We start from the raw sequence: 72089 nt of genomic DNA on the forward strand, positions 1-72089 counted from the left end.
GAAATGAGGCTATCAGCCAGAGCCACCTAAACTCATTAGGATCCATTCTTAACTATGATCCCTGAATTCAATTCTAAGTGATACATATGAATAATCAGCTTTGGTATGCAATGAAAGCAAGTGAAATGCAGTTCTACTTAAGTACCCTTTTCAACTGACAGAGAGAGGGGGGAGGGAGGGAGGGAGGAAGGAAGGAAGGGAGAAAGAGAGAAAGAGGGAGGGCTCTTCAAGCAATTTGAATAATGTGAGGAAGAAAAGAGATAAATGACATGTGTCACCATTCTGCTGTCTTCTGAACATGGACTATTTGCAGCCACTAAACTGCCTCACTCAAGTGGGCTTTCCATTTGGTTTATGTACTGATCTTCTAGGTCCCTAAATTGAATGTTTACAAGCACAAGGATATAGCAGGGTACTTGCTACAGACAAAGTCCAAGTCATTACAGTTTGTTGAACCAATACTGTGGCTTCTCAAATTTCATTGGTGCATAATTTGTAGAAGTCAGACTATGAATGATCATTTTACCAAATAAATATGTATTTAATACCTTTGCAATTCTCTTTTTCTTTTCAGAATAGAGGATTTGCATCCTTCTACAACATCCAATCTCAACCCAGGTCTCAAGACACTGCTGGAGTGAAACTTTTATTATTCTAAAATGTTGATTATATCAGCTGGGGCAAACTGGAATTGTAACATAGCCAGAAAGTTGACATACAAATTTAACTTGGGTCTTCCAAGCAATGCTAAGTACAGTATTTTAGCTTTTGAAAAACATAAAACTTACTTCTTCTCTTCTTGAACAGGGAACTCACTATAATTCGGTCAGTAGACTCACTACTGCTACAACTCATTATAATTCGGTCAATAATTAATAGAAAGTGATGTTGGCAAAAGCAGACACTGATCATTTGGGATGATTAGACAAAATATATGCTGTTATTGCAATCAAATTGACCTTGCATGTATATCTTGTTTTCCATCACCTAGCTGATGTTGCTAATTGGATAATTCTGGGCTTGTAGAACTCACACATTTAGTGGGCATTTCTGGATATCTGGATATCATGAGAATTCCCTGGTGGTGGTGATGAGTAGAAAGCCAAATTTAAAAAAGAAAGGCAAGAACAATTAGGGAAGGAAAAGAAGGTGAAACTTAGAATAACCCCACCTTGTTTTTTGCACTCATGTTAGAAGCACTGAGGCACTTCTGGGTTAGCTGGTGACATTGTATCCTGGAGGATGTCCAGTTGGAGACTCCTTTCATGTTCCTCAGCAGGAGCTAGATGAAGGACCAGAGTTTACCCCATCCCACGGCAGCACTCGGCTCTCAAACGTGGGCTTGCTAACCTGCAACCCTGCATCCTAACCATAAGAGCCACCATGGTCCTACTCCACATTAATACTCTTTAGTGTAAGATGGGCAGAGTAAAACTCTCCCTGCTTTCAAAATTCTGTTTTATTCTCCAACCATAATGTAAAATTCCAATCCTTGTGGTGTCTGCTTCCTATTTCAGAAGGCAAATAAGTGGGAAAAATAAGAAAGAATACCACATCTTAATTCATCTTTAAATCTTTAGTACAGTAATGGATGAGACCTTTTGAAAAATGTTATTAACAATGTAATGAGCTTGTCAAGCTTTAATTTTTTTTTGTCTGGTGTTTGTCATAATAAAGAGAATAGGAAATGTGGTGGTGAATGAAACCTTAAAGAGGTAAAATTATAGAAAAGACAGTTTAAGAGAAATCTATCAAAGTGAGTTTTGATAAGACATAATGGTGGCCATAAAGTGAATATCTAGATTAATTTCAATGTGTCAGCTTTGGAAGCCATATTAGCACCAGAAGCTTCCACGCTGCCACATTCCTGTGCCTGGGAAATTACGAGGGGGATTTTGTAGAGTGGTTGTAGTTAGCCATAATAGCATACTCCTTTGCAGTCAAGGTCATGTCATTCCTGCACCTAGGTGAGGAGTAGTTCAGGGCTGTCTCAAGTTGGTATGAATGGTGATTGGGCCATGTGATATACTGATGGGTGCAGTGGATGGGTTTATGATTTTGAATTACTGTGGGAAAGCTTGGAACTCTCAGATTCGGGTTTTCTCAGATATGCCAGTATGACTACTCTAATAAATTGGAACTTTGACAAATTGCCTGCCTCGGAGTTTTGGTGTTAGAGTTTGGTTTTTCTGGAATGTTGACATAATGCTATAATTACAAATAGTTCTAAGTCCCAATTTAATAAGAAAGTGACTTTGGGTTAGTCAATCTCTCTCATCTCAACCCATCTTACTAGGTTGCTGTTGTGGAAAAATAAGAGGAATAATGTTGTGTTGGATATGTTCACTGCCTTGAATTATTTGTAAAAATAACAAAGACAGAATACAAATAAATAACACAATACAGCACATAACCTAACATAACAATACATAAGGTTTGTTAAAAATATATCAGGAGTCATAGGCTACAAATTCCTAAGGCTTTCCTGCTGACTAAATTTTAGAAAGTTAGATTTGGCATTAGCTTAGAGGTGGATAATTTTGTTTTGCCACACATCATCATCATTGTATAGACTCCAACAGGTTTGTTTGGTGACACTATGATATCAAGAGACAGATGTGTTGAAAATGTTCAGCCTGAAACAAGTGAGCCTTTCACAAACTTAAAATATAGGGAAATAGAGATATCTAATTTTGGATAATAAGGATTTTTTAGTCATTAAGTTAATGCCTCTTTTCTGTGGTCTGTTGTAAGCCAATTTAAGTTGCTGATGTAAGCTGAAATGTAGGGTATAAATTCAACAATAAATAAAAACGAAGTTCAAGTATCTGTTTGAACCCTTGAACTATTTTCTAAAAGAAGTAATATGGAAATTTTTAAAAATAAATACATTTAAAACACCTATCAGACTTAAAAAAAATGGATTGAAAAAAAATCTTATTCACTCCAGGGATTTTCCAGAGGCTCTGGGACAGATCTGGAAGGACCCCACAAAAGTGATGAAGAACACTGTTGCCTACCTCTGGTTGGAAGAAACAGTTTTAAAGGGGAGTGTAATTGTGCTTAGATAATTCACAGCCTGTGTTCAAGAGACTGTGCTTATTGGGTTCACACATCCTTCATACATTAAAATAGGAGAGGAAATTGAAGAACAATCCATGCTAAATCTACATTTTGCCAAGCCTAGATAATTTTCTCCATCATAGCTGTATATTCAGCATACAATTAAAAATGACTTGCCTCTGTATATAGATGTATGCGTATAGAGTAGAGTAGGAGTAGAGTAGAATAGAATAGAATAGAATAGAATAGATTTATTTATTGGCCAAGTGTGATTTGTCCTCTGTGCATAAGCTCTCAGTGTACATAAAAGATATAAGTGATAAATCATGATCATAGTCATAATAAATACATTCATCAAGAATCATAAGATACAACACCTAGTGATAGTCATAGGATATAAATAAGCAATCAAAATCATATTAGGAAACTAAATAAAACAATATAAATCATAAAGATACAAGCAACAAGGTTATAGTCATAAGTAGAAAAGGATAGCTAATAGGAAGGATGAGAAGAATAATAGTAATATAGTCTTAGTAAATAGTTTGACAGTGTTGTGGGAATTAATTAATTCTTGATGGGTCTTTTGAACAATGTTAATAGGAGAGAAGATGTACTGATATGTGTTAATGCAGGATTCCCCAATCCCCAGGCTGTGGCTTAATACCAGGCTGCAACCCCTTCAAAACCAGGCCACGGAAGTGTCAGGCACACACAGCTCCACTTATGGGAGCAGCAGGGAAGTGTGTGCATGAGAACTTCTTGCTCAAATTGAGCTGCATGCATGCGCACACTTGCCTGCAGCTCAGATGAAACCATCCCCCCACCCGCTGGTTCACAAAGCCAGAAAGGTTGGGGACTGCTGAGTTAATGGGTACCAAACCACTTATTAGGGTACATAATTAATAGGTGAATTGGTATTCAGAGGAAAAAAAATCTATGCACCCTCTAAATATCTTTTGAATACGTTGGGTTATTGGACACACACTGTGTATGATTTTTGTTTGTTTGTATTGGCTTGACTAGTTTCATTGTTCATTGTTTGTGACATTTTCTATTGAATTATAGAGAAACCAGAATGAAAACAAGTTGCTAATATTAAAAATGTACTTTTTCCAAATTATTACATCTTTGCTTAATTATGGCTGATAAAATGTATTACATCTTTTTTTCTCAGTTTTGTCTCAGATTTCCTTTTTGGCACCATTATAGCCATGAACCAGTTACTGAATTATCTTAAGAATGATAAATATCTTTAGAAATAAACAATATTTTTTTAATGGTTGAGAAACATAGAATAGTTTTTCCTTCTTTCTACACCAAAAGTCCTTCCATTGTTTCTGTCCACTGTCCAATCACCAGTTTCTTGATTCCCTGGTGGAGTCCTCATGGTGCAGTGGTTAGAATGCAGTATTGCAGGCTAACTCTGTCCCACAGTCTGGAGTTCGATCCTGACCAGCTCAAGGTTGACTCAGCCTTCCATCCTTCCAGGGTCAGCAAAATGAGGATCCAAATTGTTGGGAGTAATATGCTGACATTATAAACCTACTAGAGAGTGCTGTAAAGCACTGTGGGGTGATATATAAATCTAAGTGCTATTGCTATTCCACAATCAGCCTTGTCAAGGTGAGACAGCTTTCTTGGCTAGCAGATACTTAAAACAACAACTTGATTTTGGAATGTAGCAAGAGGAGCTAGGTAATGACAACTTCTGAAGCTTCCAAAATAAGAAAAAAGCTATAATTTTTTTAAATCACCCTTTCCAAAACTGTATTTCAAGATTAAGAATATCTATAAGACTAAACTGGTCTCTTTTTTTCCCACTTGGGATTTGCTATAGTTAAATGCTATTGCTATAAGCTCTAGTTAAGTGCTATTGTGAAGGCTGGCAAATAAATGAACCATATCCTAACAAAATGGATAGGGAGGATTGCATTGGTAGGAAGGAATGATAATAAATGTTGGTAGGTTCATGAATTTGATGCACAGACTATCAAAGGACACAATCCCCATCAGACATGTTGACATGTGTAGAAATGAATTGTGACAACACGGGGATTGTGACAATACAATACATTAAAGAAGCTGATCATGTTCTGAAATAGGACAAGATAAAGAAAAGGATCTTGATGGGTCTTTTGAAAATATTATACTGAAATGAATTAGATTGGATAAAGGATAATTTTATAGTGGTTCCCCACATCCTGCTTTTCCAATTGGTTGTGTGTGTGTGTGTGCCCTCAAATCAGGGTTGACTCCCAACAACTGTCTGGAATACAGCCTGCAGTTTTCTTGGCAAAGTTTTTCATAAGTGATTTGCCCTTACCTTCTTCTTAGTGTTGAGAGTGAGTGACTAGTCCAAGGTCATCCAGGTGGCTTTGCGCTAAAACTAAAATATATGGTCTCCCAGTTTTTAGTCTGGGGCCTTAACATGAAATTAGCTATTTTTCCAGTTGTTACTTTTACCTTTATGATGGCTCAATCAGGTAAACACATAACTGATTTACAGATGGATATAGATTTACAGATGGATCAGAACTTTCATAAAATATCCCTGTATTGTAGGTCTATCCTGAATTTACTAAGGTTGTAGAAATCAGTCAATGTCTCCTTGAAATTTCAGTTCTAATTTTAAAGGCAATTTGATTTGTTTCAAAGAAAGTTGAGATTGATAAAACGTCTCAATGTGGTAGTATCAAAAGCAGATAGAGAGAATAGACAGATAGATAGATAGATAGATAGATAGATAGATAGATAGATAGATAGATAGATAGATAGATAGATAGATAATAGAGATAGATGATATAAATAGATATAAAGATAGATAGATGATAAGTAGATGCTGTAGCTAGACAAACAGAAAGATACTGAGATAAATATTGTAAATAGATGATAGACAGACATTCTATTAAAGTTTCAGACAGATATATACAAGGGTTTCACCTTTTTGAAATATACCTTTATGATCTCTTTTAAGAGAAAGACAGCACATATGATGAAAAGACAATTCAGCAGCATTGCTTGTGGTCCATCAATTAAAAAAGTATTTTACTAAATTTTGAATAGTACAATACTCTATTTTTTTCTTTTCTGGGTGGTCAGAGTTATTATGTAATGCTTATGTAACTAAAGGAAAAAAAATCTGTGAACAGTTATCAGTAGTCACTATTGTGCCTCTAATAGTCTATGTTATAAATAAATAGTCCATTGTACACAGTAGTCTAACTGCAAGCATATTATCTTGAAAGGCTGTGCAAAGCTTGAAAGGCGTATTCAGTTTGACAAAGCATCAATCAAAGCTCTCCATCGAAGCGCTTTGCCTTTCAAAGTGCTTTGCAGATTTGATGGCTTTTTTTTTTTTTTTTGCCTTTTGAGGGTGTTACAGATAGCATGCAATACTGCAGCTTCAATTCCATAGATGGAAAATGCTGAACAACAGATGGAGGCTGAGAGCTGTGATGGGCTCTTTGACACTGACATGAGTAGCCAGTCAAATAGTTTGGATGCTTCATTAAATTCTGTGCCTATCAGAGTGCTTTCAGGATGGCGAGGCTAACAGTACTTTGGGCTTCATTCATTTTCTCAGCTCTCAGCTTCCTTAATGCAGCCAAAAGCCTTAACTTTGCTTTCTCTGGTGCTAATGGAATGCTAAATTCCTGTATAAGTTCTGCAACACAACTGAGAATTCTAAGCTGTCAGCACTCTCAGCTTTCCAGCTTTCCAGAAATCTTACTGATCAATGATACCACCCACAAGTGCAAGTCAATGATTACTCTTCTTGAATCCTGCCCAGAAGACATAAGATTTGCCAATGTGTCCCACTGAGACTAACACTATAACAAAGCCAATCAGGAGGGGATTCTAATTAGAAAAATCCAAACAGGGTTCTAATTTTAAAAAAATCTAACTTAACCAGTCAGCTTTGCTAACCCTCCTGGCATCACAGAGGCAGCAAAACATCTCCTCCTCCTAAGGGGAAATCAATGGTCAAACCTCAGGAACAAACTGAGGTTTATATCCAAGAAAAGATATGAGTCTTTTTTTTAAACAAAAAAAAACAACTTTTTGAATATTTGTAACCTCTATCGGTTTAACCAATTTCTTTCAAGTTTCTTGGCAAGACTATTGGGAACTGTTATTTTTCTTTTCTTTTCTTTTCCTGATTTCTGCTATCTTTACTGTAAAAAGAAGTACAAGAAAAACAATTATGATAAATTTAGCTTAGTTTTTAGGCAGCTATGAGATTGAAGTGTGGCAAGGTTAATATCCTCTAAAGCAGCGGCTTTCAAACTTTTCAGGGTGTCAGGAGTTGCTAATTAAGAGACAAAGCTACCTTTATGCAATTAGTCATGTCCTGGTCACTTTCTGATTGGATTATTGCAACAGCCCACTACATGAGCCTGTCCTTGAAGACAAACCAGAGCCTACAGCTGGTTCAAAATGCAGTGGTGTCAGCAGTAATGGGCACTTTTTGGGTATCTCATGTCTTATCAATTCTATATGGATTGCATTGCTTGCTAGTTGTCGTGCTAAGTTCAAGAACAGCATCAAAACATTTAGCCAAAGTTCAGTTGTTTATTTGTTTATGCACAATAGACAGAATCTTGCCAGATTAAACCCTCATCCCAATGGAAAAACCCTGGGAGATTCTAGGGAGTGGGTATCCTTGCTCTCCTAGACACTCTGGGTTCTTGTCTTACCCTTCTTTCTAAAACGTGCTCATCCTTCTTGGGAAACTGCTGCTTCATTGTAATCTATTGGATGAGCTTCCCCTCCCTAGGCCCCTCATATCATTCCAATAAAGTCTGGGTGGTATAGAGCATGGATACTTGAGGGATCATTTGTCTCCTATAGTTTCTACTGAAAGTATCATGTGCTTCTTCCATATAATGTTATTGCTGTTGTCCATGTGCTCTATGCCCTATGCCAGAGCTGTCAAACTCACAGCCCATGGGCCAGATGCGCCACATGTTGACCACCCCCGCCTGTTTTAGCAAAGGAGAAAAAAGTTCCAATATATCATGTGATGCTGTCATGATGATGCAAGTTTGACACCCTTGCCCTATGCTAAATAAACAAACCTACTGAGTTTCTATTGAATTCCTCTTCAAACCTGCTTCAGTCTAATTGAAATGGTTTCGAATCTTGAATCAGGGGCTCAGATTGAATCATGCCCTCTTAAATTTCTAATTTGACTCCCTCAAGTGTACTATTTCAAACCCACTCACACAATAAAAAGGTGGCTGGCTACATGACAGATAAAGAGTAGGAATAAAACACTGGATTAAAAATATATTGGGTGGATAAAAATAAAACATTGAAGGTTTGGTCAAAGTTAAGGGATTTTTTTGGTCAAAGTTAAGAGATCTTTTAATAGACATCAAACAATAGAGAACAAAACAACAGGATAAAGTTTAATCTTACTTTCAATTTCCTTAGGCCTAGTGAGACATACATAATATCACCTTACTCTATAAAATGTTCTAATAGACAAAGTTTAGGAAGGCAATGAAACTCATTGGCTGACTATTCAAATCAAAGAACCAATCACCTTTACTGTTAACCTCAGCTTTGTTTCTCTATGAAGGTAAGCGGTAACAATGTTTGAAATTTTGGAAAAACAGAAGGTTCATTTTTCCAAAGCAGTTGAAAGATTACCTGATTTCATTAGATGCTTTGAACTGATTAGCTAACTTGATCTGTATGAGAGAGATTTAGTGAAACCTACTTCAAACGGAACCATCTTCTCAAAGTTTAGCATATTCTACATATTATTTAAATGCTTGTTGTATGATCTTTAATTGGGCCAAACAATGCATCATAAGTCAGTAATTTTTGTACCAAGGTACCTCAATGGACTAACCTACAAAATAAGTCCAAAATCTGGAACTGATGACTCTCAAAGGAATGAAATTTGAGGAAGTTGCAGCGTTTTCAGGCTCTTCTGTGATTTGGCTACTGCCATGGTCACCTGACCTTAATTTTCAATACTCCATTGCAGTTTCTAATCCAGTCTGATAATCCCTTGCTCTCCCACCCACCCAGCAGCACAGAATTGACTCATTGTGTGGCTCTTAAAGAACCAACAGCTTTGAGGTTCACTAAGAAAGGCCTGGATATTTTTATTGCTTATAATATGTGCCTCTTCTCTGGCACACAAACATTTCTGCTGATGTTGGTGTCATGGTGAAAGTCTACCCTCATTGTTGTACTTTCCTGGAGAAACCACAAATTTCTGCTGTATGAAGGGAAAGTTCACAATAGGCAATTTTACAACCTTTACCTAATAAATCCCTCATTTTTTTGTAGCAATGATGAATCTATTGTAAATGAGTTCAGGAAGAACATCAGACATTATAACTACCTCTTCCAAATTATATCCTCTGGTGCAAAGAAGCCCTTCCAAGAAATAGATCGAATACTTTTGTGATTATTCAAGGATAAATCAATCCTTTAATGCCAAATTCCAACCAGCGAGCCCACTGATTCAAATGTACTTCACAACAGTGTAGTATTGATAATGGATACATTCCACAATGATGGAATTCAACATTGAGATTGTTGAGTTATTAGAAAATTTTCTATGATGTAACCCTTACTTTATGTCTCTTCAGCTTGCAAAAGAACAACTCAAGACATGCCAGAAGCTTCCATTGATATTGATCCTGACCAGAGACTAGCATTTGAACATGACAGAAAATTTAAACGCACAATGAAGTTGCCATCATTATACCAAACAATACCGACTGACCATCATCATGGCACATTATGATGAAAGAATGAGGAGGTGGTTTGCAAACAATTTCAGAGTCCCATCACTCCTATAAAAGCTTTCAGTACATATTTTTTTCCTCTTGGATATAATGGCTGGCATCCACAGCTCCAAATTCCAAACCACAAAAAAAATACTAACGGCAATGGGTCAATATGCATGTCAAATAATAAACCATGAAGATGGGTTTAATAATCTGAGGGGGTCTATTTCAACAATGGGTGGTGGACATACCTGCTAAGATTGAAGGCAAGAGGCTGAGTTACACAATTGCAATTCACCCATGGTCAATCTGTAGTTCTGTTTAGGTAAGGAAATATCTCTGAAAGGATGACCCAGTATGGCATGGGTTGTCTAATATATAAATAAATGCTTCCCTTGCATCTGACGGACTGTCATGGAGGAAAAGCTGTCACCCAACACCCAAACAGACACTGGGTTCCATAGCAGTTTCCAAAATTGGGAAAATTAAAATGATATCATGGCTGGACCTGGTAGAAAACACAGTGATGGCAAAAGGGGAATTGGACTAAAGAGGAGTCAGTTCTAGAAATACAAAGCTTCAGTGCAAAATAAATAAAACAAAGCAGTAGAATCCAAAGAGCTGGAACAATGAAACTTCAAAATCAGAAGTGAGTTTCATCTCTCCGGACATAGATGACTATGGTAAGATTGCCTCTGGCTGGAAGCTTATGAGCTCCAGCAGAGGTCTGAGGATGTCAAACTTGTTGTTCTTTTCCCCAGCTTCTCCCCACTCTCCAACTAATATTGTCACTTGAACATATTCCAGCAATTCAAATGAGATTAATTTCTTTATATGATCCTCATTAAAGAGAAATGTGATTGTTCAGGATGAACAATATGTAAAATATTCTTGGTAGTACTCATCTCAAAATCATGTCATGGTTTCAGCATGGTCCTGCCACCTTTTCTTTTCATTTTTCCTCATAATCATGTAATTATGTAATGACACAATATATTTTAATATGCACTTTCTGGTAAATTGCTGAGCATATTGGTTCAAAGATGCACATGCTTTCTATCAATGCAAGTATGTATGTCATAATTTGGGAGTAGAAGCAGGACATCTGCCTCTATCATTGGAGATATGGGCTACCATAAAATCTAGTTAGATGGTTTTAGAAATTCAACATTTTAAAAAAGCATATATTTCACATAAAAAGCCACAATTAGTTTTAAACTCTGCATTCACTTCTAATGGAATACCACTTGCTGAACCATTCTTGAACCAACCTTATATTTGTTATTTTCTCTACTTTTAAAAACACGCCTCTCTAGATTATGTTTGAGAAGTCTGAATTATGCATTTTGTTTTCTTGTTGCTATGTAACACCACCTATGTGGATCTCATAACAATTATCATGGTTTGTGAGAAGAATGGAAAAATGCTGGCTTTTTATTTCTTTTAAAAAAGAAAAAGGCATGAGTCTGTCTAAGTAAACTCCAAAGACAGCCATTAAAAAAAACTGATTAGTATTTGAATAGAAAACATTTCATCTCCAATTGAATTGATTGCGAGAGGAATGTTTCTTTAAAACATGAGCAAAATAAAAATAGCACTCACAATGATTAGAAGATAACTTCTAATGAAAATGTATTTTAATGAAAAGTAGCCTACTATCTTAGAACAACTGCTGGGGAAAATAATATTTTCTTAAAAGGCCTCTTCATACAAATGGAAATAAGCAGCACTAAAGTAGTGTAGTCCAGAATGGAATAAAAGAAGGGTCTTCAAACTTGGCAAGTTTAAGACTTGTGGACTTCAATTCTCAGAATTAATGAGCTAACATGAATGGGGGAGGAATTCTGGGAGTTGAAGTCTACAAGTCTTAAACTTACCAAGTTTGAAGACTCATGGAATAAAATACCAGGGTTGGAAGGAACCTTGGAAGTCTTCTAGTCCAACCCCCTGCTCAGGGAGGAACTCTATACTCTTTCAGACCAATCTCTTCTTAAAAACTTCTAGTGTTGGAGCATTCGCAACTTCTGGAGTCAAGTTGATCCATTGATTAATTGTTCTAACTGTCAGGAAATTTCTTCTCAGTTCTAGGTTGCTTCTCTCCTTCATTAGTTCCCATCCAATGCTTCTTGTCCTGCCTTCAGGTGCTTTGGAGAATAGTTTGACTCACTCTTTGTAGAAACTGCTGAGATATTGCAACACTGCTATCATGTCACCTCTAGTGCTTCTTTTCATCAGCTAGACATACCCAGTTCCAGCAACCTTTTTTATATGTTTTAGCCTCCAGTTCCCAAATCATCTTGGTTGCTCTTCACTCCATTCTTTCTAGAGTCTCAACATCTTTTTTACATCATGGTGACCAAAACCGGATACAGTATTCCAACCAAGGAATGGTCTAACCATGGTCTAACCAAGGTGTTATAAAATGGTATTAACACTTCATGTGATCTTGATTCTATCTCTCTGTTAATGTAATGACTTTTTTGGCAGCTGTGTTGCCTGAGTGTTGAGCCACAATTCCCAAAACCCTCAGCCAGAATTACCAGTGTTTGGGCTGACTTCCTAATGTTGGAAATTATAAAGGCACCAAGTAAAGGTAGTTCTGAACTTACAATAGATCATTTAGTGACTGTTCAAAATTGGGACACTGAAAAAAAAGGATTTATGATGTTTTCACATTTACAGCCAGGGGTGGGCTTCAAAAATTTTAGCAAAGGGTTCTCTGCCCAGTTGCTGGGTGGCTGTAGCCATGGTGGCCGTGGCCTAGTCACTCTCCTGCACCATGGGGGGGAGGGGGGTGTTTTTGCCCTCCTTGGGCTCTGGAGGCTTTCCTCGAGCCTCCAGGAGGATGAAAATAGCCTATCCAGGCTTCAGAGACTCTCTGGAATCCAGAAATGGGCCCATTTCCTGAACTTCCAGGAGGCCCATTTTTCACCTTCCCCAAGCCTCCTCGCGCATCCTGCACTTACATGCATCCAAAACGGGCTGCGTGGGGACTCCTAGGAGGGGCAGGGGGGCAGAGCCAACCAAGAGTGGGATTTGAAGGTTCTCCGAACTGCACAGAATCTTAGCTAGGGGCTCTCCTGAACCCCTGTGAACCCGCAGCAGCCCACCCCTGTTTACAATCATTGCAGCACCTCCATGGTCTCACGATAAAAATTCAGGCATTTGGCAACTGACTCATATTTATGAGTTTCAGTGTCCCAGGGTCATGTGATCCCATTTGGAACCTTCTGACAAGGTCAATGGGGAAACCAGATTCACTTAACAATCGTGTTGCTAGCAACTGCCATGGTTGCCGTGAACAACTGTGACAATAAAGCTTATAAAATGGGGCAACTCTCACACCACAATAATCTTGCTTAGCCACAGAAATTTTGGGATCAATTGTGGCCATAATTCAAGGATTACCTGAAGTCGAAAGCTAAGCTATATGGATTTGAAAGCACAGACAAAATGCTAGAAGGGAAAGTCCACAGCCTTGAGACCCGAACAGATATATAACCATAGCTAAGCATTACACACACATGAGAGGCAAGCCCAAGTGATTTGCATTGGGACAATGGAGTGACGCTTCATAAGGAGTATTCAATCACATCCTCTTTCAATTATTTTTTGGCAAAGCCTTCTTCTCCTTAGAACAAAGAAAGACAACTTATGTGGCTGCTGATCAGTTCCTGCAAAGAAGTCCTTTTCTGGCTTTTGCAACAGAGGAGAAGAAACACAGCAAAGCAATATTCCTCTTTTAATATTCTTTAGTGGTCTCAAAAATTGGACAATCTCTTCCAGTTTTTTTTCAAATGATGTAAGAAACATCAAAGAGTTTTTGCAGGATAAATTATTCTACTCATCAAACTGTTTCTTTCATGGTAAAGAACAGAAGAATGATCACCTGTTATCCTATTTCTGTTTCCATGATGGACATAAAATGATTAAAGCTGGAATAACCAAAGGCCACTCCCTTTGGGATTGTAAATGCTAATTACAGACAAAATTGTTTATAGTATCTCTGGAAAGTTCTAAGCATTTGGATAAATTGATACCGATCTCAAAATCTAATCTAAATTCCCCCACCTCTCACCTCTTTGGTCTATTTTTTACATGTTGACAATTACTAATATTTAATAAGAAGCAAAATTGATATGAAGATCAATATCTTTATGTTCATCTTGATATCAATATAGATTAGATTTGAATTGGGGAAGCAGTATGGGGTGTTAATGGAATTGATCAGATATCTACTGGGGCAAATTGAATTGGGAATAATTTTCCAACAGTTTTGAAGCAATGCAGACTACTTATTTAAGGAAATTGTGTTGCTACTCTGCCTCATTGGAGATAATCAAGTTGCCGCCATAGCATGAAGCTTTTGTCAAGTCCAGATCACATCACAAAGACCTAGAATTGAAGCATTTGCCCTGAGCATGATGCATAGAAATCCAGTGCTTAAAATTATCGGACAGATCCATTTCACTCAAGATTGTTAAAATATATTCCCCATAATTATTTGAGTATTTGGAGCGTTTTCTGTATGTACTCACTCCAGGAAATGCATTTGTACTTTGTTACTTTCTTCATTATGCATTAGTAAACAGAAAAAAATTCAGTAAAGTTACATTTTATGTGTTTATAGAGGCATCCTTTGGTGTTAGTCATCTTTGCGTTGTAGAAGTAAGAAACATGGAGGGAGACATATTCATCTCAGACAACTTTTGTCTGAGGATTGATGAAATCTGTGGTTAATATTAACACCCTTGTCTTAAAAAAATATGGGTTGGTCTGGTGTATCTCAATAGGTTCAAAGAGGTACTCCCCAAGAAGTTGGCCTGACAAAGATTGCAACTTATAGCTCAGCACACTTCAAATCTAAGTGAAACCCACTTGTTACTAATGGAGTTGCTGGTGCATGAATCTGTATCATAATGAATTCAGTAGAATTTATTTCTCAGAAAATATGCATGGGATTAGTTGAAATGATATATTTTCTCTCTTTCTATAAATGTACTCCCATCCTTTCATGGGGCAATAAATTAAGTAATCCATTCTGAGATCTGGTATCATTTTACAATCTATTTGATCCACCACCTTCATACTTTAATACGGATAATACAGATTGTTCCTGCAATGGATATTGAAAGTTTTCCTCTCTTAGTATTGGCAGATAATTATTGGTGTAAGCTATGGGGCTGCCTATTGAATTGCATTAGCCATGATTAATGGTTTTAGATATTGTGAGTTATTAATCACGGTAAAAAGGCCCAAGAGCAAAGAATGGGCAACTCTATTGTTTCAGGAGAAAGCTATAATATAAAAATTATATATTCTCATTGGGAATAGAAAAATTTACTGCATTAAAAAAGAAACTTGAAACATAAATGATACTTCCTACTCCATGCAGGGAGATGAAGGCTGTAATATAGTATATGACTAAGCTTTTTTGACAATAACAACTGAAAAACACAGAAATTGTGATTGTTTTCAAATAAGATAAGGTTCCATTCAAGTGGCAGTTTGGGTTAACAGGTGACTAATATAGGACTAATATAAGAGCAAATATTCTTGAAGACATGCAGAACCAAATTAGAAGATGGAGGAGAGAATTCACAGACAAGGAATAATCCCAAAAGAGAACATGGCTGAGGAATCTGACCCATCCTATGTTAGAAAGTGCCTGAATGTAAGACCAATATTATCAAGTGGGGGTTGCTGGAAGATAACAACAGGCTGTGCAAATGTGGAGAGATACAGGGTCTTTCACTCATTTTTGGGGGTGTTGATCTCTTGATAACTACTAGTAGAATTTTACCAAGATTTTTTTTTTTTCTGGCCATTGATAAAGCCCCAAGATTGCCCTATTTAAGGTTTGATCTGCACATTAAATAAATAAGTAAATGTAGGGCTTGTGAATAACTCAGCATGAAGTATCATTCTTTTACTTTTGAAAAACTAGATTCTATAGGCACAGGTCAGAGGAAAGTTTTCTAACCCAAACGGAACATTTTTTGTATTTAATATACTGGTATGAACATTTTCCCTTGAAAGCGAATGCTGCATTTGGTCCTTGAGTGACAAATTCATTGACTAGACTTCCAAAAGCAGGACCAAGATAAAGAAATATATAGAACAAAAATAGTAAAAACTACATTGAATTGAATTTACATTTAAATGCAATATGTAGCATGGTCCTTGTGTCATTTTAAATCACATTTTACTTATGTTATACTGAAAAAAATTGGACAATGTTGAAATATTAAAATGTTTTGGTGATAGACACAAATGCCTTGGAGCATTAGACTGTGATGTCCTTGATTTAAGAAAAGGAGGACATTGCCAAGGCAAGAATAATGGATATAAAGGGTGAGGAGTTGAGACCTCATCATGGTGTACAATCTGTGTATGTCAGGTGAATGCAACTGGAACCACTCGTTAAAAGTCTCAAACAAAAGCTTTATTGTTAGTCACCCATGTTACAAGACTCTCACCAGACTTGGCTGCTTTCTCTTGGAAACAGTCATCTAAGGCTTCAGAGTTTCTGGAGGAAGTCAAGTTATGCTTCTTTCGGTAACTCAAGGGCTCTAAGCTTGACCACCTTTTAACATCTCCCTCCAGACTTGCTGGAGATTTCACCCCAGTATATCTTTTTTGTAGCCCTTTATCTTTCAGCAACAGTTATCAAAAATTGGAGATGTGATTTCTATCCAGTTTGTACTAGGAAACTGAATGAGATAACCAGACTGAACCCAAGGGAGGGGTCAAATCTGTCATCAGTCTCTAGTCCCTTTGCATCCACCAGAGATCTAAGTGCAACTCATCTTGAATTCCATTGACTTATCTACCACCAAATTTGCTTTGACCATTAATAGTTCAGATTCTTATACAGTTCACGTGCAATATTCATGTATTCATTTGAACCACGTTGACTCCTGATTTCCTGCATTTTACAGAAACAAAGTAACAATAGGCAATGCTCTAAAGTAGGCTTGACATCATGTAAAAATAATAACATCAACCACACAGTCTTCAAAAATTTGAGAACAAACTAGAAATAGATCCCAAATCAGACATGTATCATTTCTATTTGCCTTGTCATCTCGCCTGTAATCTCTTCCTAGCCTGGTACTCTTTTAAATGTACTGCAAGTCCCCAATTCCTTTTAAACCGAAGCACTATACAAAAGGAATAAAAACTGTACAGAGAATGTTTATGAGCCCTGCATTAAGGAAGCCAAGAAAACTTTGAACTTTTATTGGATTCCTGTAAAAGGGCCCTCAAAAGACTTAAACATAAATTAGAGACAAATGGAAATATTTTTCTTACCAAAACATGGGTTTGCTACAAAAACCGCATTTTCCTCACAAAATGCAATTATGACTCACAAGCACATAAACCAATGTGTGCTTAGTTCAGGATTCCAGCTGATATTTGGTTATTTGGGCTCATGACAAATTCGATTTACTGAAGCATTTTCCTACTCACACCATAAAAGGCAGACTGATTTGGAGACATAGAAGTCACACAGATACCAAGGTGGGAACTTTTCCTTTGTGGATAACAGTGATTGTGAGTCATCCTACCTGATAGAACAGTTTGATTTTGGACCATTTTTGTACAATATGTCTATTAATTTGACTGGAATGCTCACTTCTTGTTAAGGCTTTCCTACAGTGGCTATTTCCCCAGGAGGTTTTTTTAAAAGCCGTGTCAGACAGCAATTTAGTTAATTGAGGAAAACGCCTTACAAAATGCTGATTGAGTGCTTCCAGAACAACTTGGCCATGAAGCAGCAGTTCTAACTGTTTTTACAATTTAAGCAAAATGGAATTGAAATGTATCATTAAGTATTAGTGTGCCCAATAACATTTACAGCCATTTCTTTAAAACAGCAACAAAAATATAACAAATTACAACAAATAGCAGCCACGAAGACTCCCTTAATAAACAATTGTTTTGACATGTTAGGCTTTTAACCAACTGAGTTTCCAAATGGGTTTGTTTGCTTGCTTGCAGTGGAGATTAAATAAAGTCCATTAAGGAAAAAGCAAGTTTCCTTTCAGACAAAATAGGTGGTTGATTAGCTATTTGGATGCCTAATATGCAAATATTCCTAAAATTAGTCCACTTCATTCAGAATTGATGTTGTGCTTCCAAGTTGCTACAGTGCTTCAAAGATATGCCTGATACTTCTGTGCTGAACTAGAATCTATTATTTTATTTTATTTCTTTATTCATTACATTTGAATTGGGGAAGGCCCATCTCACCATGAGGTAACTCTGTGATTTCTATCAATTTGTTATGACAAGAAGATAAGAAGTGTCCCTATGCATTAGCTCAGAGTCTGATCTAGATTAATTACCTGATAGTTGATCAGAAGCACATAACGGCCATTGCTTTCTTCCTTTGATGCTTCCTATTGAGCACAGAGCTGATATCATGTGGTCTTTGCTTTTGATGGTAGAATTCATTTATCAGAACTAGAAAATTTTGTGAATCTGTAAGTTTATTCTATTACTATGAGCTAGAACATAATACTTGTGTTTGGATGAATTCTCCCAGTGTTCAGTATGATAAGGATAGCATATCTGCTGATTGTTTTATTTCCAGTGACACTGATCAATAATATAGCCATTATTTCCCAAAAAGAGAGTATATAACATCTCCATGACAACAAATACCACAATAGCAATAGCACTTAGACTTATATACCACTTTATAGTGCTTTACAGCCCTCTCTAAGCAGTTTACAGAGTCAGCATTTTGCCTCCAACAATCTGGGTCCTCATTTACTGACCTCGGAAGGATGGAAGGCTGAGTCAACCTTGATCCAGTGAGACCCGAACTGCCAAACTGCTGGCAGCTGGTGATCAGCAGAAGTAGCCTGCAATACTGCATTCTAACCATGGAATGGCCAATCCATGTGAATCATGATCTTCTACTCTTTTTAAAAAGTAATTATTCAACTATTGACTTAACATATATTTCAATTCATGCCATGGATGCCAAACAAATTTAGTAGTTTTTTCCCTCCCAAATTTTAACAGAATCTACTATGAAGGACAGCTAGTGGGATTAACTACTTTTCTGAAGGCACTCAGGTGTTCCTATGTACGTTACTTATTATGACAATTCTGGACCAAGCAATCCTCAAGTGGAGAAAAAAAAAGATTTCTTTTTTTAAATCTGAAATATGGATTATCCTGGCAACATTTCTTATCAAGTCTTGGATGATATATCACATTCTTTTATTGAAAGTCAACTAAATATGAATGGTATTATGTTGATATGGATTCCTGGTTATGTTACATTCCTAACATTCTTAAAAAATATAAATTGATTACTAGATTATCAATAGCATCAATAGGCTCACAAGTATGACTCAACTGATGTTGGAAAGGCTTATGGAAGTAGATACACAGAATATAAAGAAATGAAAGAAGAAATTATAAGTTTCTCCATTGTGCTGGAAGACACCTCTCCCTTTTTCAAATTTATTCTGTAATTGAACTTCCCAGCACCATGTCTTGGAAATTCTTTGTCATCCAGGTCATGATTGTCCTAAAGGTGCTTTTTCAAGAGGCAACTGGACTTTCTGTTTTTTCTTTGAAGATGTTTCGCTTCTCATCCAAAAAGCTTCTTCAGCTCTGACTGGACTTAGATAAGAAGCAAAAGGTCTTCAAAGAAAATGTCTTCAAAAAACCAGGACATCCAGTTGCCTCTTGAAAAAGCACCTTTGGGATTCCCAGCACCATCTTCTCCATTTATATGATCACCTGGTTAACTTGAAAAAGGTTGTGTTGGCTTTACAGTAGAAAAATAGATGCAGTGCATGTGTATGTTGTAGAAAGAAGAGAGAAAGTTCAAATGGCTAGCAAATTCTATTTTCTTTTCTTTTCTGTAGAAATGGATCCATAAATGAATAAATACTCTATATTTGATTTAAAAGCAGAAAGGATGCTGATTGATTAGTAAACTCAATAAACTACTTCTCACCATGCAGATGGACAGTAAATACTGATAAAGCTGTCAATAAAACAATAACAATACATATAATTTAATTCTACCCCAAACAGTCAGTCCTGATAACGGGATAAACTGGAAATAGTTTAGAGTTGGGGAAGGCTTGTGCCTACTTAAAGACTGCCTTGAAATTGTAGAGTTCTGAGTTGAATAATGGAAGGTGATGTCCTAAAAAATAAATACAGTACTATTAAAATAGTATGGCCTTCCCCTTTTATGTTATTTTTCCATGATAGTTTCCTGCCCCCAAAATTTGAAACAAATTAGAACATATATTGGAACAAATGAGGTGACACATACATGAACAACTGAAGCAAATTGGTATCTTCATGTGTTCTTCACGGTGCTCAACATATATAAGTTTAATCCTCATACAAAGATCCATTTAATAGACACTCAGAAGATTCATGGTTTTCAAATCTCTGTACAAGTATCTCTGTTATACACTTATTGTGTTGAATTAAGGGGGCCTAATGCCAAAATGAAGTTTATGTAAAAATTAAAAATCGACTAGCGAGCTTTTTAGTTCCAACAATCAAAGGACATTTTGTATTCATCCACAAAGTTGTGAGTGTCAAGGCTTTTGTATTTGTCAAGTAGGCATGTATAAACTAGTTCTCATTTGATTCAAATGAGAAATTCAAGATTTGTATGAGTTATTTGATGGTCTTGATTTGAGAGCAAATTCAGAACTTTTCAAGGTCCTCACCAGAAACAAATTTGTCATAGGACATAATAGAGAAGCATGGAAATATCTACAATTTTATGTCAGAATGGAACAAAAGCAACAAAAATGCTATACCTTTTATGTAACTATTGGAACATATTACTCCTGCCAATGATATCTTCAAGACTTTCACAGCAATAAATTTTTGATATATTCTTCCTGCAAGTCAGAGATAGCAAGAACCAGGAGAAGACAACAGCATCTAAATTGTCCATTCCATAAAGAAGAACTGAAACAATTCAGTAAATGTCCTGCACTAACCTAAAAATGAGAAAAATATTTTAGGGCAGAGATAACAGAATGAGGAATGGAAATATCAGCAGCCAAGGTCCTAGCCAAGAGTCTATAGAAAAATGGTGAAATCAGTGCAGAAAGTGTTCTACTCTGAGAGAGAGGGAGGGAGAGGGAGGGGGAAGAGAGACAGAGAGACAAAGAGAGATTTCAAAATCATTGTTATAAAGAAGGATCTTCTCTACTGGCTTAGGGATAGGGTTGATATAACACTGAAAACTGTTCATTAGCTTACTATTGTGGGATATGTCTGTTCTATAAAGCAGACTAAGAAATCAATGGTATATAGATCAGGACTACTTTTCTTGTAACGGCTGTAGTAACAGAATCTAACAAGTATGAATGTGTTTCCCACTTACTTTATATTTATGTGAACCAGGAAGAGGCCTATCTGAGGTGTTTACTCATAGTTTTTTTGGATTGGGCTGAAGCCTCAGTTATCCGATTGTTGCTCTTTTTTTCTGTTCTTCTAGGCCATTCCCTATGTCCTCTATAGAATGGTGCACTTTGATGCTTCAATTCCAGGATTGTCTGTGATATCAGAAGGCTTATCATACTTTTTTAGTAAGTTATACAACCAGTAATGACCCCTTCCTCATTGGCTTTGGTAAGATGCCAGGCTGGTAGGACATAACGGCAAAGCTTGGTCTCTTCCAGTCAGGACTCATATAACCATTGAATTGCCCTTCTGAGTTGCTGGGAATATTACCATCATTGTTTCAGGTAGAGACAGTGAACAGAGGCAGATAAGAGGCAATGCCAGAGAAAGTAGCACTGAAAAAGAAAATAGCGCTGAAAAGCTAGTATTTTAGCCTTACATTGTTACTACATCTGAAAGTGTTAGTCTGGTATCCACTTACTGATTTTCAAGAGATTTTACCCTGCCCAATCATGTAGAGTTTAAATGTAAAAATTTACCCTGAACTCCCACCAACTTGATACCATTGAGCCTATATAGTGCTGAGGGTTGAGTTGAATTCACAGCACCAAAGGTAACAATCCTTTAGCACAAAAGACAGCAAGGTATAACCTGGGAAAGTTGCCAGTTCATTTATGAAGTTGTGTAATATATATCCTGGAGAAAATCTATGAGTCAATACTGATTTGATGGCGCACAATAAATTAATGTATTAAACAAAAACATGGGAAGCAACTAAGAATTCTAATGGATCATCCACTGAAAATGAACAGGTTGCATTAGCAGAAGCACTGTGTCTGGATGAGAAGACAGAATAGTTCTATTATATTTTTCACAAGTTATAATCCTTTTGTCTGGTGCTGATCCAATTGTGGGCACCAATGTTGCTTGATAAGATTCAGTGATGGACTAGTTATCTCTGAAGGAGTGGAGATGATGCTACAGCAGTGAATGGCAGCTAGCTGTGCTTTCTGGCTAGTTAAGTCTTTCCAGATAAAGGAAGAAGGAGCATGAGAAGATGAAGAAGGACCAGGCCTGAAGGACAAGCTAGAGAGGATGTAGAAAGTAAATCACTCAAAATGAGACACGCATGTCCCTAACTACCTCTATTCCAATCACAACTGGCCTTAAATGAAAGTTACTCAATGCAAGAAGCCTTGTAAATAAAATACCTGAATTTCTCCTCTTACTAAATATGGCTAAATTCAACATTATATTTGTCTGTGAAACATGGCTCAACGCATCTCTCCCTGACTCCATTACCACAGTAATCATGTTTATTGATCAGATTGTGAAATCCATAGAGGAGGTGGCATTGCTATCTTCTATAAAAAGTCCCTACATCTAAAAAACATCCAAGTTACCCAGGAACTTGCTATTCCGGAGACCATCATCTGTGAACTGTCCTTAAATATCACATTTCGGTTCTTACTATGTTACAGAGCCCCTGATGATGACATCGAACATGCAAACAAGTTAAATTCACTTCTAACATGGGCAGCATCCTGCCCACACACTTTTATCTTTCTTGGTGACTTCAATCTACCTCATATTAACTGGACCCTTAACGAATGTACAACTGAACCCACACATGCAACCTTCTACAATGTAGTAACAAATCTGGGACTAGAACAACTAGGAACCAACAACACTAGACTTAACAACTGCCTTGATCTCATCTTCTGCAATAGTTTGAATTCAAATTACGGAATACAAATTAAAGAACCCTTTTCCAACAGTGACCACAACATGATTGACTTTTGTTTCAACATACATCCACACAAAAATCATCACAATGATGGAATCCCCAATTATAACTTCAAAAAAGGCAACTATGATCTTATAAACAACAATCTCTCAATCTCTCAACAATCTTGATTGGCAATTTCTATTCACTGGATACAATACTGTAGAAGATCATTACAACATATTTTTACTTGAAGTCAAAAGAGTCATCAAACTATATGTACCAATAACAACTCCCCAAACCAGAAAAAACAAATTACCCATAACAATAAGGAAGCTTCAATCCAAAAAGAAATCACTTTGGCAGAAAAACAAATCTGGTCACGTTGCCAGCTTCAAAAGCCAATACAAAAATTTATGCCACCAGTTAAAGACTGAATGCACCAATTATCACATTAAACAAGAAGAAAACCTTCTATGCACCAATTCCAATTTTGTAAACAACAAACTAAAAGACTCAAGGTCCATCCCACCCCTGAAAGGACCTAATGGTAAAGACTGCAACAATGACACAATTAAAGCCAACCTCATTAACACATTCTTTGGCTCAGTATTTCTAAACAGCAATGGATCATGCCTTGTATTTCCTAGTCAAACCACAGACAACTACAATGTTCTAATACATATCGATTTTACAGAAGACAATGTTGAAAAAGCACTATGCAATCTAAAACCATCTCTATCTATTGGACCAGACGGAATATGTGCCTACTTCTTTAAAAAGCTATCCACTGCCATAGCCGAACCTCTAAGCATAATCTTTGAAAAATCTTTTAGGACCAGCTCCTTGCCAAAACTATGGTCACAAGCCATGGTCATCCCCATCTTCAAAAGGGAAACCCCAGCGTGGTTGAAAATTACAGACCAATCTCCTTATGCTGCGTCACCTGTAAAGTCATGGAATCAATTATTAACCAATCCATTATCCTCCACTTAGAGACAAACAACTTACTCTCTAATAAACAATTTGGTTTCAGAAAAAAACTATCCTGTAATCTGCAACTCTTACACTGCAAAAACATATGGACTACACAACTCGATCAGGGCAAAGCAATAGCCGCAATCTACATAGACTTCTGTAAAGCCTTTGATTCAGTGGTACATGAAAAACTACTCCTAAAACTAAAATCTTACGATATATCTGGATACCTGCATAACTGGATAGAAGGATTCCTGTCAAACAGACAACAAATGGTCAAAATTGAGAGCGTCCTATCAAATTCTGTACCTGTCAATAGTGGTGTCCCCCAAGGCAGTGTTCTAGGACCAACTCTTTTCATACTCTACAGAAATGACATCTGTGATCATATTAAGAGCAACTGCATTCTCTTCGCTGATGATGTAAAGCTATTCAACACCACAGACAATACTGCTACCCTTCAAAAAGACCTTGACTATGTATCAGAATGGTCAAACAAATGGCAACTTCAAATCTCAACAAATAAATGCTCTGTCCTACATATTGACAAAAAAATAATAATCAGAAAATAAAATACAAGCTGAATAGTCAAGACCTTGTTGATGATCCAAACTCTGTCAAGGACCTTGGAGTACTCATCTCTAATGACCTAAGTGCTAAAGCCCACTGTAACTACATAGCCAAAAAAGCGTTAAGAGTTGTTAACCTAATCTTACATAGCTTTTTCTTTGGTAATATTACACTAATAATTAGAGCATATAAAACATTTGCTAGACCAATACTCAAATACAGCTTATCAGTCTGGAACCCACATTATGTATCTGATATTAACACAGTTGAGAAAGTCCAGAAATATTTCACAAAAAGAGTTCTCCACTCCTCTACTTGTTGCAGAATGCCTTATTCCACCAGACTTGAAATTCTAGACCTAGAAAACCTAGAACTACACCGCCTTCGGTCTGATCTAAGTATAGTATATAAAATCATACATTGCAATGTCCTACCTGTCAATGAATACTTCAGCTTAAACCATAACACAAAAGCAAACAGTAGATACAAACTCAAGGTTAATCTCACCAAACTTGATTGCAGGAAATACGACTTCAGCAACAGAGTGGTCAATGTCTGGAATACTCTACCTGACTCTGTGATTTCTTCCCCAAACCCCAAAAACTTGAATCCTAGACTGTCTACTGTTGACCTCACCCCTTTCGTAAGAGGTCTGTAGGGAGTGTGCATAAGTGCACCAACATGCCTACCATCCCTGTCCTATTGTTTCTTTTATTTTTTATTTTTCTTATATGTATCCATGTATTCATAACTATGTTTTTACTTATACCTATTATCTTGTAAGCAATTGACAAAAATAAATAAATAAATAAATAAATAAATAAATAAATAAATAAATAAATAAAAATAAAGACCAGAATAGTTCCAGTAGTGCACTCATGGCTCCAACAGATCTCAGGAACAATACAGAGCTCTCTGTCCAGATGAGCTAAGAACAATTAAGGCACTATACAGAACTCTGAATTTCCTAGGTTTTGTTAAGGGACTAAGGAAGATTAAGGAAACACAGATTACCCATAGCAGAAATATATATTATACATTGTGAATTTTGTTGTATGTATATTTTAGTATATACATACAATGACAATAAAGAATTCAATTCAATTATCTGGTTACATTACATTATGTTGCATTACATTATATTATATTATATTATGTTATTACATCAAACAAGGTAGGCAGATTGTTTATACCAAAAAAAAAAGATTGAATGGAAATATGACAGAGTATTCAAATATCTCAGACTGAAAACCAGTAAAGTGCAACAGCTAACATATCTGAGTTCTAGACCCACTTCAGGCACAAAATCTTCTGGGTGACCTTGGGCGAGTACCTCTGCCTCAGCCCTGGAAAGGAAGCAATGGCAAACTATTCCTAAAACTTGGCCAAGATGATTCCTTCTAACTGACAACAATCTGTAATGCTTCACCCTCCAACTGACCAAGTTGAGTTGTGTGCAACAGAAATTGTCTCGCATGACACAATTAAATCTGTCACACAAATAAGGTTTGTGTTTCAAATTTCCAAGTTTCAAACCTACGAGAATTCATTTTGCCCTTGGGACAAACTAAGATAAATTAATATTAGAACAGTGCTGATAATGTATACCTATATGTACACATACATACACATATAAAGATAGGTAGGTAGGTAGGTAGGTAGGTAGGTAGATAGATAGATAGATAGATAGATAGATAGATAGATAGATAGATAGATAGATAGATGATAGATACACACACACACATAATCAATAAACATTATTCTTTCTCTTACAGACTATGACTGCAGTTCCACTTTCCATGTAGGATTATTTGGGAACCTCTTGATTATTAATGAAGCTTACAAGATTTACATAAGGTGTGGATCAATTAGGAAGCTTTCTACTTGACTTTGTGCATGTCTTGAAAACTTTGGCACTGGATTTGGGATTTTGTCTTATTCCCCATGAGACATCAAACTCATCCAGCAACAGACATTGAAAGCAAAACTGGCAGAACTTATTCCACTAGTCACTTCTTATTGTTGGCACATATTCTGACTAATATCTTTGGTTCAGATATGCTTTAAAGGGAGCTTTTCTCTTTAAATACTATATTATGCTTAAATCTGTTCCCTAATTTCTTGCCAGTTTCTAGATTTCTTTTTCTGTTAAAAGGATTTCTGTTAAAAGGGTTTGTTTGTTTGGTTGGTTTTTGGGAATGTTCTAGGCATTTTCTTCTGGATGAGAAATTGGTGAGAGTTTGATTTGTTTTTGTTTTTTTCAGTTACATATTTCTGAATAATTCTTTAGCCTCTATGGCTATCTCTACATTTTGAGGTAAATATTTTCCTCATGAGATTTTTTCTTCTGGATGTAATTCAAATATAGGAAGTCAAGGAAGCTGCCCAGTTATGCCTATCTCCTGGAGGATTCTCCAGGTCATGGTTGTCCCAAAGGTGCTTTTTCAAGAGGCAACTGGACTTTCTGATTTTTCTTTGAAGACATTTCACTTGTCATCCAAGAGGTTTCTTCAAGTTTGACTGGATGGTGGGAATGGAAGGATTTATACTCTGAGAGCTGAAGAAGCTTCTCGGATGAGAAGTGAAATGTCTTCAAAGAAAAACCAGAAAGCCCAGTTTCCTCTTGAAAAAGAACCTTTGGGATTGTTCCGCTTTGGAAGGTGAGAATGCTTCTTTGTCAAGGTACTTTCTGTGACTAGAAAAGAGACAACAGTCTTTCTCTGAATTTACAATGATGTCCCTGAACATTTTTTCTTTAAAAAAAACTGAGAAAAAAATTCTCCATCAAAATGATCTGAAAATAGATGCAGAATAAATATTGGCCGAGTTCTAATAAATAACATCTGCATTGAAGCAAAATAATGAAAAAAAGCTTTGCCTTCATAAGTTTTCTGAAGCATTTTGTTCTCATGTGTTGTGTAGTGTTATGGACCCTGATTTGTTTGTTTTTCCTGATGCAGCAATACTTTTTTCATTTCGTATTTTTCTGTTATACCTTATTTGTGCTGGACCATTAAAGCATAAAACATTATGCTGAAATGGAATGAAAGGTTTCTGATGATACCCACCAATTTAAATCATTGAAATGTTCTTTGAAGCACAGTCCTTGAAATATTGATTTAGCATTATGCAAGATGTACCAAGATTGGCAACAGTCATTCAACTGCTCTTCATAATCCCAATGACATTATATCAAGGAATTATAATATATAAGGATAATAGATACTGGCAAACAAAGAGCAAGAAATGAAAGGGAAAGAAAAAGAAAGATTGAGGAGGCAAAAAGCTGAAATATGTTTAGTAATGTCTGTGAGAGGAGTTTATTTAATCAAAGCCATATCATTATTTAGGATCTGCTGATTTGACCTGTAAACCCATCAGATTTAAGCAGGCAGAATTACTCATATTTCTTCTGCTAAGAATCAGGCTGGACTATTTTTATTTTTGCAATACATTTTATCACTGCGGTGGAAATAAGAAGTTCATGGGCCACAAACTGCAAATGGCCTACAAATTCCAACCCCACTTTTTGAGGAGAGAGGCAATCTTTGCAACCCTCAGGAATATATTAGAAAAAAAATCAAATAAAGATAAGGCAACAGCAAAGAGCAAAACAAAAAAAACTTATTCTACTAAAATCCCTGCAATGGAAAAATTGGCACTCTACTGTCTGGTATCATAATGTTATGGCCCTGCTAGTTCTGCAGTCCCAACTGCTAAAAATGAATTTTAAAAACTGCTCTTGACTAAAGTCTACCTACATTATTTCAAAGGAATTGCTACTACTTGGACGGGGAGAGATGACAAATTCTAGGCTGCAAATTAGATTGGAAAGTAGAAGAAACTGGAAGATATCAGGGACAAATCAAATCCATGTTGTTGCCAAGGAAAACTACATGAACATGACTTTAAAACTATGGAACCAATGGATTTAAAGATGATTACTTTTTATGCTATGGGTTACTAAATTATTTTATTATAACACATCCATTTGTATGTACAAGTAATTGTACAAGTGATTGGGGATCAATGGAAGGTGACAAACTGCTGCAATTCTGAGTATCATAGAGGGTATTGTGACAAGGAGAAAGGAGTGATGTGAGTATCTGGGAAGACCAAGACCAAATCAGACCTGGGTGATTGCATCAGAATGTGTGACCTAATGGACAATTAATTTCTATACAATATGTAGTGTAAGGAAGTAGAGATAAACAATAATTCGGGAATAAGCACATATTAAGTATGAGACCTTATTCAGGTTTAATCAATAAGAATAGAGCTGGGAGGGACCTTGGAAAACTTCTAGTCCAACCCCCTTCCTGTGCTCTCTTTCTTAGGGGAGAAAAACCCTCTAGAACTAAATAAAGGTTTAACAGAGAGACTGTATTATAGAATACTTAAGGAAATTGGAAGAAATTCAGGACTAGAAACATACTGTTCCAGGATCATTGTTTATATGTTCAGTCACAAGAAAAAACAAACCATAGACAATTAAGCTCTACATAAATAGAATGAAATCTTCATAAATTTTATGAACTTCAAGAAATATAGAAGTCAGGGATAGTTTTCCAGTATTAGAGAAAGTTTTATTTTATTTGTTTATTTATTTGATTTGTCAATCGCTTACAAGATAATAGATGTAAGTATAAACATGAGTAAGAATAGAGGAAATAGATACGAATAAATGGGGACAATAGGACAGGGATGGTAGGCACGATGGTGCACTTATGCACGCCCCTTACAGACCTCTTAAGAATGGGGTGAGGTCAATAGTGGATAGTTTGAGGTTAAAGAAGTGGGGGTTAGAGGATGTAACAACAGACTCAGGTAGTGCATTCCAGGCATTGACCACTCTGTTGCTGAAGTCGTACTTTCTGCAATCAAGTTTGAAGCAGTTTACATTGAGTTTGTATCTGTTGTGTGCTCTTGTATTGTTGTGGTTGAAGCTGAAGTAGTCATTGACTGTTAGGACATTGTAGCAGATAATTTTGTGTGCTACGCTTAAGTCTAACCATAGGCGGCGTAGTTCAAGGTTGTCCAAGCCCAAAATCTCAAGCCTGGTGATATAGGGTATTCTGTTATAAACAGAGGAGTGTAGTACTCTTCTCGTGAAATACTTCTGGACTCACTTGATTGTATTAATGTCTGATATGCAATGCGGATTCCAGACTGATGAGCTGTATTTGAGTATTGGTCAGGCAAAAGTTTTGTATGCTCTAGTTAGCAATTCAATATTTTCGGAGGAGAAGCTTTGTAAGATTAGATTTACAACTCTTAATGCCTTTTTGGCAGTGCTGTTACAGTGGGCTCTGGAACTTAGGTCATTTGATATGAGAATTCCAAGGTCCTTGACAGAGTGAGGATCATCAACGAGGTCATATCTGCCTAGTTTGTATTTGGTGTACTGATTTTTTTTTTTTTACCAATGTGTAGGACAGACCATTTGTTGGTCGAGATTTGGAGTTGCCAGATATTTGACCATTCAGACATATAATCAAGGTCTTTTTGAAGGATAGTAGTGTTGTCAGTGGTGTTGACATCACCCAGTTTTACATCATCCAAAAATGATCGCAAAGGTAATTTATATAGAGTATAAAGAGTGTGGGTCCTACAGTGCTGTCCCTTGGGGGACAGCACTGTAGAGAGCCTCCAAAACATTCTTAAATTTGAGTTACACTGATAATTTCACACTGCTGGGCACTGCACACAAATATACATTTTTTAAAAAATTGTTATACCATGAATGAGGAAAGAGGAAAACATAAAATTCTCTTATAACCTTCAACAAGACAAAAGAATGCCTCAGATAAATAGCAGCTTGTTTTTGTGAAAGCAACTATGAAGGGTACAAGATAAGGGGAAGTAATGAAAATGCTTATAGAAAATTAAATGTGTTGAGCTACAAAATAACAGGACAAGAGGGAAATGGGTACTTTAATTCAAATAAAAATATTTCATCCTACCATTGAAAAATACAGGCCTTATTTCAAGCACTTTAGGTATCCCTAAACTCTTAGATATTGTATCTTCTCATATTGTATCTATAAAAATTGAAACAATTGGAGCTTTTGAGTATTATAGTCCAACATGTCTTTACCATATTAGCAAGGATAGACACTCTGTCTTGATGATTATCTAGCATGTTTAATATTTTAATCCTATTCATGATGTAGTTTGAACACCAAACTAGCTAACAAGTAGATATTACTATCCTAATACATTTTTAAAGATTATAATTTGAAGGATTATGTTACCATTTATCGATATCATTATTATAAATCAACATGGTGATAAATATTTCAAGAACAGAAAGAATATTCCTAGGCAATTGTAAGAGCTCAACTGCAGCCTTCTCCAAAGTCCAGATGTTTTACAATTACAATACACAGAATTCCTAGACAGAATATAGCAATCTATTATCAACAAATCTGAAGGGTGCATTAGGCTAGAGAAAGGATGCTTTACCAAGAAACACTGCAACCAAGAAACATCATCTGACATTTCCAATTTTTTCTTATACATTGATGTATATTTTTGTGATCTACTCTATGATCATCTTATCCATATTTGGAGTGTACTGAGTTCAGCATGTTTACATTTCCCTTTTTGCTATATAAAAAAGATGTTGCGACTCTAGAAAGAGTGCAGAAAAGAGCAACCGAGATGTTTATTTATAATATAACAGAAACAAGAATAAACATAAATTTAAATGTTTATGGGACTGGAGGCTAAAACATACAATGAATGGTTGCAAAGACTTGGCATGGCTAGTCTAATGAAGAGAAGGACCAGGGGAGAAATGATAGCAGTTTTCCAATATTTGAGGGGTTGCCACAGAGAGGAGGGGGTCAAACTGTTTTCCAAAGCACCTGAAGGCCAGACAAGGAATAATGGCTGGAAACTGATCAAGGAGAGATTCAACCTGGAAATAAGGAGAAATTTTCTGGCAGTGAGAACAATCAACCAATGGAACAGCTTGCCCTCGGAAGTTGTGGGAGCGCCGTCACTTGAGACTTTCAAGAAGAGATTGGACTGCCATTTGTCAGAAATGGTGTGGGGTCTCCCGCTTGGTGGGGGGTTGGACTAGTTGACCTACAAGCAGGGGGGGAGATACGAAAGGGTTAACTACCGGTTCGGGATTTACGAACTTCCCTGCCCGCTGTGAGCCACGCGCCTGAAAATCATCATAAATCATCATTAGCACATCATTAGCATGCTGCCTGCCGAAAAGCAGTCTTTGAAACAGCCTCTTTTCTTGTTTTTTAACTGCAGCTGTGGCTCATTCGGCAGCTGAAGTTGAAAAATCAGGAAATAAAGATCAGGTAAGGGCCCAGGTGGGCGGATGAGCAAAAACATCAGCAGACATAGAACCGGTTCTATGTCTGCTGCTCTTCAGAACTACCGGTTCTACAGAGGTGGACAGAACCGGTAGAAACCCACTCCTGCCTACAAGACTCCTTCCAACTCTGTTAATCTGTATCTGTACCAGTGCTTAATTAATAGCCTTCTTCAAAGGAATGCACATTTTTGTTGGGTAAACATCTCCTTACTAGGTGCTGAGACAAGTTTGCAATATTTGTTTGAGATGAAATCATTTACGTTCATCCTGACTTAAATACTACTTAGGAAGAACTTTGCAAACAGAGGTGGCCAGTTCAGACCAGTTACGAAGAACCAGTAGCGGAAATTTTGAGTAGTTCAGAGAACCGGCAAATACCACCTCTGACTGGCCCTGCCCCCATCTATTCTCTGCCTTCCAAATCCGAGCTAACTCTTCTTTTGTTGCCCTGCAGAGGAGAACGGACCTGGAAAGCAGGTTAGTGGGGTGGGGAGGGAATGGGGATTTTACAGTATCCTTCCCCTGCCACACCTACCAAGCCATGCCTGCCAAGCCATGCCCACAGAACTGGTAGTAAAAATTTTTTGAAACCCATCACTGCTTGCAAAGACGATTCAGGTGGTGTCTTGTGGGCTTGTGGGATTACCTGGAATTCTTTTGAGCTTGTAGAAACCAATAAAGTGGAAAAGATTATTTTAGCAGGATCTCTGCCGGTGGTGAGGTTGATCTGCCTGTTGCTGTTGGATGGTTGGACAGGATATGTGCTATTTCAAAGGTGATGCCTGTTTTCCTTGAAGGGAAATTGTAACTAGGTTTTATTCCAGTCTCTGAAGATTACAAAACTTCTTTTATAACTATTTTAATCAGTTCAAATAATCATCATTCTTCCAAAGCCATGAATATTCATGACAAAATGATTGTGGGATAATATTGCTTGAAGGCTCCATTGTTCACGATACAATGCAAATGTACTCACGGAAACAAGTTCAAGTGCCAAAGAAGTGGTAGTAAAATGTGCTTAGCTGGGATTCAAATCAGCAAACAGATACAGTAGAAAAAATTCCTGAATTCAGTGAAGAAGATTAAAATAAAATATTTTTTATTTAAACAATGTACATAGCTGCCCATCTATGCCAATAACTCTTGGTGACTTAGAATAATAATTAGAATAATTTAAAACCAACAATCACCAGCAAGTGCCCAAATAACGAATGTGCAATTACAGAAAAGGACAATAAAAAATCAATGCTTAATGCTTATACTAGTAATCAGGATATTAAACATAAGCACAAAATGTGAATATACTGTAAATCAGCCTTTAGATTGCCACAAGATATAGATTTTTGTATAAAATATAACTTCTTGCAAAATATTTATTTTTTCAAGTTCCTAATCTAGGCAAAAACTCTGAAAAACCCAAATATGAACTAGAACCAACACTGTTTAGCTTCAACGATAATCTACACCAGGGGTGTCAAACTCAAGGCCCGGGGGCTAGATCTGGCCTGCGGGGTGCTTAGATCTGGTCCATGGGGCTACCTTGAAAACAGCAAAGGACCAGCCCGCAGTGCCTCTGCCAGGGAAATCGATGCTTGGGAGGGCCACCCACAGCCCTCCTGAGCTCTGTTTTTGCTGGCAGAAGGTTGCAGGAAGCTGTCACAGGAACCTGTTTTAGGGAGCCCATTTTTGCTGGCAGAGTGCTCGGGCCATCACAGGTGCCCCTGGCATGAGTGACATTGAGCTGGCCATGCACCCCCGGCCATGCCCCCCCCTGGCTCCCCCAAGGTCAAACACAATTCGGATGTGGACCTCAATGAAATCGAGTTTGACACCCCTGATCTAGACCTATCACCACTATCCTTACTACAACCAAATTGATATTTTCTAGTTTTTTAAACAATATTTATTTTTTTCCCAAACCGCAAACGTTTCCTTCCTTCACCCCCATCCATTGAAGCATGCATTCACTTCAGTTTGGTGGGATACTGACTTGAATAAAGAAGTCATATTGATATTTCTGAAATATTGAAGTGCCACACATGCACAAACTATGCAATACATCTTGTGTACTTTAACCAAATAATAATCATGCATTTTCTTCATCATGGTAAGAGGGTCTGGGAACCAATTACCTTTCAGCTAAATGGAAATAACAGTGTATAACAGCATGCCTAGCAATTATTGTGCCATTTAAATTGGGAGCCAGGCTATTGCAAAAGTTGTTGGCTTTGCTATTTGATTGTTCCATATCTTTCAGGAATTCATTTTACTGTCACTGTAAAAAAAAGATAGTTTAAAATCATTCTGTGGAGAATGTAGCTATTCTGTAACAACAGCAAGAGTACATTCTTATATTGCAGAGTTCTTCAATCTATCTTAGCAATGAAGGACTGAAATATACAGTATGTTGAGTGTCTGGTTCATTATACAATAAACCCACCTGTACAGTTTTGAGTTGCTGGGCTTCAATAGTTACATCCCAGGAGTACATATCCTGAAATAATTACTGATGGAAGTTTTTCAGGTCAGGAAAAGTTGACATACCAAGTGAGATGTGTAAGAGAATAAAATAATAATAGCTAGAGACTTCATTGCCATGCAACAATCATGTAATCTCCAAAGAAGAACCAAAAGAAGGCTTTATGAAACACTCCAAAGAAGAACCAAAAGAAGGCTTTCTTTCAGAAGACAAAAGAAAACGTATATAAAATAAAAAAGGTAGATTTTTATTGCTTGTCTGTGGAAATTCTCAGTCATCCAGGTCATGGTTGTTCCAAAGGTGCTTTTTCAAAAGGCAACTGGACTTTTTTTCCTTGAAGATATTTCGCTTTTCATCCAAGAAGCTTCTTCAGTTCTGAACTGAAGAAGCTTTTTGGATGAGAAGCAAAATATCTTCAAGGAAAAACAAAGTCCAGTTGCCTTTTGAAAAAGCACCTCTAAAACATTTTTTATTGATTGTGTGCTATCAAGTAGTTTTTTTTTTTTTACTGCTGTTGATCATATAGTTTTTCTCCTCCATGATCTTCCCTAATGTTAGATTGTGGGCTGATTGAAGAGGCAGACACTGATCTTTGACTTCAAGCTCTTTATTATAACAACAACAACCCAGCAACAGCCAGTCTGACAGCTTGCCCTTTTATAGGGAGCTGTCAGATGGCTTAGCCAATCAAGACAAACTATTTTTCCCACTGTAATGGCGAACCTAAGTGAAGCCTTCATTCCTTGGCTTCACTTCTTCATTTGTATATTCAACACCTAATATGATGTTTCAAATCTACCAAGGGTGCACTCATTGCCCCTGTGACCAAGTCCCCCCTCATCTTGTTACTGATTCATTCTCTTCTTTTTTCTCCTCCCATCATTTCCATCATTAGAGCCTTTTCCAGAGAGCTGGGTCTTTGCCTAATATAATTCTTTTCACATAACACTTGCTGGTGATTGCTATACATATGGCTTAATTTGCAAAGACTATTACTTAAATCCTACAGGATCTCTGTAATCTACTGTTCAGACTTTGTGCAATGGCATTTCCCCATTTCCATGTTAAAAAAAAAAAAAAGAATCTGTCTTATACTTTGGGGCTTTGGTCAATATTATGGAACTGTAATTAATAATGCAGTTATCACTCTGTAGATTGCCTGTCAATTCTGCCTAAGTTGACTTTAAAATTGCTGTGCCATCAATATCAATATATTTTAATCACTAATTTATGTTTAGATATGCCTGCATATTTAAACATATTCAATCACCTATTTTTGTTAACATCTTAGGGGTATTTCAATATGCTGAATCGATGAGATGTTTCAGTAATGACATAAGCTGTAAAACTAGGACAGGTCTGAACATAATACGCAAAACTCAGGTGGGATGATTTGATGAATCAAATCAGTGAAGTTTTGGCAGAATCAACCCCATCTAAGCAGATCTGCCAAATAAGAGAACTCACTTCAGTCATTTTTGAGGAACAGGTGACAATTGTGGCAAGGAGACCCTTTGGACAACTTCATGTTGTGTACCAGTTACAGCCTTTCCTGGATCAGGATTCCCTCTGCTCAGTTGTTCAGTCATCTCGCAGCTGGACTATTATGATGAACTCTACATGGATTTACCCTTGAAGAGTATTCAGAAGCTATAGCTGAGTGCAGAATGAGGCAATGTGGGTAGTTTTGGGGCCCCTGAGATTGCCTCCTGTAACACTAATGCTCCATGAGCTGCATTGTTTACCAGTCTGCTTCTAGGTGCAAATCAATGTCTTGGTGATCCCCTTTAAAGATTTTCATGGCATGGGTCAAGGTTACTAGAGGGATAGTCTCACCACATTGGGATTGGCCCGCATCACTCATGCCTGCAGAGAAGGCATGCTACGAGTTCTTTCAGCCTGATTATTCTGACTGGTGGGGTTCAGGAATAGGGACTTCTCTGCTATTGCTCCTGCCCTCTGGAACATTTTGCCCTCCCCTGAGGTGAGATTGGCTCCAACCCTTCTATTTTTTTTTGGAAGGGTCTAAAGACCTGACTCTGCCAGTCGGCTTGTGGCCCAGTGTGGGAACAATGCAATAAATATGGTTGATTGAATAATAACAGATCCTACTTCCCTCCTATTCCATCCCAGCCTTCCCCATGGGTCCCTATGGGATTTTAATATCTGATTCTAACTTAAGTTTTAATTGTATGTGTAACTGTAAGCCACCCAGAACTCCTCTATGGTAAGATGGGCATCCAATAGATAGATAGATAGATAGATAGATAGATAGATAGATAGATAGATAGATAGATAGATAGATAGATAGATAGATAGATATCCATATTTTCTCGAAAATAATACCCTGTCTTATATTTTTTGGCGGCAAAAAAGGCACCGGGTGTTATTTTCAGGGAGAGAGGATATCATCCACTGACTCACCTCACTTGTGCGCATCGCCCCCAGCCTCTTTTTTTTACTATCAGAAGCCTTCAGGAACATATTTGTCCAGCAAGGCCAGTAAGGCTTTCCTGAAGGCCTCTGCAGCTGATAATAGAGCTCCGGATTGATCCGGTGCTCTGTTATCAGCTCCTGAGGCCTTCTGGAAAGCTTTGCTGGCTGCAGCAGAAGAAGTGACTAAGATGTGTGAGGCCTGGCTGTAACTGTCTAAAGGTAAGTAGTAGGGCAGCTCCAACCCCCCTCCCAATCCTCACCTAGCTTAATTTTTACCTGTGCACCCTGGAGTGGGTGGGGTCTTAATTAAGGCTTGTTTTTTGGGGGGGTAGGGCTTATATTGGGCGCACATGTAAAAATCAAGCTAGGACTTACTTTCTGAGCAGGTTGTATTTTCAGGGAAACATGGTAGATAGATAGATCAATTTTCCTTTCATGTTAGCTCTGCTAAATGAAACTGAGATGTTTTATATCATAGAGGGAACACCATTCTGCTCATCAAAGCAAGGAAGCAATAAGATTTTCTTCAATGAGGCACGTGGGGTCTCATCAAAGCTTCTCCAGCAGTTGCAATAGCTGAAAGAGGATTCGATATTATATGGATTATGCATGTACAAAGCCTCTTCTAAACTCCTAAACTGGACCTTCTATGGCAAACATTTTGTCAAAACAAAATTATAAGTTGCTTTCCAGCAGTGGTGGGATTCAATTTTTTTTTTTACTATCGGTTCTGTGGGCGTGGCTTGGTGGGCGTGGCAGGGGGGGGATACTGTAAAATTTCCAGTCAGAGATGGTATTTGCCGGTTCTCTGAACTATTCAAAATTTCCACTACTGATTCTCCAGAACTGGTCAGAACCTGCTGAATACCACCTCTGCTTTCCAGAGATTTAATGTATAAACTGGTTGCTGTCTTGTCATCAGTTCTAATGGCCAGCTTTCTTTAGCTATTGGTATCCAATAGCTGTTGTTGTTTTTTTCCTCATCTGGCTGCCTTAAAACCAAGATTGAGTTTGTATCCTTAATACCCACTCTTGCAAACAAGCCTCATTTTGCTGAGAAGTGTCACCCGCAGAGTGCATACTTAACACAACTGTAATGGAAACTTAAGCCAGAGATTTTGTATCATCTGCAATGGCACATTTTTGAGAAATAATTCGTTGGACCTGGAGGTTCTTGGTTCCCCTGTGTACATTGCCATCTGTTTTTAAAAGAGGAATATACATGCTTAACCTTCAGCTATTTTGCCAGTGATTCAGGAAATTGGATGCAGGAGCCAACAGCTTGACACAGATAGTGCCACTTTCTGCTTTTGCCATAAATACAAACTGCAGGCTTTTAAAATTACAAGGCAGGATAGTTTTCCTCCACAGGAGCTCCCAGCTTAAACTGCTAGGGTCTATAGGGATCATATCAAGGGATATCAAATAGCAGAGTAGTTTGTATATCGCAGAACCTTCAATCAAGTGAGACACACATTCAAGAACTGGGGATCTGGATGAAAATTCAGCTGTGTGTAACAATGGTTTATAGAAGAGCCAGCAGTTCTCTGCCTGCTGTTCAAAGTGTGTAAAGATTAACATAAGGACAGCATGAGTGAGTTTTAGACTATAGTAATGCAGGGTATTATTGGGCACCAGATATTTTACCAGCATATTCAAACTTAACATGTCCCATTCACATGTTGACTCTAAAGACACGCATACCTATTTCATATCTAATGACTATAGCAAATATAATCGCTAAAAAGGGATGCGGTGGCTCAGTGGCTAAGACGATGAGCTTGTTGATCAGAAAGGTCGGCAGTTCAGTGGTTCGAATCCCTAGCACCACGTAACGAAGTGAGGTCCCATTACTTGTCCCAGCTTCTCCCAACCTAGCAGTTTGAAAGCATGTAAAAATGCAAGTAGAAAAATAGAGACCACTTTGGTGGTCAGAACAGTGTTCTGTGCGCCTTTGATATTTAGTCATGCTGATCACATGACCATGGAGATGTCTTCAGACAGCGCTGGCTTTGTAATGGAGATGAGTACTGACCTCTAGAACCGGAAACAACTAACATATATGTGCAAGGGGAACTTTACCTAATCGCAATAGCACTTAGGCTTATATACCACTTCACAGAGCTTCACAGCCCTCTCTAAGCAGTTTACAGAGTCAGCATATTGCCCCAAGCAATCTGGGTCCTGATTTTACCCACCTTGGAAGGATGGAAGGCTGAGTCAACCTTGACCTTGGTGAGATTTGAACTGCCAAATTGCAGTCAGCCAGCAGTCAGCAGAAGTAGCTTGCAATACTGCATTCTGACCACTGCACCATGGCTTTTATGTATATTTAGTGTTACTATATTTAACAATAATACATCCTCGTTGCATTATTTTTCTCGCTGTATATACTTTCTTTAGAGTGGTATAGCTACAGGAAGTCCTTGAATTATGATGACAACTGAGTCTGCAAAATTTCTGTTGCTAAGTGAAACAGTTGGTAAATGAGTTTTTCCTCATGTTATGACCTTTCTTGCCACCATTGTTAAGTGAATTACTACAGTTTATTACATTGGTAACAGATTTGGTAAGTGAGTCTGACTGCCCCATTGCCTTTGCTTGTCAGAAGGTCTCAGAACCTTGATTACATGACCCTGGGACATTACAGTCATCATAAATATAAGCCAAGCATCAGAATTTTAATCACGTGACTATGGGGATGCTGAAATGGTCATAAGTGTAAAAAATGGCCATAAGTCATTTGTTCCAGTGCTGTTGCAACTTTGAAGGGTCCCTATATGAACTTTTGTAAAATACAAATTGTATTTACATTTTACATTACTAAATAGGACATAAGTTTAATATTTATTTAATAAGTCCCTTTGAATGGCTCTACCAAATTTCTGGGGAGAAAAGAATCATGGACAACTGCACCAAATGTTGCCAGTGGAAGAAGACATTTACAATTCCTTTAGTTTCCTTTAGTAAAAGGATAAGCATCATTGCTAAAGAAAACCCAGTGGAAAGCGTGCCTTTTTCATGTGTCCCCCTGGAATTGAATCAAAGTGGAGTGAGGGTTGCACAGTAAATGATAGGATATTCATCCCTACTTTTTTTGCCACTCATAACTAAATAAGTACAAGAGCATTTCATTCAACCCTTAAGAATTTCTCTGGGATCCTTCACCCCTTTGAAAGAGTCTCTAAAGCAAATTCTCCTTCATCATTTTGTATGAGAACTGGGAGCACAGAAATGCAGGAGAACTCTGCACTGTTTATTATATTGCAGCAGATGAAAAACAAATCTTCCCTCTGGTTCTTGGCCAAGGGCAAACTGAGTGGTTTCTTCTCAATGAGAAGATGTTGCATTCTATGCCAAAGTGCTGCCATGGTTCAGGAAGTAAGGATCAAAAAAAGCAAAGATGGTGGATTCAACTAAGCGATCAGCTTCTTGATTCTTTATCATCTACAGATAATGTATATTAAAAAGGGCCTGGCTTTGATCACATGATTGTGCCTGGAAGCTTAACCTTTTGTTTCCTCCCTATTTGAAATCTTGATAAGATTTGTTGGATTTAGGCTTCTTTTTTAAAAGGTTTTATTGGATTTAGGCTTAGGGATATTGTTCCTTTCCAATTTGCCCAAGCTCAAACCTTCTTATTTGACTATTGCCTTGGTAATGGCATTTCCTCCTATCTTTCAGGACAATTCCCACCACAGTTATTTACAGAAGCATAAATTTGAAATGGACCCTGTAGACTCTTAAAGCCAGCTTGTACAGGAATCCAAGTTAACCCTCACAAATATTTATAAGACCTTTGTTTGAAAACATCCAGGGAAGGTTCAATTTCTTGAAGAATTAGTTCTACACAGTGAAGGCATAGCAGAATAGAAAAAGACATAAAATATAATTCAGAGAATCGTAATTGCTGCTTTCCTGATCTGTTGGAGGAAGTGCTGTTTTCTGACTCTTTTTTTCACTACAGTCTAATGGAATAGCACCTGGATGACTGTTATTAGACAGATATAAAGCTTGAGGAAGCCAGTTTCTCAAGAGGGCTACAAATAAAGATAGCATGGAAATATAGACCTCAACAACCATAACTGATTTTTGAATGTGGATTTTCTGTTACAAATTGTGAGGGGAAAAAAACACTTTAGATGGAAGATCTGTAAGATATATATTCTAGAGGTGTCAAACTCAAGACCCGGGGGCCAAATCTGACTCTCAGGTTGCTCAGATCTGGCCTGCAAGGCCATTCTAGAAACAGCAAAGGATCCACCCACAGTGCCTCTGCCATTTAAAACAGAGCTCAGGGAGGCTGTGCAAGGCCTGCCTGGGCTCCATTTTCAGCTACAATGGCCTCCTAAAACTGTCTGCCAGTGAAAAAGGAGCTCAGTAGCACCATACATGGTCTGACTAGGCCCCACTTTTAGCTGTGATGGCCTCCAGAAGTCCTATGCCAGCAAATCGGAAGCCCAGGGAGGCCGCGTGCTCCATTTTTGCTGGCAGAGGGCTGCAGGAGGCCATCATGGTCAAAAAAACAGCCTCGAAGAGTGATGTTGAGCTAGTCACGCTCCCTGCCTCCCCCCCCCAAGATCAAACACAACCTTAATGAAATTGAATTTGATACCCCTGATATACACTATCTATATAGAGATACATTATATGTATGTGTATTTGTTTGAATGTATTATAAATCCATAACACAGAGAAAAAAAATACAAGGAATACTGGCTAAAATTCTTAAACAATGCAGGGAAATTAGAATTCAAAGATCTGAACTAGCAAACTATTCTTGCCTTGGTGAACTGCAGCATTTTTATGTAAACAATGCAGCAGGAAATACTGTAGTTCCAATTCCACCCTCATTAGCTTTAGATAAATATTGCTATCCTTCAGCAGTTGCCTTGAGTAACAATTGCCATTCCTCAGCAGTCTGAACATTGCAAATCATACCTAATAATTGGACTGGGCAGGGTGTGACTGACATTGATTCTAACGGGGCTGTGTGCATAGCGTTTGCTTTATTTCTATTTGGCATAAATGATAAAGAAAGATAAAAGAATTGCATTTCTGAGGTTGTGTTGGTGTCCAGATAATAGGTTTCTCTGCTTCTTAATAGAATCTTTTGATACCAAAATGTAAATAAAACTGGTGCTGTTGGCACTAAGTATTCATGTCACAAAAATATATAAAAAGAAAAAAGGTATTCCTTTTCTTTCAAGACCCCTTGTACTCCACACTTGAGAATTGTCATAAAATATTAGGAAGCTAAGAATCTCCCTTGCTGAGCAATAGATTTTTTTGTTTCATTTGCTATCACTATGCTGACTATAGACAAATGAAATCTATAAGCAACAGGAACTATATAAAAATACCATAGCTTAAGCAATGTGTATCCAGAAATATTATATTGGAGATCCAAAGCAAAGGAGGACACAGTTATGCTAATAGGGGTGTTACAGGTTTCTTACAAACCTGCATGTGATATCAGAAAAAGTATCAGAGTGGTACATAGATCCAATAGATTCTTAATATTCACTGTCCCATGATTGATTTAGAGCCAAATTCCCCAACCTTTCCAGCTTTGTGGACCAGGGTGGGGAGAGGGAATGGTTAGGTGTGAGTGGCTAGCATGTCAGCTGCTAACACAAATGGACTGTGCATGCACATCTTTGCCCACTGATCTCACAAATGGGGATACATGTGAATGCTTGCCTGTTGTGGTGGCCTGTCAGCCGTCAGCCCCTCCAGAAGCCAAATCAGAGGAGGAGGGAGTCAGTATCAGCATCAGGGCATCTGAGGGGGAAGAGGGAATGGAGCTTGCAGAGAAAGAGAGAGAGATAGAGATGGAGCTTGGGTTGTCCATCAGCTCTCAGATGGAGAGTCAACAGCTCCCCACTCGGTCTGGAGGTCGTTGATGAAGAAGAGGAAGAACAGCTGAGTCCAGTGCGGCTGCGCAAAAGGCAGAGAAAGGGAGAGCAGTGGAAAACCATGGGGTTTTCCACTGCTGGGGAAGCCTGTTGGGGAAGGAAGAGCCACCACTGCTAGTGAGCCCCCCCAGCTCTGGGGATAAAAGGCAGGGAGCAGATATGAATAGATATGGCAGACAATATTCATCTTCCAAATGGATGGACTTGTTAGCCTGCACTGAAAGAGAAACTTTTTGTTGGGGCTGCTGGCACTCCTAATAAAGGCATCTTTTGAATTCACTTCAGAGGATTTGTTGTGTTTGAGGAGCTGGGACAGAACACTTACTGTTTTTGTGTTCTGGTTGCAAATAGCTCATGGCCCACGAGTGGGCCATGGCCCATTGGTTGGGGATCCCTGTTTTAGAGTACTCAAAGATCTCTATGGAATTTATGATGTTTTGTTTTAAGGGACCTCTATTTGCACAATATATGTTTCTTTCTCCTTGCTTGTCTCTATATTTGCTTGGCCCTCTCCAGGTTTGCTCTAGATTATTAGGCCAGTTTAATCTTTTGGGGAGGCCACTGACTGCATTTGTAATTTTGAAAATAAGTTGCATCATCTCACACAAAATATCTAATATGGAGGGTGTGCTGTTCAGGCAGTTTATAATTAATGGGGAACTGGCATAGTTAGTTAGGAATTGGGAGCTGTCCCCTTAAGGGAATGTATCATGGTAAATGTAGTTAAGGTATCCTGGGAAATGTAGTCCATGTCATGTGGCCACATCTGTAATCCTGATTGGTCACTGAATTGACCCTTGGTAGGTTAGGGAGGTTTCTTCACTCTTGCCTGAACCCCAGCAGCATGCTGGCACCTCACCCCCTTGTTCCACCATTATCGGAATGAAAAGAAAACTATCCTTTTACACCAGAAAGTTAGCTATGCAGAGAATTGGACATTGAGATGAATCTCGACATAACTGTGAGTTATATTTGAGGATGCCTGATGAACCAATAAAGAGACTTTGTATGGATGCCTTTGTAGAGTAAGTCTGTCTGCCTTAAAATCAGATAGTAATTATAAAAGACAGAACAGAGGGCCTTGACTTTTGCCAAAATAGTTGTCATGATAAATGTAGCTTGGGGAAAAAACCCACCTGAAGTATCAGAAAGGAGCCTTTTTGGACTGCATTTTGCTTTGTCTTCTAGCTCTGTAGAATGTTCTTGTCCCAACATATAGTTTGTGGTTGATTTTTTTTACCACACTGTTAATGAAACACTGGCTAGCCTCATGCTATGCACTGATAGCGTTATGCTATTTTTAATTTCTAACGTTTCCTATGGTTTCCCCAATGTAGACTTGCAAATAAGACCTTTAAGTATATTCTCTGCTTTCTTTAATTAAAGTAATTTATATTTTAAAAATTAATACCAAGAGGCAAGGAGTCCAATTAATGGCAAATTTGTACCCATAGGTGCCATATTGACACTCGTATCTTATAGGAACTTCTGAAATTTAATGAGGTTAAAATAACTGACATGTAGTTGTTTATCCTCTGAATATCCAAATTTTAGAATACATATTTTAATGTTAGATTTATCTTCAAGATATCTGAATAAAATTTAAGTGGCAGGTGGACATTTAAGTGTACCAAGATTATATTTATTTGTGCAATTAATATAAAGCTAATTAATACTCAGATATTGACAGATGTTCCTGAGCTCCTAGATTTCATCAAATGTTGTGCACTTCATAAGGCTTAAGTCTGATATTGACAACTGCTTCAATTAGCTGCCAGATATTATTAAATTCTTTTTTCAACTTTTAACTTTTGCATGTTTAAATACTTCCAAGATTACTATAAAATCTTTGAAAGTTACATTCAAGGCCCTGCTCCCTGTCATTCATGCTCTTATAACAACCCGTCTGCATTTCTGCACTATAGTCTCCTTGGGGCTGTCCTTGAAGAGCTTCAACTGGTGCAGAATGCAGCTGCACAAGTAGTACAAGGTTAATTGGCATGTAGCAATAGCATTCAGACTTATATACTACTTCACAGTGCTTTACAACCCTCTCTAAGTAGTTTACAGTGTCAGCATATTGCCCCCAACAATCTGGATCCTCATTTTACCCACCTCGGAAGGATGGAAAGCTGAGTCAACCTTGAGCCTGGTGAGATTTGAACTGCCAAATTGCAGTCAGCCAGCAGTCAGCAGAAGTAGCCTGCAGTACTGCACTCTAACCACTGTGCCACCATGGCTCAATATGTATGTATGTACACCATTACCAATGGTGGGTGCAGTTCAAGATGTTATTTGTCACATTCAAAGCTCTTTCTTGGTTTTGGACTGGGATATCTGACAGATGGTCTGCTCTCCATTGTTTCTTCTGTCCAATCCAGTCTGGTAAGAATGCTTTGAGTTCCATCAGTGGAGAATGCTGTCTAGCTATGCACAACTATGCCTTTCATGCCATAATACCCTACATAATAATTCTCCTTCTCCAAGAGATCAGGTTGACCTCAAACCTGCTGTTGTTTCATAACACCCTAAGCACCAAGTTATGCTCTGTGCCTAAACTTGGTCTCTGCATGTGTGACAGGGATCATATCCTGGTTGTGCTAACAAGTGATTATGACATTCTCCTCAGCTGCTGTGCATTTTAATTTTTGTATTCATGATGGTGATTTGTTTTTAATTTATTTTAATATTGTGTGTTGCCTAGAATCGCTTGCTGAAATGGATAGCATACAAATTGAATAAATAAATGATGGCATCAGTATAGAAAACACATGGAAATTATTCAACAGTGAAATTAAGCTTCCAGTTTCATGTTCTCATGAATTACAAAAATGTTACATAGCTTTGATTGCGGGATGGGTTTTCTTTTCCTTTTTTCTTTTTACGAACATGGAAACAATTCATAAAATAGGCCTTTTGTGTACATTGGGAAAAAATGACTTGAACAATTCAAAGGCATCTGATTTGACAATTTAGTCTAAATCATTTAACCAATTTAGAAAGTTAGTTTGACTCAGGGATCCAATTGAATTGGTTTTGAATAAAATCTTGGAATGAAATTGATATGCATTCATATTAACTGTACTTGGCTTATTATAATTTAAATTAAGTGAATTTATCTTACTTCCTGTTATCACCATGTACTTTGGCTTGATCTCACCCACTTCCATAGTATGGTCCAATCATCCCAAATGCACTACACTGATCTTAAACACCCCCCTCCCCATAAGTTGTCTACTTCTAGATTTTAGAAGGATCTTGGGTGTCGTGATCCCATCACTCTTTAGCCTATCTGCTTGAAAAGCTGTAAGCCCAAAGCTAAGGAAAAATATCTTGTTATAATGTATGATCTATTACGGTATGTATGTTCTATATAATCTCAGCAGTGGTGGGATTCAATTTTTTTTACTATCGGCTCTGTGGGCATGGCTTGGTGGCTGTGGCTTGGTGGCCATGGCAGATACTGCAAAATCTCCATTCCCATCCCACTCCAGGGGAAGGATACTGCAAAGTTCCATTCCCTCTCCACCCCACTAACATGCTTTCCAGCTCTGTTCTCCTGTGCAGGGCAACAAAAGAAGACCCAGCCGATCAGCTGGGACTCGGGAGGCAGAGAATCGATGGGGGTGGGGCCAGTTAGAGGTGGTATTATGAACTACTCAAAATTTCCGCTACTGTTCTCCAGAACTGGTCAGAACCTTCTGAATACCACATCTGAATCTCAACCATCATGCAAATCATCTCCTATCTCTTAGTTGTCTAGAAAAACCAAATAACTGTGACTTTAGTTGGTGGGAAAGCATATCAAGAGTAATTATATCTGAAAGGACAGGGCTTTCTTGTGCAGGAATAAGAGAGGCAAGCAGCTTATATTCCTTAGATGGCTTATATAACAGGTTTGGGCCTAATGCTCGCTTGAGCAGAGTTGTATCAAGCTGCTAACAAAGGTACTCTTTGAACCACATTGAACATTCTCCAAAAATAAGACAAGAATAAAATTTAATATTCTGAATAGGATATTTTAAAAAGTCATATTCAATATGATACTTTTAAAAAGTCATATTCAAATATATTGCATGTGACACTTATCTTTAAAAAAGTGACTTTAAAAAGTCCTTATTTTTACAGTTGAAAAGGTAGTTGGGAACTTGAGTAACAGATTGAAGAATTTTTTCTCTTTCAGGCAGGGTGTCAAGAACTATCCAAAGGATAGTTATAGAACTGGGTAGCCTGGGGAAGAATATTTGGCTTTATAAAAAGTTAATTTCTGCAGACATATGCTGTTGAATAAACAAAATGCAACTATAAAACATTTTTTTCCAAGTGGGTAATAATTGAACATGCACTGTGGTGCTTTTTCTGTGTTGCCTATAGATTCATTTTCTTTATGTTTTCTCATAAATTCATTTGCCTGGCATTTTATTAGAGAAGTAATAGAAATTCATAAAAACAGGGCATCCAGAAGAATATTAGAACTATATTTCTTAATAAAATAAGAACATTATTAGAGAAACAGGAGGAACAAACCAAATGCAGCAGCTATAGAGACCCATTTAAAAAGAGTCAAATAGCTTTTGCATCCAACTTCCAGATTATAATTCTCCAATGTCATTTACAAAGATTCAGAGTTAATGAATCCAGTTTTCTTTAAATGGAAAATGGTTCCTAAATCACTAAAACTGGGATTTTGGTAATGTAGTCCTACAGTGTTGTGTAAAACTGGTAGCCAATGCATTTCAAGCCTCAGTGATGCTATACGATCTAGCCTAGGAGTCCCTAGAACAGTGGTAGCTTGGTGGGCGTGGCAGGGGAAGGTTACTGCAAAATCCCTATTCCCTCCCAACCCCACTAACCTGCTTTCCAGCTCTGTTCTCCTGTGCAGGGCAACAAAAGAAGACCCAGCTGATCAGCTGGAACTCCAATCAGCTGGGACTTGGAAGGCAGTGAATAGATGGGGCGGGGCCAACCAGAGGTGGTATTTACTGGTTCTCCTAACTACTCAAAATTTCCACTACCAGTTATATTACCAGGTGACAAGTTTGATGTGGGTAAAGGAATGGATAACATTAAGGAACAGTAGACTATTGACCTTAGAAGGGCATGACTTGCTGTTGGGATGGCATGCTTTCCTCTGTTATAAGGGAACTAAAACACAGGGGTATTTTAGAAGACAGTATATTTGAGAGGCACTGTTTTTGAATTGGTAGAAGATAAAAAGACAATACTACTTAAAAATTCCACTATGGATATCTACCATTGAAGCTTTTTCTTATCCAATAATATATAAAAAGGAACAAACAGTTAGATATGGTGAGATATTGAATGAAAAGGGTGAACTTAAATCTATGCAAGCATTGGAAGAACAAGGTGTAAAAATGAACTGAGTGGCCTGCCCAGAGAAGGTTCATGCCTTCTCTCCACTCTCTTGGATCAGGAGGGGGTGGTCCTTGCTCCTCGCCTGAGCTCTGTCTCTCATGTTCATCCTGCTTCTGTTCCTCCCTGCCTACAATCTGTCCTGATCCTAAAAGTTCCTGGCCTTCCCCCATTTTCTTCCAAAGACAACGAAGCTGCCCTCTCAATCTCTGTTAGCTCAGGTTCCAGCTTATCTTCCCCCACAGATTCAGGCTCTGACGGGGGCATAACATTAACCTTGGCATTCATCTGTGTTGCTCCAAGTGCTGATTATTGGCAGAGAGGTGCTGGAGTCTTTTTCTGTTTGCAGCTGGTTGTCTCTTTTGCATAGTCTGCAGAAGTTGTTAATGTCTATGTGTCTGCTGATGGATGTTTTGTCAGAGTGCTAGGCTTCTAGAAATTCCCTGGCATTTTTAGACTTGGCCTGGTCTAGACACATGGTTCTGGTCCAAAAATGCCAGGGAAGTTCTAGAATTAATCCCAGTATAATCTCTGAATTATCACTACATAATTTAAAATATCTCTGTTCTTTTGGGAAGGAGTATATAAATTCAGGAGCAGATTTTCATAAAATAACAAAATAAAATAAAATAAACTTGGGATAGCAGTAGTACTCTAGAGTATTTACCTGTTCAGTTTATGAGCATCCAAAGCCAAGACATTTGTTACACAGATTACAAATTGGTTTCATTTCTCTATCTTTGCATAATCCTCCCCATTTGCAGAGAAACAATCTTAAAATACCCTCAATGATGGATGTCAAATTTAGGCAAATGATTCTTCTTTTCCAAAGTCTTTTGCTTAATATTCTTTTTACTTTGCTAAGTTCACTATTTTCTTTTTGTTTTGCAATTTATAAGTGTGATTAACAGCTGACAATAATAAAGATCAGTGAGAGTCATATGAATTTAAAATTCTTTAAAATAGTTTTAAGATTCTGAGAGGTCTGAAGACACCATGATAATTTCATCTCTGATTTCAGATTCAAGTGGTCTAGTAAACAAGAGAGGGAAGAAGGGAGAGAGGGGGGAAGAGGGAGACAGAGGGAGAGAGAAAAATAATAATTTATCTGATACTTTCAAATACTGTGCTAATATGTATTTGACTCTCCTCCTGTCTATGTGGGCTCAGGAGCAATAGCCTCCATTAGTCCACTTAAAAAAAATCTGGTTCCATTTTATTCCACATTATATTTCCCCAAAATGTCACACACACATGCTCCCAAAAAGTCCATAAAGATTTGTGTGCAAAAGAGTCCTTTCTGTATGCATTTTAACTTAGTGGATGCATATCAAAAATATTTTGACATGGTTTTTAGAGCTGGAAACCGCAGTGCAAAAATCTGGAGAATTGTCATATCCAAAAGATAAAAACAGGCAGCTTGACACATTAATTCAGAAAGTGCAGACTAAGTCAGTTCCTATGCAATTCATATAGATTAATTGCCACCAGTGTCCCTAGTTTGAAACTCATAGTTCTACGATGATGGAGGAATGACATTTACAGAATTTAAAGATCACATTTCTACTTTGGAATATATGCAAGAAATGAACATCATGAAAGAGTTTAAATTTATGAGTCTATTAAGGCATAATAAAGAATCAAGTGATTCACATTGTGTACAACAAGATGTTGCATTTATTGTTTAGATAACTTAAAAGTATTCCAGATTGAGATGTTTCCTACTCATTCTTTCTGATTCCTTTAGAAGCATCAGTTTAGCCCAATTCTTTTGGCTTAAATGAAAAATTTTAATTATAGACTGATTAAGTTGTGAAAAGTACAGATTTAACCTATTGTTTTATTAAGGAAAGTTGTCTTTTCTTTCCTTATTAAAATAATTTCACATTCAATCACTCCGGGTGTATGAAATTATTACTGTTAAAAGAAAATTTGCATAATGCTTCTAAAAGGCTTAATAGCTATAATAATTTTAATCTACCATTGTTGGGTGTTTATAATATATATTGAACTGAAATGTTTTTGGTAAATGGATTATTAAAACCAATCTCTTTAGCATAGAAGTAACAAAAATATTTGAATATGTTCTTTGTTTTTCCAGGAGCCAAGCAGACCTCCTTTTGTTAAATAAATGCTTGTTTTTAACCAATTATTTACTAAGCAAAAATCCTAGATTAACTTAATGGAACATTTTAACCAGTGGTGGGATTCAAATTATTTTACTACCGGTTCTGTGGGCATGGCTGGGTGGGCGTGGCAGGGGAAGGATATGTAAAATCTCCAGTCAGAGGTGGCATTTGTTGATTCTCTGAACTACTCAAAATTTCCGCTACCAGTTCTCCAGAACTGGTCAGAATCTGCTGAATACCCCCTCTGGTTCTAACTCATGTTCAATACCTCAGTATCAGGAATGATTTAAAAACTGAAAGACATAATAAATAACACCATTCATAGATATATGCAGTTAAACAAAACTTCTGTTTATCTATGCAAGTATGCACTTCATTTCTATCCTGTTTTTTTAAATCATCAATTAAAGTTTGTTTTGCTAACTGATCATTTGTTATGGCTGAGACCTCAGAACTGTATTGCCTTTCACAGAAATGTCCTACTGAGTTAAATATATTTTAGTCATGAAACCATGGCGAAAAAAACCCTCATTAGAATGCAAATAAACCAAGATGATAATCTTTAAAGTGTTTTTAATACAATAAAATAAATCCTCACAGGTAGCATTGGAAATATAGCTCTGCTCTCACCTACTGAAAAATTTGCCTCATTTAGAATCTGTTGTTTAAACAAATCCTCTGGGTTACTCAGACCGTAAATAATATGGCTGAGAGAACAAATAATCTTGTTAATGTATCTTTAAGTTAACACATCCCTTCTGTGTTTTGTTTAAAAAAAACAAACTCTTTCTGGTGGTGATTATTTTTCCTTAGGCCCAGACAGTCCACTAACTTGGCAAGATCAAGTTAGAGATTTACCAATGCACCCTATATTGCTAATGGTTAATATTTTTGCTCACATATTCATTTAAAACAGGGCTGTGAAACTGCTGGCCCTGCTGGCCATTCCCCCCCCCCGCCCAGTTTACCAAAGGGGGGAAACGTCGTGAGACATCACCTGATGCCACTGTGATGACATGAGTTTGACACCCCTGATTTAAAACATTTATATAGCTACCCATCTTATAACCAACTCTGATTACAAGCAGAGCTGCCAATTAAAAGATAAAATGGCTGTGGAAATCTTTTAAAAAGGGCTGCTGGTATATGGACAACATTACAAGCAAGACACAAAAACAAGTACAGATTGTACATAGATATTAAAGTTTTTAAAACCCCAATATTGTGCTGGTTACCTTGTCAATCACATCTCATAAGCATTAATAACACTTGGGTGAAAAATGCAGTGTAGCACTGCCTGAGCACACCTTTATATTAACTCCCTCCAAAACATAGTGAGGAAAATGCTTAGCACAGCATCTTTGCAACTGATTAGCCAATTGCAAGTGGGCAAGTGTGGAGAGATAATACCTGCATGGGGACCGCTACCAAGATAGTATACACACACACACACATACTCACAGATAGCCTTTGAAACACCCACATGAGCCTATTTGCAAATATGACATCTGTCATGCCCCAGCATACATTTTTTATAAATACTGTTGTTGCTCTCTAGCCCCATCTAGTGGCCAGAAGGACAATACCAATTATATTGTTTTGAAGCTGATACAACCCTTTACCCATCAGCCTCACTCTTTTTCACACACACACAAGTGCATGCTGGGAAGCCACACTCCATTTTCCTTTAGCATTTGGAGGAGGCAGAAGCACAAAGAAGAATCTATTCTAATCTGTGGCACATGTTCATCCAAGGATAAACCCACATCCCACACACAGAGCATCGCTGGTAAGATTTAGATTGCTTGTATTTATTAATTGTTATGTCAATTCTGTCATGTATTTAGTTCTCATTGCATGTATTCCTATTTTCCCCAGTTTTGCCATATCCTGTTCTTTCAATAAGGCATCTAGATCTACGCACATGGTCTGTTTTATTGGAGGGTTTAGCTGCATGTCGAGCTATACACAGACTAACATGTACTAAGCACAGAACAACACCCTTAATATTTGAAATACATTAGTCAATCTTTTTGCTGGGCAAAGCAACTTTAGATTGCTTTTACCACAAATAGTGTAATGTTGTGTTTATTCAGCCATCCTCCACATTACTAAGGTTTTTTCTCCTTTTTAGAAATCCACGAGTTGCTAGTACATTAAAGCCATCTTTTTTGTGCTCTGATCAATCCTACACAGAACTACTAAGGTATCTGTTCATTATCTGCTGTTCACACTTTATTAATGAAGCTACCCATCACCCCAAAGCCGTAGGCTCTTAAGTTATTCCCAGAATGCCTCTGCTTGCTACAGCATTCTCAGAATCAGATTTTCTTGCAGGATCAACTGTTTAACCAGGTCTCAGTTTCATAGGTCAATTAAGTACTAAATAACAATTATTTCACAGTAGTGGATACTTTTTAAAAAATATATTTTGTCTCTTAAAGCTATGACAATCTTTAAGGCAGTTTTCTAAGGAAGAGACTCTGTGTGTGACACCTCCCAGGGAGTCAAGCAAAAACAACACTAGGATGACTTTATTTTGTGGTACTTACTCATTCTTTCAGCATGTGACAATGTAACAAAAGGAAAAGCATCTCCTTTTTTGATTATTAGGTTGGGGTGCTGTACAGTCTAACACTGCTTCCACAATTATCCCTATGAACCTCTCCTCTGCCTAATCTAAAAGTCTTGTGGCTGAATAGCTTAAAAAGGCAAAATGCTGCAAGATATCCTATTTTTCCCCCTACAACTATAAGAAAAAACATGCAGCAAAATGACTGGGTTTTAGAAGTCTCTTTCGTTCTGGGTGGAAATGATTTTTTTCCTAGTCAGGCCAAGGAATAGCCCACAAAATGTAGTTTGAATCACATAACCAAAAACTTCCCTGGCAACCCACATAGGCTTTTATTTATTAGCAGAATTAAATAGTGCAGCCTCTTGGCTAAAGTAGGTTGACCTTTGCTCTTCTTGGGAAATCTTAGCTTCCTACTTTATGATAACCGGATACTATGCAATTTGAAGCATGTCATTTTGAACTGTTGCTTTTTCTAAGTAAATGTATCACAAAATCATGTCAACAGGAACTAGTAAGCTTTTTTATACTTTTTTCTTTTCTTTTCTCTCTGAATATGAAATGATTTTTGTTCAATTTGTATAAAATATGCAATGTTGAAATAATATCTGATTGTGCCTTACTATACATAGGCACACATACAAACACACATCCAAGATTGTAATTTGCATCCTACAAAAGATAGCAATAGCCCTTAGACTTACATACCACTTCACAGTGGTTTACAGCCCTCTCTAAGTGGTTTACAGAGACAGAATATTTCCGCCAACCATCTGGGTCCTCATTTTACTGACCTTGGAAGAATGGAAGGCTGAGTCAACCTTGACCCCGTGAGACTCGAACTGCCAAATTGCAGGTAGCCGGCAGTCAGCAAAAGTAACCTGCAGTACTGCATTCTAACCACTGTGCCACCACGGCTCTAGATTCTAGTTTTACAGTAGTACTATACAGTACAGTACAGTAAAGTACAGTATAGTAATATAGTAATATATATATAAAACTTGAGACTCTGAAAAAAGTGCAGAGAAGAGCAACAAAAATTATTTTAAGTCTGGAGGCTAAAACATACAAAGAAGGGTTACAGGAATTGGATATGTCTAGTCTAATGAAGAGAAGGGCCAGGTGTAACATGATAGCACTGTTCCAATATTTGATGAGCCCCTAGAAAGATTGGAGGGGGTTTTCAAACTATTTTCCAAAGCACTAAAAGGCAAAATAAGAAACAATGGTTGGAAGCTAACCAAGGAGAGGAGCAATCCTAGAACCAAGGAGAAATTTCCTAATGATGAGAGCAATCATCATATAATGGAATAGCTTGCCTTCAGAAGTTGTGGGTGCTCCATTGCTGGAGGTTTGCAAAGGGAGAGTGACAATCATTTGTCTGAAATGGTATAGTGTTTCCTGTTGTAGCAGGGAGTTGAAGACCTCCAAAGCCCTTCCAACTCTATGTATTCTATGATTAGAGTCTTATTAACATATGTTTTGGGTCAATAGAATATATTGAAAGAAACTTACCCCATAATGTGAAAAGGATAAGAGAATCAAAGAAACATTTGGAAGTTTTAAGTCATCTCAAATATTTAAAAGCTGATGTTATTTGCAGCAGAGTCTTTAAATAGAAGATCTTACTAAGTTGAACAAGTTTATTTGACAAATTTTCCAACTTGGGTAAAATGGCTGACTGTCTTCTTTCATGAACAAATAAATGTCTTCATTTTTAATGTTAACACTGTAAACAAGTAAGACCAGACTTGGAATACTGCAGTGGAATATTGCAGTTTTAACCAAAGAAAAGTATCCACTGACTTTTAAAAACTTACAGGAAGCCAATCCTATCCCTAACCATAGCTTCATCTAATTATTTTAGAAATATATCTTCTCGGTCTTAACATGGGAAGCACACACCTCCAAAGCTGATAAGAAAGTGTTCCACTAAACATAGAAAAAGAACATCCTAAACTAATCCTAATTTTTGTCTACAAATTGAAATAAAAGGGGAAGGTTTAATATGAGTTAGCTATATTCTGAAATTTATAGCATTGCCAAATAGATCTGATTTTTTTAATGTATCTGTGGGTTTTTTGTTGTTTTTTTTGTATGTGGTTTTACCTATTTCTTATATCCTTCTCAGAGTCACCTTCGATGATATGGGCAGTTCTATACAGTAATTTTGACCTATATCTATCTCTGTATCTATCTTTCTATTCTGATTTCTTTAGTTTTATTCTGAAAATTAAACAGGATTAGTTTTAAGGTATGCTTTATTGGTTATTATTATTTGATGGTATCTACTGTATTTCTATATTAGCTGCAGTGAAGGGAAATGTTAAGATTAGGCTTCCATGAAATTTATGGTCTAATTGCTTGTGAAAAAGAGCTTTAGTGTGGTTTAGATTTAGCTTTTCCCATTCTTACATATGTCCACTGCATAGCTTTCTGAAAAGATGCACTTTGGGGACTATGGATCTTTTTGCACATAAATCTGAGAGGTTTTCCCAAGTGTCTTTGGCTTGATCTAGAGCTGACACTCACAATAAATTTCACAATAGAACTCAATGAACCCTAACCCCATATCCAACTTATCCTTACAACAATAGAAATATATATGTTCAAGGTTACTCCAGAAAGCAAATCCCCACAGTAGCATAAATTTTAAGACTACTGTTAAACACAACAATTCACTCTGAAATGAATGCTCACAATAAATTTCACAATATAGCATAGAAAGACCCAGTGTTCACTATTGTTTCGCTGAAATGTTAGGATATATATTTAACCTACAGTAAGTATTACCCAGGGACACAATCCTCACCATTTCCCAAATCTAAGATTATTCCTACCCATCAAAACTGGTGTTATAATTAATTGTACAGATTTTCAGAATCATGGCCTAACTGAAGCCATAATTTCACTGGAATGCCAATAGAAATAAATATCCTAAACATTACCTAAAGGCACATTCTTCCCTCAACATCAACCAGAGTATTTCTACGCATGTTAACTCATTGTAAAGGTAACAGGAACAATACATTTCAACTTTAATCTCAAGATACCCAGGAACACAGTCCTCACTGCAACATAAATCTAGCCAAAGAAAGGGATAGTAAAGCTAGTCCTCCCAACAGGACAGATACAGACTTCAGAGAGTAATTAGGACTGCAGAAAAAAAAACCAATTATTTATTTATTTGATTTGTCAATTGCTTACAAGGTATTAGTAAAAACATAGTTATGAATACGTGGATACATATAAGAAAAATAAAAAAAATGTAAAAGAAACAATAGGACAGGGACGGTAGGCACGTTGGTGTGCTTATGCACGCTTCCTACAGCCCTTTTAGGAAAGGTGTGAGGTCAATAGTAGACAGCCGAAGGTTAAAGTTTTGGGAACCTGCTTTCAATCGAGGACCTGTATAATGCACGAGTCAAAAAGAAGGCTGTGAAAATATTTACAGACCCCTCACATCCTGGACATAAACTCCTTTCAACTCCTTCCCTCAAAACAATGCTATAGAGCACTGCACACCAGAACAACTAGACACAAGAACAGTTTTTTCCCAAACGCCATCACTCTGCTAAACAAATAATTCCCTCAATACTGTCCAAATTATTTACAAAGTCTGCACTACTATTACTATGAATCTTCTCATCACTCCTATCACCCATCCCCTCACACTTGTGACTATATGACTGTAGCTTTATCGCTTGTATACTTACGATTTATATTGACTGTTTCCTAGAATGATTTGATTGTTGATTGTACGTTATGATTCTTGATTCTTAACGAATGTTAACGATCATTTCTTTATACTGAGAGTATTTACACCAAGACAAATCCCTTGTGTGTTCAACCACACTTGGCCAATAAAGCTATTCTATTCTATTCTATTCTATTCTATTCTATTCTATTCTATTCTATTCTATTCTATTCTATTCTATTCTATTGCTAAATTCAACAAAGTCATCAAGGGAATCCAATCTTAACTGTAACAAAACCAGAAATATTTACTATAAATGTTATATTGGCAAGCTATGTTGATTATAACATACATGTAAGACTACAACTAACTCTTAAAAATTAATGCTAAATCTAACCTTGTCACTAAATTTTACATAGAACGCTTAAGGCTATGTGTCTTATTTTATCCTAACGCCCAGAGATTTCTCCAACAAACTTCTTCCTAGTGTTATTTTTGCAATATGGCAGGGCCCTCTTGTTGGCCAAGCTGACTCCATTTGGATCAATCCAGGTGTTCTTTGGGGTTATACCAATGTATTTCATGTACTCCTTGATGTGATCCATCCATCTTTTCTTGGGTCTGCCATAGGGTTGCTGGCCATCATGGTCCAGACACATGGCTGTCCTTCCTACCTAGTCTTCTTTACCACATATCTGTACCATCTAAGTCTTCCTTCCTGCATTTTTGCTATGATTGGCATGACTCCTAGTCAATGTCATTGTTCATAGTATGGTTGAATCACATTAGTCCAACAATTTCTACCAACAAACCACTTTAACATAATCACGACATTCCTACTAGACATGACTCTCATTCTAAAAATAGCATTCTCTATTTTTATGTTTCTATAGTGATAATGTCATGCTTAATCATCATGCCTCCATCATGTCCTGAAGCAGTGGCCCCTCCTCAGGACCAGGATACATGAACTGCAAGACATAAGAGGCAATGTGCAACTGTGATGACCGGGGCTGTGACACAAAGCCAACACAGCCAGAGAATAAGAATGAGTTTCTTTATTAGCTCCAATTTTGCTCCCAATGACCCAGTTACCTTCCAGTCTACAGGAAAAACTCTCCCATGAACATGCACCAGCTTTTGGCTGCAGATATTCCAGTCCAAATGATGTAAACTGAAAACTTTAAATTATAAATCCAACAAGGCAAAATAAGGTAATAAATCTGGCAGAGCAAGATATGGAGTTCCAGAAGTGAAGTAACACGGCAGTAAATCAAACCAGTTGGGAGGAGCAGCAGTCAACATTTAGATAAACGTTTAGATAAAAAATTTTTCCCAGCAAACACAGCTTGCAACTGCCTCTCCTTTAAACTCCCTTCCCAGGTGTGCCTTGTGAAGGAATCAGGGTCCTTTCCTTCCTTGTAAGCCATGCAACCCAAGTTGCTCTCTTCTCCATTCTTCCCTGCGTGCCCTAGGATGAAGAGGGGGTGGGCCTTGGTCTTCTGAACTCCTTCTCCCTTGTTCTATCTCCCCCCTGCTCTTCCCAGCCTGTCTTTGCCCTTCCCCAGTTTCCTCCACAGCCAACGGAACCACTCCTCTGCTCCCTGTCAGCTGTTCGTCTTCCTCCTCAGACTCCAATGGAGGCATGACAACCATTGCAGATAATGATTGCTATAGAGAAGTCATATATCTGTAGTTAGATGGCAGGAGTTTGATACTGAACAGCTCAAGGTTGACTCAGCCTTCCATCCTTCCAAAGTGAGTAAAATAAGGACCCAGACTGTTGGGGGCAATATTCTGACAATGGAAACTGCTTAGAGTGGGTTGTAAAGCACTGTAAAGCAGTATGTAAGTCTAAGTGCTATTGCTATTGTATCTCCCACCTTTAAAAGCCCTGTTAAATCACCTATTGACCAACCCCTTGTAATCCACAATTTCTCTACTTTTCAGCTCTTTGGTTTCCAATTCAAAATTATATTTGTTCCTTCAAGCATGGTGATTGTTATCTGGGTTATCTGGTTCAATTGCTAGAATTTTTCTAAACATTGAAGAACAGAAATCTGATGCCTGTTTCCTGCTGGATACCACTGTATGCTTGATGGTTCCAGGAGTGGGCTGCTGGGGGTTCGCAGGGGTTCAAGAGAGCCACTAGCTAAAATTCTGGGCAGTTCAGAGAACCCCCAAATCTCACTCCTGGCTGGTCCTGCCCCTCCTACACCATCTCTCCCAGGAGTCCCCACGCGGCCCATTTTGGATGTAGGTAAATGCAGGGCGCACGCGGAGACTTGGGGAGGGCAAAAAATGGGCCTCCCAGAAGTTCAGGAAGGCCAGAAATGGGCTTATTTCTGGCTTCTAGAGAACCTCCAGAGCCTGGAGAGGTCGTTTTCACCCTCCCGGAGGCTCAAGAAAAGCCTCCAGAGCCTGGGGAGGGCAAAAATGCCCCCCACCATGGTGCAGGAGGCTGATTAGGCCACACCCACCATGGGCCACACCCACCCAACAACCAGGCAGAGAACCCTTTGCCGAAAGTTTTGAAGCCCACTCCTGTTTTTTTCTACCCATTTCTTTCAACCAAGATTAACTGAAGTGGTGGTTGGGGGATGAAAAATAATGTCTTTACACAATTAATTTTCAGTGTGCTGTGTTGAGTAGTGATTTCTAATCATGTTTGTGTTAAAACAATGAAATAGTTTGCCCAATAATCAAAATTATTATTCTTTCATACTCTTAACTACATATTTTCCTTTATACCATATGAAACTGCTTAACCATCCCCATCAAGTGAAGTGTGCAAACTTTTGACACTACAAATTAAAAGGAGCCACTATTCATGCTAAACTATTTTCTGATTTACCAAACATGCCATCTGTATACCTTGGAAAGCCAATACTTATCAGCTTCAGACGAACCAAAAGAAAAGTAATATTTTTTTAAAAAGGAAAAAAAACAGTGGTTCATTATCTTTTCAATCTGCAACTAATTTGCACTGTATAAAGTCATTAAATTCAAATATGAGTGTTGACAGTCACAATGATCTTTAATATGTTAGCCAATTCAATTTCCCTTAGAAACTTTAATTTGAATAGATGGAAGAACGCAGAGCTGAGTCTCACTTACTTTACCCCTGTATATACAGCAATTACATAGAAGAGTGGGAATTTTATTTGGCTTTTTATATGCCAGTGATCCCCAAAGTCATTTTGGTATATGTGAATTCTTTGAGATCCATAGGGGATACATATAACAATCAAACATTTCAAAATAATTCACCAGAGTAAAGGTGTGTATTTTACTCTGTTAGTCATTGCCAGCTATAGTGAGTGGTGTTCATCTTAGTTTCAAAACCATTGAGCCAGCATTGTCCAAAGACATTTATGTGGTCATGTGGCCAGCATGATGTCACAGAATGTTGTTACCTTCCCACCGAACTGGTACCTATTTATCTACTTGCATTTGCATGCTTTCGAATTCTAGGTTTGCAGGAGCTGAGGTGAAGATGGGAATGCACCCCATCATGTGGAGCTCAGGTCTCAAACTTGGGCTGCTGGCTTTCCCACTGACAAGCCCAGTGTCTTAACCAGTGAGCCACTGTACTGGCCATAATTCACCAGAGGTTTAGAAAAAGAAAGAGGTCACTTACCCTTTGGGCATCTATATTAGACATATTTAGGGCAGTGTAAACCACATACACCTTAACACTGCTTGTATTCATATTTTATTCCACTTCTTGGGACGGCACTGTGGTACTTAGTGAAAAGGATGTGTTTTCCTGGCTGCTTGCCAAGTCTCTTTCCATTCATCCATATGTACAATATGACTCATATAAGTCCTTTAAATTTTCTTTAAAAGTAATACATAATTGGAACTGATGTGCACTGCTTTTTTTAGAAGTATGGCCACTTACTGAGAAAAAGAGCAAGGTAAATGTTGTTGTGGGGAAAAAATGCCCACTTTAATAAGCATCCAAAATGATTGGAGAAAGTTGAAACAAAGTATATTTTATCGGCATGCACAATTATAGCAATCCTTGGGCTCATTGCCAAAGGAACTCAGAAGAACCCTGAACAAAACAAGGTTACAGGTTATTCCCTTCATTTCTTTACAATGATAAAGAAACATCATTTCTTTATAGTGTTAAAGAAAATATTGTAAATCATACCATGACCTCTATAACTGGAATGTTTTAGGAGATGATCTTACTGCAGTGCCTGGACATTCCTCTAAACTGGTGGAAATGGCTTCTGCTTTAGTTATTAATACCACATCCCATAAAGAATGGCATTTATTGTGTCCACACTGTACTGCCTCCTTTTGTAAAATGCAAAAGGCAAAAATCGAGTTTTTGTTACCTGTTTCCTTTCCAAACTCACAGCTCCAGCAGCCTGATTCTTACTGTCATGTCCCTATTGGAATCTGATTCAGAGGTGGAGGCCAAGCAGCTGACAGGGAGTGGGAGTATGGCTCTGTTGGCTGTGGAAGAAACTGGGGAAGGGCTCAGTCCAGCTGGGCAGATCAGGGGAGAGGTAGAGCAAGGGAGAGGGAATTAGGAGGAAGACCCAGGCTCACCCCCTCTTCATCCTAGGGCACACAGGGAGGAACAGAAAAGGGAGCAACATGAGTTGTGTGGCTTAGGAGGAGAAAAGGGCCTTGATTCCCTTCATTAGCCGCAGCTGGGAACACAGTGTTTTAAAAGGAAAGCTGTGCTCAGCAAAGTTGTTGGGAGCAAATCATGAGTTATCTGTTATTGTGGATGCTTATCTGGGTTCCTGGCATCTTCCCAACTGTGTGTGTTTTGTTGGCCTTTCAAGTCTGCAATTTCTTATCCTGCCCTGTCAAGTTAATTGCTGCAGTGTGGATTTTGTGTGGATTTTTATTTACAGTTTGTATGTACTTTGTTTTTGGACTGAATTTCCTCCACTTAAAGACTGTTCTTGGGAGAGTTTTTTCTCCAGCCGAAGGTAACCTGGACATTGGGGGCAAAGTTGGAGGTATTAAAGGGACACTTCTTGTGTGTGTTGCCTTTGTGCCACGCCCCAGGCCATCACACTTACTGTCATGATTTTGCACATACTTAAGCCATATCATCATCACTTGGTCTGAAACATCTACATGTACAATTATTTTTATCCATTTCAGGTGGATAATTTCTGGCACTTTGGAAATCACCATCTGTTTTCCAAAGCACCAGAAGATAAAACAAGAAATGGATGGAAACTAATCAATGAGAGAGCAACCTACAATTAAGGAGAAATTTCCTAATGGTGAAAACAATTAACCAGTGGAGCAGCTTGCTTCCAGAAGCTGTGGGTGCTCCATCACTGAAGGCTTTCAAGAAGAGATTGGAGACCCATATGGAGAGCACCTTTGGGACTACCATGACCTGGATGATGAAGAACGTCCATGGACATTAATCCTTTGTTTTGAATAAATTCCTGATTTCCATAGCAACTGAGTGTGTATTCGAAATCGGAAGCAAGTCAGGTTTTGGTGAACATTCAGATAAGAGGTGGAGACTAAATATTGGACAGAAGGATTGCCTTATCACTATATTTCCAGCATTAAGAAAATGTTGATTGGAAGCTGCATGACCAGAAATGAGCATGCTGTATGACTTGAATGACAATGAAATGAAAGCACACCAACATCTGATTACTAGTAGCCAAGTTACACAAGTTACATTTAAAGAGGCTAGCAACAATCTCTTTCTCAAAAACTCTCCTAAAATTTCAGTCTTTCTTGTGTGAAGGAAAGAGCAGAATAAGATTAGGTACCATCTTGGAGCAGGGAAGGATTTAAGCACTAGGCACAGCCATTTGTAAAATGATAACTAGCAGTTAGTTTGATGGTGTGGTTCCCTCTTCACCTGGATGGCCTTCCCTTTTGCATTAAAACAGTCAGCAGGAACTTAGATGCCGTTGATTAATCTACCTTGCCACACTGGCATATTTCAGAGTTGTACGTGTAGACAATAAATCTTTATAAGGACCTTTCCAGCTGGAGAAGTTTTGAAAGTATCCTGGAGGGGAGAGAGAGAGGTAAAAGAGTTAGCAGATAGCATTATAGTAAATTAGTACTTTGAAATGAATAAATGGCATGGGATTCATCAGAATAATACTTTCAGTTACAGTTGTGTGTCATTTGTACAATTGGCATATCATCTAAATGTAGTTATAATTTCTATTCATCAATTCATTCATAGCAATTGGCCACTTCTACTCTGCCACTATTTCTATTCCTATCCCCAAAGCAGTTTGAAGGTAATCCATAATTATCTAAAGTTCTGCCTAAAGCCAAAAACAAAGAGTAAAGCGTGTAATTAAATCATTTCTTCATCCCTGAACTACCATACATTCTGGCATAACAAAAATATCCTTATCTCTATGCCACACAAAAGAAAAATTAAATTAGTGGCTTGCAAACTCCCTTCCCAGTTCCACCTTCTTAATCACACTGTGCAAAACCCTGTAGTGTTGAATAGATGTATCTGGAAAATACTTTTCTTTTGAACTGAGAAAAAAAAATGTTGCAAGATATCAATGACTAGGTGCATCTAAAGTTATCAATTTTTATAGCTGGATAAAGAGCAAAAAACCAACGTATTTCTCTGTGTTTTTCTCTCTTCTCTTTGAATTGCCTTGTTTGAAAGCAATAACTTGTTACTCCAATTTCATGTCTAATTTATGGCTTATGATCTTTTGTTTAATTCTGATGCTGGGTAATGCAAATGTTTAGCAAGAAGCTTGGACATCATATTCACAATATGTCCTACAAAGTAGAACAATATCACTTAACATCTAACTGGGGAGGGCAACTGGGAAAATAATTTTGTTAGTAATAAATTTAAATTTTTTGAAATATTTATATGGTTTGGAATAGTTTTGGAATATGGTTTGGAATAGTTCTGTACTAGTAATTTCATCCAGTCTGATATGTGTTGTTTTATTGGTTATATTAGTTATGTTCTATGATACAGAAGAGTTTGAACAGTCCTTTTATTTTTTCTTTTGGGGAAGGAGGGGGTAATTGAAAATGTCTACTATAATCAAAATGGCTCATATCCTGTACAATGCTGTGGAATAAAAAATTGTTCATTTGGTTCAATGAGTATTAAACATTTCCTGAACAAAATAGCAGAGATTGATATGGGCTTGAAATCTACAACCAGACAGAGCAAATGCCTAAATAAATAGGATGGAACCTGTCAATGCTTACACAAACAATTTTTAAATCTAAATAATTAGGGGGAAATGTGTTTAACTATTAGATCATTTAAAATAGAGAGAGAGAAAGAGACACACACAGAGAGAGGATATCTGACAAACCCCATCTATTCTGAAAATAAATATATGGTATTGATGGACAAAAGACAGCCATTGAAATAGGCCAAATAACACTGACCTTGGAAACTGACAAAAGACTAATTGCTTTGCTAATGTGTGACTCCTTTGCTCAAAGGCTACTATTACCATGAAATTTTCCATATAGTAAAATCCTGAATTATATTCAAATAATTAGACTGCTGTGATTGAAATTTGGTTCAAGGTTGTACAAGAAAATATCTTAAAGGAATATTATTCTTGGAATTGCATAAAAATGTAAAAGCTTTTCATCAATTTGTTGATAAACTTGAACTTTGTAATTTTTCTTGGAAATAAACAGAATCATCCCAGGGTGTTTATTTGCCTAGCAAACCAATAACAGATTCCCACAAGGCATGACAAATTCTATAGAATTACTATTATGTGCTTTGGCTTTAAGAAAAAAAATGAAACCTAAATAATGAATAAGATTAAATGTTTAAGGCTAAGTGGATCCAGGCTGAATCATGACTATTCTTTATCTTATATTATTATCGTTCATAGATTCACACTATACATATTGTGCACCATATTTGAACAATAAGCCACAAAAATAGGACACATCAAGATTAGCTTGTATTTCTTCAACTAGTTTTCAACTAACCTGGCTAAGTATGAAATATGAATTCAGGATTAATTCAGTGGGAGAAATTTAAGTATGTGCTTATTCATGTAGTTAAGTGTTTGGTACTTTAAATGGTAGAAAGTACTTGTAGGTGGTTTTCCTTAGAAATGTCTGGGATGCGAGCTTGGGGTGTGGTTGTAATTTTCCTAAAAATATTGAAAAGATAACTGTACATGGCATATCATGTGGAAAGATGGGGTCATCCCATTTTATAATGCCTTGATAAGACCATAAGGAAGGCTGAGCACCAAAGAATGGAGGCCTTTGAACTCTGGTGCCGGAGAAGACTCCTGTGAGTCCCTTGGACTGCAAGGTGATCAAACCATCAGTCCTAGGGGAGATCAACACTGACTGCTCTTTAGAAGACCAGATCCTGAAGATGAAGCTCAAATACTTTGGCCACCTAATGAGAAGAAAGGACTCCCTGGAGAAGAGCCTAATGTTGGGAATGATTGAAGGCAAAAGAAGAAGAGGACAACAAAGAATGACGGGGCTGGATGGAGTCACTGAAGCAGTAGGTGTGAGCTTAAATGGACTCCGGAGGATGGTAGAGGACAGGAAGGCCTGGAGGAATGGGGTCGCGATGGGTTGGACACAACTTCGCAACTTAAAACAACAACTAGAACACACTTGAAATAATGGATCCAGTTTTGGTTGCTACAATATAAAAAAGATGTTGAGACTCTAGAACAGGGGTGTCAAACTTGTAGCCTGTGGGCTGGATGTGTCACACACTGGCCATGCCCACACATAGTTTAGCGAAAGGGGGGAAAAATCGCAATGCATCACATAATGCCATTGTGATACCATGAGTTTGACACCCCTGCTCTAAAGTGGAGAGAAGAACAACAAAGACGATTAGTGGGCAGAAGGCTAAAACATATGAAGAATGGTTGCAGGAATTGGATATGTCTAGTCTAGTGAAAAGAAAGTCTCTGGGTGACATGATCGGAGTGTTCCAATATATGAGGGTCAACCTATTTTCCAAAGCACCAGAAGGCAGGACAAGAAGAAATGAATTAAAACTAATGGAAATTAATCAGGGAGAGAAGCAACCTAGGACTAATGAGACATTTCCTGAAAGTGAGAATAATTAAGCAATAGAATGGGTTGACAATGTCAAGTAGAGCATGTGAGGACAGCTAATGGAGATGAAGAAACTCACCATTTAATACTTTTCACTATGTGACAGACTTTAAACCTGAGATATTTTTATTGGGAATTATACTGGAAATATATTGTAAAGAATTGAAATATTTGATTGTAAATGTTTTAACAACAGCTAGAATTGTATTTGCTAAGAATTGGAAAAATGAAAAAATACCTATGTAGGAGAAAATTATTAAGAAAATCATGGACTGTGCCAAAATGAGTGAATTGACATTTGAAATTAGAGAACAAAAGGATAAACAATTTTATATGATATGGGATTTATTTTATCAATGGTTAGACAAAAAGACATAGTAAAGAAACAGATTAGTAAACCTTACAATAAAAGTTAATAGATTGATATAGAATACAATATAAAATATTGGATGAATGTATAAGATGAAATCATAATGAAAATTAGAATCTCTTATAAAATGATGGAAAAATAGTTTAGTCAAATGAATATTTAATAATTGATATTACATCAGCACAAGCTAGATTGATAAGGTGAGAATTTATATAACTTGTGAGTAATGGTAAAAAAAAGGATAGCACAAAGGATTGTAACCAACTGACACACTGTATGTATATAATTGAAAGAGGGTTTTATGTTTCTTTGTTTTGTTTGTATGTTTGTTGTAAAAAATGAAAACTTTGTTTGATTAAAAAAAACAAAAACAAAAAACAAAAGAGAAAATAAATAAATAAATAAAATACTTTTCACTATGTGACAATAAGTCATTATCTTTGTTAGCAAATACCCTTATGTCTAAATCATGAATGAGAAAATTGCTTTTCAATGCTGCATGTAGCATGTAGCAAACATTGGCTGCTTCAGTCATGATTGCTAAGAGGTGAAGACACAGTTCTTGCTGTTTTGAAAAATGCAAATTCTAAATGCTAAAATCTTGAAGTTAAAACAGACTTCCCCAAGAATTCCCATGGAACCTGGGCCCACTCAATGTGTTCCTACCACTCTTCGGCTACCCCCAAAACAAATAAGTTCTTGACCAGCCAAAAATCTTCCATCTGGTCATAATCTAGAACCTGGGTAGCTCTGTCTTTGGATATATGACAAGGTTAGTATTGGACAAGCACAGCTTTGTTTTACGAAAAAATAATAATATTCATGATACATTTATAAATGTATAGTCATTGATCTTCATGGTCTTCATAAAGCCCTGTGATTTTCTCTGCAACCTTTTGAAATATTTAATCAGAGATTGTGGTAAGAATCAGTTTCTTATGCTAAAAGAAACAGAGTTTAGAAACAAATAGTCACATCAAAGGTACCTTAAAAGTTCAAAGATTTTCCTGCTTTGGTGACAAAATATAATGATGTCAAGGTCTAGGGGAAAAAAAAGACTACAATATTAACAAGATGGAGGGCTAACTTAATGGAAATTCCATTGATAAAATGCCATCCTCATATAGTAAGTAATTGTTCTTTGCTATTATACTCTTACCAAAGAAGCAATATATCAGGGGCTTGCTCATCTGAGCATAACTCTAAAAAATTCTGAGAAGGTGCAAGCTGTATATCACCAAACCATGGAACATTAAAAGCAACTAACTTATTCATTAATTATTGTACTGCACCAGCTATAGTCAAGAATTGTGACAGGCATATTAATCTAAAAATATTTTGAGTATAAGTGAAGTGAATGCATTATTTTCTTATAATACTGAGGGTGATTCTGGGGACAGTCCCTAAGACATCCATTAGATTTGATTCATCTAGAAAATGGCACTGCAGTTGATCACACAATGTTGGCATTAATCTGAATAAGACTTTCACAAAATTTACATGCACCAAAGCTATGCTGTGGAATGAGAAGGAGGCTGTAAATGAAGAGCTTCCTTTGGTGTCAAACCAATAATGTTGTGCCATGATCTGTAATTCAACTAAGCTTGTGGTGGAGATAAAACATCATTATTATTACTTAAAAGCAAACATAATCTATGTTAACTGGGAGGGGAAAAATAAAGCATAAAAATCCATATAGAAGGAGTAGCCCTCTAAGGTCATGCAAATACAAAATGATGCAGCCTTTGGACTGTCCAAAATATTTTCATCAAGCAAGATAATTAAAAATTGGGGACAAAGTACTGTGGAATCAATCCTTTTCTGTAGTGCAGGGGTGTCAAACTCAAGGTCCGCGGCCTGGATCCGGCCCATGGGGTCGCCTTGGAAACATCAAAGGTCTGGCCCACGGTGCTTCTGCCAGCGAAAAAGGAGCTCAGGAGGGCTGCGTGCAGCCCTCCTGGGCTCTGTTTTCACTGGCAAAGAGCTGCAGGAGACCATCATAGCAGAAAACAGAGCCTGGGAGGGCCACATGTGGGCTGCAGGATGTAGAGCTGGCAACGTCTGCCCTGGCCATGCCCACTCCAGCCACATCCACTTGGCTTTCTGAGGTCAAACACAACCCTGATACTGCCCTCAATGAAATCAAGTTTGACACAGCTGCTGTAGTGGGTTATATTTTTGTGCAAATGAGTCAACAGTCATGCATATTACAGCATTGTGCATATACAAGAGTAGTAGGTGACAATGAGGACTTTAACATACCAGACTTGGAAGAGAAGAAGAAACCATACGTTATTACAATCAAACGTGTTTCTACTTCTTTTAATGTAAATCCTACTGTTGTCCTTCTCACGGTAGAGGAGAATTTCCAAAATTGGGAAGGATAAATTAAGCAATTGATTTTCAAATTTGGAAGCTCCTGAGTGCCTACATGCCAAGCTAACTCAGTTATACTGTCACAATTTATAATTATTTTTAAATACCTCTGGGCACTGAATTCCATTTGCATCACAGATTTGGAACAAATATATTTATAAAACAAAACAATTAAATGGGGGAAGAAAAACATGATGGTGATGATGATACCAGAGCTGCTTCTGCAACCAAAGAAATATAATAGATGATGGTAGTGGATTTTTGTCTCCCGCTTTAGTTGGTTGACTTTTGGTTAAGACTCTTTTGCACGTATTTTATTCCACATGGTCTTTCATGTCTGCTTTTGGGTGGGTGGGTGGGATTAAAGGTTAGATATCTTAACTGATTTCCTTTAATTACTGTATTTTTTGCTCCATAAGATACACTCCCCCCCCCCCCAAAAAAAAGTGGGTGGAAATGTCTGTACACCTTATGGAGCAAATATGGTGTCACAGACCATGAAGTGTATTACCTCAGGGGTCTCCAGTGGTGGACTGGTGCCAGTCCTTTGGTGAATAGCAGCTGGGCCATGACAGTGGGGTCCTTTTACAGTGCTGAACCCCACCTGTCTTTGTCATTGCCCACTTATTCTGTCTCTTTTCCACAGTGCAGGAGTCAATAGGCAGAGCTAGCACATGGAAGGACACCTTTCTGTAGTCCTCATAGGCTCTGGTTCAGATTATTTTCTTGTTTTCCTCCTCTAAACCTAGGTGTGTCTTATGGAGCGAAAAATATGGTAAGTTGTCATAGCTAAATAATGGTATATGCCAGGATATTGGCAATTCATACATTTTCATTAAAATTGACTGGTTGTCCCATTGCAAAGAGTCAGAAACAATCATGTCCCTAGACTTTACATCTGAGTGGTACTTCAGGAAGCACAAAATAGAGGAAATTCATGTCCAGGACATTCTATTAACTCATTTAAAGAGGAGATTAGAGCACCTATTGCAGAGCCATTTTCTGTAACGTAAGCTGAAAATTCAGAAATATAGTGTAATTGCTACTGCTGGAATACTCAGATGAGCTGCTTCAAGGGCTAAAATTGAATACGCGATCAATTTGAATCCAAAATCAAATAAATTCAATTCACATAAAACAGTCCTGGGTGACCGTGAGTTCCAGTCCTGCATTAGACTTGAAAGTAAACTGGATGAATTTGGGGCAAAGTTTCTCTCTCTCTCTCTCTCTCTCTCTCTCAGCAGAAGTCACCCCACAAGATTGTTGTTGTGGAGAAAATAGGATAAGGAAGGACTATTATGTTATGTTTGCTATATTGAGTTATTTATAAAAATAAAAAAGTGGGATATAAATACGTGCATAAAAATTAATAGTGTTCTATTGTGTAAAGCAAGGGTCTTCAAACTTGGCAAGTTTAAGACTTGTGGACTTCAACTCTCAGAATTCCTGAACTAACATGACTGGAGGAGGAATTCTGGGAGATGAAGTCCACAAGTCTTAAAACTGTCAAGTTTGAAGACCCCTGGTGTAAAGCCTATGTAACACAGGTGCTGCGGGCATAGATTGTCCCAAAGGTGTTTTTTCAAAAGGCAACTGGACTTTGGGACAACCATGACCTGGATGACTAAGAAGCTCCATAGACTCCTAAAAATAGGATTTTGAGTTGCTTTCTCAGCCACTTCCATATGCTGACTTCAAGCTTTTCTGTCAACGTCAGATTTTCTTCTTTGGAAAGTTATGGTAGATTCTGTGATCAGCTAGGTATTATACCAATTTGATTTTGAAAGTCCATCACTATAGTTTGGGTTTGTTTTCTATTCCTTTTAAACCTTCTAGAAAGTGGAGAGCCAAAATTGCAAATGAAAAGATTGCTGATCATGAATTTGTTTCCAGACATTCATATTCACGCTATGAAAAAAATAAAATAAATCTGATAGCTGGGATCCATACAAATAGTCCTCGACTTTCAACCTCAGTTGTGCCCAAAATTTCTGTTGCTAAATGAGGCATTTGTTAAGTGAATTTTGCCCCATTTTATGACCACTCTTACCACAATTGTTAAGTGAATCGCTGCAGTTGTTAAGTTAGTAATATGATTGTTAAGTGAATCTGACTTCCTCATTGACTTTGCTTGTCAGAAGGTCACAAAAGATGATCACATGTTTCCGGGATACTGCAACCGTCATAAGTATGAACCAGCATCTGAACTTTGATCATATGATCATAGGAATGCCGCAATGGTTGTAAGTGTGAAAAATGTCTGTAAGTCACTTTTTTCAGTGTTGTTGTAACTTTGCCTGGTCACTAAATGAAATGTTGTGAGTTGAGGATTACCTGTGTACCCTTGCATATAGGGAGAATTTATGCATTATTTTTCTACCAAATTCTCTACTGATTCACCATCTCTTCTAAGCAGCAGATAGTGTATGTTTCGTGGTTTGCAATCAAAATCCATACTACTCAGAATTCATCCTCCCTTAATATTTTGAATACATGTTTGATATTTCCCTTAATCCTAAATTTCTCGCAATTTAGTGTCAATGTCTTAATATGATTGTTCCCATTTAAAATGAGATGCCTTGGGTCCATATAACCTATGTTGAAAGCTTGTCAGAATATCGGTGTCCACCCCCCCTGTCAAGTATATCTTTTTCAGGGATGTAAAATTAGGAAATAATAATTGGGAGATATTAAAATGTTATTAAAATGGGCTTATAATTAGTTAGTTGGATATCTATTTTTATATCCTTCCCTTCCCTTCCCTTCTCTTCTCTTCCCTTCCCTTCCTTTCCTTTCCTTTCCTGTCCTGTCCTTTCCTTTCCTTTCCTGTCCTTTCCCTTCCGTTTCCTTTCCTTTCCTTCCCTTTCCTTCCTTTTGCCTCCCTTCCTTTCCCTTCCCTTCTGGTCTGTTCCCTTCCCTTCCCTTCCTTCCCTTCCCTTTCCTTTTCCTTCCCTTCCTTTCCTTTCGTTTCCTTTCGTTTCCTTTCCTTTCCTTTCCTTTCCTTTCCTTTCCTTTCCTTTCCTTTCCTTTCCTGTCCTTTCCCTTCCGTTTCCTTTCCTTTCCTTCCGTTTCCTTCCTTTTTCCCTCCCTTCCTTTCCCTTCCCTTCTGGTCTGTTCCCTTCCCTTCCCTTCCTTCCCTTCCCTTCCTTTTCCTTCCTTTCCCTTCCCTTCCCTTCCCTTCCCTTCCCTTGTAGTGATGATTATAATCCTTAACAAAGTAGACAAGTATAGATTTGCTTGATGTGAGGCCAACAGTTCTCTCTGGCAAGACTCTACTTTATCATTTTGAAATAATGTACAGTATATGATGTATATGTATATAGGGGAGCACTTCATCTTGACATAGCTGTTTGGTCAAGGAGATAATATTCCCTTCCTTGACAAGACACTTCATCACAAGGAGGTAACGTGTTCACCTTGATGCTTTCATAAGAAATGTTGAGGCACGACTACTGTCTTGATGGGTTCCAAATGAAAAAGCTAGTTCTGATGATTGAAGTGTATAGCTGCCACATTTGGTTAAAAGTGAGGTTACAACAGTTTTTCATACAGCATCCCAAAGTTCGCTTAGATAGAGGTGTTGAATAAAGCAAAATGTCCCTTCATCAAGTTTGGATAGCCATTATGAATCATATCAGAACGATCCAACAATATTGACTATAGAAGAAATAGCTACGTTCGTAGATTAATGGGAAATTAGCACAAAATATGAGAAATTATCAGTGGATTGTAGCATCAGCCGCATAATATTTTGGTTGGTCATCGTAATCAAGGACAAATCTTCTATACTTTTCATTAAATTGGGACAAATGTCACAGCTCATTAATTGT

The sequence above is a fragment of the Notechis scutatus genome, chromosome 4, assembly GCF_049901735.1.
Source record: "Notechis scutatus isolate UNSWTSFEM ecotype Mainland chromosome 4, rNotScu1.2, whole genome shotgun sequence".
Classification (NCBI taxonomy): domain Eukaryota; kingdom Metazoa; phylum Chordata; class Lepidosauria; order Squamata; family Elapidae; genus Notechis; species Notechis scutatus.